Source organism: Martes martes (genome assembly GCF_963455335.1).
Source record: "Martes martes genome assembly, chromosome: 3".
Classification (NCBI taxonomy): Eukaryota; Metazoa; Chordata; class Mammalia; order Carnivora; family Mustelidae; genus Martes; species Martes martes.
The window spans coordinates 30,464,982-30,537,070 of record NC_137890.1 but is presented as its reverse complement, the minus strand read 5'-3'; positions in this window follow the sequence as shown (position 1 = coordinate 30,537,070).

Sequence of the window (72,089 nt, the reverse complement as noted above, 5' to 3'; positions counted from 1 at the left end):
AAATGGTCCCTATGGAGATCATAGGGTTAATCCATAAACGATTCCTATCAACGAAAGCCACCTATAACCTTCTATGATTCCCAGAAGATTTCTCCCAGGTAATAAAGTGCATAACTAAAAGAGGTTAATGGTAGAATACAGTGTACTTAAATCTTCCCTCTAGTCAAATAACTAAACCTTTTCAATGCCCTCCAGCCAAAATCAATGAGGAACACATCTATATTTAAATAGGTCCGACTTCTGGCTCACTGCAGCAAGGGAGACCACACACCATGAGGAACCACGTACATCTCAGTTAGAGGATGTCAGAAAGATCTCGTAACAGGTATCAGACTTCGGTTTGGTGACTTTGGAGGAAGTTTCAGGGAATAAAGCTTTGCTCAGGATTGGTTACTCTCAGGAAGCAGGAGGAACTCTGTAATTCTAGAATCGCATCTTAGCTAGGAGAGGAGTACAAAGTCAGACTGGAGCTGTGATTGGAAGAAAGCAGGGGTCACCCCCAGCAGGCAGGATAAGGGAGTGTTCGGTATTTGGGGGGTTTGCACAGTGACCTGGTTTTGTCAGTGTGCGCACTAGACTGCTGAGCCGTCTTGTTTTGTGTCTCACTTCTGCATGGTCACAAAGCGACCTTGTCTGATGGTCCTCTGGGAGGTTCTTGTTCAACAGGACGGCACCAAGGCCTGGCGGTCAGGTTCAAGCCAGCTCCTAGCAACAGCAGTGCCCAGGTGACAGTGCCACCAGTCCTCAGCTGGCTGGGGCTGCTTTTTTCTTTCTCAACTTAAACTTTTCTTTCTGTGCTCATAAAATATAGGCCTGGGAAAACGAAGTTTGCAATGTATCAATTAGGTAATTGGCATTGAGTTGCCATTCAGATGGAGTGTCTAAGAAACTAATTAGCATGTAATTGTAAGGGAATAGTGTTGTCCTTTAACAAAAATGAGATAGACCACTCCCTGAACCAACAAGCTATATATCATGCAGCAGTGGGTGCCCTTTCAAAGAGAACAAAATCCCTTTCAGCACTCTTCCTTGGCCCAGAGATTACAAAATCATTTTTCACGCTATCCAAATACATCTAAATGTTTTCTTAGTGTCCACTGAGTATTTCCAAGGCAAAAAAAAAAAAAAGAACAAGCCAAGGGAACATTTAGATTTCAGTAGAGGGGCTTCTCGGTGACAAATACAGTGGAAAGAGTGTGAGTTTTAGAATTAGATTATCTTTGTCTAAGCAGTGGCTTAGACCACATTGCATGCATGACCATGAGCTTGTCACTTAAACTTTCTGTAAAACAGACATAATAATTATACCTGCCATCACACATTAAAGATAATTGAGATAAAAAATAAGAAAACACTCTATAATCCCTAAAAGCATTCTAAATACTGGTCATATTGTTACCATATATATAAAATACTGTGCTACTGATTTTAAATGCATCACTGATGTCTTAGATAAGGATAATGAGGGGTGCCTGAGTGGCTCAGTCAGTTAAGTGTCTGGCTCTTGATTTCAGCTCAGGTCATGATCTCAGGTCTGTGAGCTGGAGCCCCATGTGGGGCTCTGTGCTCGGTCTGCTGGAGATTCTGTCTCTCCTCCCTCTGCCCTCCCCCTCCCACTTTTTTAAAGATTATATTTATTATTTGACAGAGAGAGATCACAAGTAGGCAGAGAGGCAGGCAGAGAGAGCGGGGGAAGCCGGCTTCCTACTGAGCAGAGAGCCCGATGCGGAGCTTGATCCCAGGACCCTGAGATTATGACCTGAGCCGAAGGCAGAGGCTTTAACCCACTGAGCCACCCAGGTACCCCCAGTAAATAAATAAATCTTAGAGGAAAAAAAAAAAAGAAGAAGAAAAAAGGATAATGATGTAAAAAAAAAATACTGATCATATTAGGATATCCCTTTAAATTAGGCATAGAATGTTTTTGATTTCTAAAAATCCTCTAAAAATCCTCTAAAATTTGTAGCAAGTTTATATAAGATGTTTACTTCAGGAAAGTTAAAAAGACTCTCTGAGACTCATCTCATCTACTATCAAACTGGCTCAAAGCCATTAATGTAAAATAAATGACCCACGGTATCATATTGATTTATTATTTCATCTTGTAAAAAATATTCCAGTCCTTAGAGCTCTGAGGGCATGTAATTTTCAAAGAAGAATAAATAGTGAGACTAACTCAAAATTAAAGGCACAGAAAATGGCTACATTCTGTGAAAGCAGGTTAAATAAGTAGTTCGATCGATATGCATATATCAACGGAGAATTGGAAGCAGGAGTTTCTCCCTGGCTCTTAAGGTGCAAAATCTTAAGGAAAAAAAGAAACAGCTCAATGAATAGAAGATAGATTCGAAAGAACACGTGTTGAGCAAGGGTCTAAATGAAATTCACTGGGCTGTCTTGAGGAAGCAAAAATAGAACACATGGAGACAACACACGGCAAAGCCGGGGAAAAGAGGTCCCACTGTGAAGGGACCTTGCAGACTGAAGTCAAGTCAGAATGCAGAGATGGCCCAGCCTCCACCCAGCAATCCAGGCCATTGCTAACACCCAGAAACACCATGGGTACAGTCAGAGCCCATAAACCAGCCCATCTCCCCATGCTATAGCTCCCCAAGGAGCTATACCAACTCTCCTCCCCATTGGAGTTCAACGAGGACTTTCCTTTGACAGCAATGCACATGGATCAGTGGCCGTCGACCAGCCAGCATAAGTGACATCCAGTAGAGCCCCAAGACTCTGGGTGGTCTCTTTCAGTCTGACCTCTATGGGAAATCCCCTTATCCCAAGGAATTTATAAGCCCCAGGTCTATATGGGGATGTGAAGCTTGGCATCTGGTGAGGTGGTCAGGGTGCTAGAGAAATTCCACATTAGCTGATACTGAACAAACCCAACCTAAGATCCCACTCTCTGGAAAAATGTGTATGCAAAATTAATGAGAAAAAGGGATGCCTGGGTGACTCAGGTGTTTAACCATCTGCCTTTGGCTCAGGTCATGATCTCAGGGTCCTGGGATCAAGTCCTGCATCAGGTTCCTTGCTCAGTGGGAAGCCTGCTTCTCCCCCTGCTTGTGCTCTCTTTCTCTGACAAATCAGTAAATCAAATCTTTAAAAAAGAAAAAAAAAAAAGAATTAATGAGAGAACAAAACAGAATTCCTTCTCCTCCAAATATCCTTGAGGATCCCAAACTTCTAAGATGTCTATTAGACCAAAGAGATTACCACACCATACACACATTTATAATCCTTACTGAGCCTCTTGATTTAAAAAGTCAAGTGTTGGGGTGTCTGGGTGGCTCAGTGGGTTAAGCCTCTGCCTTTGGCTTGGGTCATGATCTCAGGATCCTGGGATCAAGCCCCACATCGTGCTCTCTGCTCAGCAGGGAGCCTGCTTCCCCCTCTGTCTCTGCCTGCCTCTCTGTCTACTTGTGATCTCTCTTTCTCTGCCAAATAAATAAATAAAATTTTAAAAAATAAAAATAAAAAATAAAAAGCCAAGTGTTATTTGGAAAAAATAGAGCATAATGGAGTAAGTTTTCAATCAGCATTTGTCGACAATTAATTTGTGTGGACAGATACACATTTGATGGACTGTCCCAGGCTTATTCTGCCATTCCTCACTATGCATCATCAATATAGTTTGGAGACTTGTCCCTGTTCCAGAGTGAGCACTAAGTAGTCTATACCAAAAATGGAAATCTCTTCAACTACACAAGCATCAGAAAGCCCTTCCAAGCCAACAGCTCATGGCATTTCCCAGGAAACAGCCATCAGCTCTGGAACAGGCATGTGACTCAAGTCAGGTCAAAGAGCCATCAGGGGCAAGTTTTCAGAGAGAGTCACGGGTAGAAATGCTCTCTCGCTCTTCTGCCAAAATTGTTGAGAAAGCAAAGAGCTTCATTTGCTACTGGCTGGACCTTCATGACTATTAGGGATCCAGCTTTAGCATGGAGCCTACGCTGTGAACGGCTGACAAAATGAAAAAAATCGGGATCCTTAATTGCACCCTAGGCTGGACCAACCTATCCCGAAGCCAGCCCTGCTTTTCCTAAGTGCCCCCCGTACACTTCATCAACAACTAAGCCAGTTACATTTCTGCTACTTGTGACCAAAAACAACTGAATCGATATATATGGCTATGATGCTAGTTTAAGGAATATTTGTGGCTCTAGAGACCAAGATATTTCCTAAACATAGAGTCAGTTTTCACCTGAAAATATACCCTGTTCGGCATTCTCCTAGGTAATGGCTTGTCCCTCAGATTAGAAACCAAAAATAATTAGAAGGCTTTGGGAGAGGATCAGAGTTAAAACACCCCTTCTCGACCCTGTAGCAAAGAGACCATGTGTTCTATGAGAAAATCAAAGTCCCTTGAAGGGATTGAGTGTATCCCTAATGGGAATGGGAATTAAAGTGAGAAGACTCTAAGAGGAAAGAGAAAAGTTAGAGCACTGGATGCTGACTACTCCTGTTTGGAGATTCTCTTCCAGGGCTTGACCCAAGAGGTCCTAGGTTTTATTTTACTGATGAGCATCACGTCCCTTTGCGGCATTGTGGTAACCTTGTGGCTATGCTGGACTGTAAATGGACCAGACTCAGCATCTAGATAGTCTGAGCCGTGACAATGGTGACAGGGGCATAGTCCCTGGGTAGTGTTTTCTCACCTGAGGAATACCCAGTTTAACAGGAGTTGCTGTCCAGGGTGCTCATAAAATCCTCAGGCACCATGAACACCCAGTCAGCAGTGTGAACTCCTTTCCTTCTATGAGGCACCTGTGAGGCTCATGCAGCTTGAAAACGGGAGACTCTCTGAATCGGTACCAGCACACCACTTTATAGACGTTAAGACCCTGCCCATCCATTTTAGAGGATCTTGCAGATTCTCATTTCAACAGAAAATCAATATATGGAAAGTAATTCATGTATCAGCACAATTAGCAGGGCGCAGAGCAGAGACTAGTAAAGTAAGCATTTTTTTTTTTTTTTTTTTTTTTTTTTACTGTTTGGAGTAAAAAATAAGTTACGGCAATTTTTTTCTCCCAATTGCTCAGCAAAAGAAAATACCATTTTAGGATGTCCACCTTTACTGGCTGGTTGTAGATCTATTTGACTTTAATTGCTTTTTTAGGAGCAATTTTTATCTGTTACATGAATGCACCACGCTGACTTACTAAAAAAGCTATAGAACCTTTTCATCAGGAAAACAACCAAGTTCCAGAAAGAAAATAAACCTAAGAAACAAAGTACCACGCAAATTACAATGTAATTAATGTTTTTTATTTCGGTTGGGTTTTTCTGCCTGCCTCCAACCAATTGCCCACATTATCAGATGCTTCTTATGTAATTTTGATTCAGCCAAATCGACTTTAAAAATTAGCTTATTGTCTCACTTTTGTCACTTATTTCAATACCAAATATATGTTTTATTTGAGCTCTTTAAAAAATTATGCCACGCTTTGAAATATTCAATCTTTACCCTCAAGTTTTGAAGTTAGAAATCACTCAAGAGAGACACAGCAGCACTCTCTCTTCGAATGGCTCAGCTATAGTACTGTATTTGAACGTTATCAATATTAGATAATGTTTTTGAGTTCTTTTGAAAATAGAAAGCCCAAAACATCAAAAGGAAATCTCTTAGATAGGCACCACACGCCACTCCTTTGGTTAAAAATGGAAAGCTAATCTTTGGAGCAGGAATTCATAGTGACACCAGATCTCTGCTTTTGGTTATTATGATTTTCATTATTGCTCAGTAATTGGTTCGTAGGGCAGTAAAATAGGACACCACGAGACCCATTTTCAGCACAGCAAGCAGTTATAGGGTTCACCATGCAACTTGCAATAGCCTTACTGTGCAATGAGAAATACATTTCCACCCCCCACACTGACAATGTTGCCAGTAGGACTACACTCAGAAGACAATAAAACTGAGACCAGTAGGCTATGCCATCTCTGGTTGGGCGGGTAAAGCACAAAAGGAGTTGAAGATTTGGCAGAGACCAGTTAATTTGGACAAGGGATACCACCTATGCAAAATCATTTAAGTCCTAATGTGGGTCTAGGAATGACTCTTCTCAATGGTCAAATTAATTTTATAATTGTCAGATACTGTTTGCAAGTGTAGCCAGTGCTATTGGCATAAGGTGCAAATGAATGTGATTCAGATACCTGGTATTTCTGATTTACCAACGTTGCCAAGATGGTCTGTGAATAGTAGGTGAGGTAGTTTACTCCCTTGATACTTCTAAGGGGATTATATGACATCTAACAAATATAGCAACAGAGTCATTGGTTTCATCTCATTCCTTGCAGAAGGTACAGACTTGAGGTATGCATTCCATTTACACATCCCTTTATTTTTCCCGCAAACATATAGTGAGACAGAATAAACAAGGTACTGTTCTAGGAAACAGGGATGATCATGAGAAGAGGCAGACACTGAGCTTGCTGTCCTGTGGCTATCCACAGGAGGAATGACATGAGCCAGGCACCTGTCCGTTCTGTTTCTACAGTAATCACAGCACAACCTTTAGAGCCAGATAGACCTGGAGCACCACCTGGGCTCAACTTGCAAATAACTTACCACTTGTGTGCCTTTGGGCAAATCACTTAATTTCTCTGAGACTTGGTTCTCTTGTATGTTTAAAAAAAGGGGGGGGAGGGGTAATGGTAATATCTTCCTCACAGAGACTTTTAGGATTCAGATAATCTTGGAAAATACCAAGGCAAGTCCTCAAATAACAGCTCTCATTCAAATGATGACAATGTGACAATGACAACAATGATGAGGATGGTGGTGGTGATGACAAGTCTTAAATGGGGAAGGAAGATAATTATTAGAACTTCAAACAGCCAGAGGTGACCACTGTCTTCTATGTATAACTTGAAGTATATCAGAAAAATCCTAGCACTAACCACCAATGGAAATACACCCAATCTTTAAGTCTGCCCCTTAGGAATTCATGCCTTTGAATTCAGACCTTGTACAAAGACAGAGAAGAAAAAACATGCAGACATATTTTCAGTCATTAACATCTTAGGATGAATTATTTCATTATATCCCAAATGGAGGACCTATTCGACAAGGTTTTCATTTGTGAATAAGAGGAAGGTTAGAGGGGCACCTGGGTGGCTCAGTGGGTTAAGCCTCTGCCTTCGGCTCAGGTCATGATCTCAGGGTCCTGGGATCGAGCCCCACATCGGGCTCTCTGCTCGGCAGGAAGCCTGCTTCCCCCTCTCTCTCTGCCTACTTGTGATCTCTCTCTCTCTGTCAAATAAATAAATAAAATCTTAAAAAAAAAAAAAAGAGGAAGGGTAGGTCCAAAGTGCAGGGCATTGTTATCAGGCATATATGGGACCTGCACAGTCAAGAGTATGTAGACCTAGCACATGTGGTCAAGAAAGAAGAAGGGAAGGGACTCCTGGGTGGCTCAGTCAGTTAAGCATCTGCCTTCAGCTCAGGTCATGATCTCAGGTTCCGCACTGGGCTCCCTGCTCAGTGGGGAGCCTGATTCTCCCTCTCCCTCTGCCTGCTGCTCCCTGCTTATGCTCTCTTTCTCTTTCTCTCTGTGTCAAATAAATAAATAAAATCAAGAGAGGAAGGAAGGAAGAAGTGCGAAAGAAAGAAAGAAAAGGAAGGAAGGGAGGGAGGAGGAAAGAGAAAGGGAAAAGAAGAAATGGCAGCAGGTGGGAAGATGGGAAATTTTAAAATAATGGCTACTGTGACTATTGTAAGGACTATTCTGAAGACTTTGCATGCAGGTCTCCTGTGGTGCTCACAATAATCTTACTAGATGTAACTATTCATACTCCTGGTTTACAGCTGAGAATCTGGAAGCAAATCAATTTTAAGTAACTTCCCCAAGATGTACAGGTAACGTGAGTGGCAAAAGCCAACATCCATACTCCAAGATCCTGACTCCAGAGCCTTCTCTTCATAACGGTCCCCAAATGGTTCTTTCAGCCCTTCAATCACATGACTGTTTCGAACTGTGTGACATTTAGCCAATGTATTACTTAGGGTTCTCCCAAGACACAGAATCAATAGGGTATGTTTGGTACATTTAAAAGGATTTATTATAAAGGATTGGCTCACATGATTATGGAGGCTGAGAAGCCCCATGATCTGCCATCTGCAAGCTGGAGGTCCAGGAAAGTCAGGGGTGTAGTTCCAGTACAAACCTGAAGGCCTCAGAACCTAGGGAGCCAATGGTGTAAAGTGTCAATCCAAATCCAAAGGCCCAAGAACAAGGAGAACAGGAGAGATGGGATGTCCCGGTTTAAGCTGAGAGCAAATCTGCCCTTTCACTCTGCCTTTTTGTTCTACTGGGGCACTCCCTAGATGGGATGATGCCCACCAGCATTGCCCAGGGCCATCTTCTTCATTCAGGCAAATGCTCATCTACTAGTTAAACACCCTCACACACACTCATCTTCACTAAGCAAATGCTAATCTATTATTGAAACACCCTCATAGACCCATCTGAAAATCATGTTTTACCAGTTATGTGGGCATCCCTGAGCCCAGGTAAGCTGACACATAAAGTTAACCATCTCAGCCAAGATTCTCAAAGTTCTTGGTATGTTTAAGTCCATCCTCTGAATCAGTGGGAAGACCCATTTTTATATCAGGAACTTTCTGAGCCTACAACACAAGGGGGGACAGTAGAAATAAGACCAAAGGATTCTTGTGTCCTGATGCTTTCATGGGGACGGTCTGAAGAGATACAATACGTGCTGACCTACAGGCAAGGTATTTTGGAAGCTCTTTATAAGGAAGGGGCAATTGCTTCCCTTTGAGCACAGCTGTTGGAGTGTAGCAAAGAGTGCTTTTTTTGACAGAAGGCAGACATTGATACTTAACAAAACAGGGCTCCGAAATCCAACTCTTTGGTGATAGATGGAGTAGGGACATTACGACACTTAATTTCCGGCATTAAGTGCAGCTGTGGTTGTATTTGACATTGGCAGCCCGCACCTTGGCAGAAATTTGGGAATGTGGGCTGGAGGTGGAGGGACGGGGAGCGTATGAAATGTCTCAGCTGAAAACGGGCGCAGCTGAGGAACATCTTGTGGGGATTGAATCTTTTGCTCCCTATTTATGACAGCTCTCAGGGGGCTGGCCTGAATTAAAAGTAAAATGAATTCCTCGCCCTGGAGACCAAGATGTCCTTTATAGTTTCCGGCTTCAGCTTGGGACAACTTCTAAGTCTTATTACTCATGTTCCTCTTTGCCTTCTGAGCTCCGCTGGCAGAGATAGGATGTTAGCTCCCTACTGAGGAGGATTATGGAATGAAAGACAGGGATCAAAATGTGGGAGAGGCCTTATTCCTCCCACAGACCAATGTTATCTTTTAATTTTCATCAGTGTTATGACTGTGGAGGAGGGTATAAAATCAAGAAAAAGAATGGAGGAAGGTGACACTTCTAAAATGACTTCCAGACCTATTAAAACATCAAAGCCAAACTATTCCCCCAGGAATGATAACAGTTTAAAGGAAGACATTTCAAGAAATGTTTTTCTTCATATTCACAAAACCTAAGCTCCTCATCTCCATAGTATTTTACGTTTTTATGTGTTTTAGCAGCTTGTAATGACTTCAAAGGAGAAGTAAAATTATGAACACATTTTGGTTTTAGATTGCATTTTAGATTATATGTATTTATTATAAGATTCTATAGATTTAGATTTTATATATAATATATATTATATATGTATCCTATATGTAATCTAAAACACAATCCTTAATCTTTCATTATCATTCTAGTCTTATCCAATAGGGACAGAATAAAAATTGAAGTTGTCATGCATATCAAAATAGATAAAGAACACTTCTACAGGACTATTCTTTATGGAAACATTTTTTATTGTCACAAAAATGTTCCTAACCCCTGGGACACAAAAAAGATGCGCAGATACAAAAAAGCTATAAAAGGCTCTGAGGACCTACAGTTAAGAGCAAATCTACCTCTAGAAAAACACACACCCCTCTTTAAGTGTAGAGCTCTGCCTGAATCCCTTTCAGATAGAAAGAGCACCATGGGGGCGCCTGGGTGGCTCAGTGGGTTAAAGCCTCTGCCTTCGGCTCAGGTCATGATTCCAGGGTCCTGGGATCAAGCCCCGCATCGGGCTCTCTGCTCGGTGGAGAGCCTGCTTCCTCCTCTCTCTCTCTGCCTGCCTCTCTGCCTACTTGTGATCTCTGTCTGTCAAATAAATAAATAAAATCTTAAAAAAAAAAAAAAAGAAAGAAAGAGCACCATGATACAGTAAAAATCAAACCTGATTTGAGTCAGCTTCTTAATGCACAGTAAGGTTAATAGGATAAGCAGTTATAAGCTCCTGGTAGGCTTATGAACACTTGCCTGACGTTCTTACATTAGAAAACCCAGTCATCAGACATCTCAACTTTGGGGGAGAATTTGCTCTTCCAAGCTCGCTGCAGCTCTCACAGGAATGGAGGAATAAATCTGTCTTCTCTGCCAGTATCCCCTAGCAAGAGTGGAAGCAGAGGTTTCAATCTCTCCAAGGATCCATTTGTGCTCTCGGCAGCAGGCAGTGAGAGCTGCCTAAACAGACTCCTTCTTCTAAGGCTTGTGTGAGACTAGAAATCATGATGCAAGCCAAGTGGCTGGGCGTCTAATATATTTGGCGTTACTGTCCCCAGATAGACACGTACAGGTCAGACCATGTGTACTGATTGGCCATGCAAGAAATATGGTCACCGTATGTTCAGATTTCTCTGTTTTCCCAATTCTATTTCCTCCCCACCTTTCTTTAGCAGTTTATGGTTCCTTTTCATTGACAAATTGCCAATTCTTAATTTATAAAACAGACTAAGTGTAAAGTCACCATAGTGAGGAAACCAAAACAAAGGGGAAAAAGGCAAAAAGAAATAATAGATCCAAATATTTCCCATCACAGAGGTATGATCTGTTTTCAAGCTTTGAGCCCCTAGAGCACTCAAGGGGAGGAAACACTACTCAGAGGTGACCCGACTACGATATTCTGTTTTATATCTGTTTGGCTGGGGTAGAGAATGTGGGAGTGATACTTGTTTAATTTACAAACAAGCCAGCTTCCTAAAACAAGGGCAAAGGAACTGAGAGATTATTGAGCATTTTTAGAGAGCACATTTTCTTCTCTGGCTTTATCAAAATAAAAAGAAAACATCTTGAATTAGAAAACCCCAGGAAACTCCCCAGTCTGCCCTAGTACCTAAATGTCTAAATAGTATCTTATGAAAATAGTAAGCAAGTACCTTTCATTCCAGGCTCTTGCACATCCCCGGACACTTAGAGCTCTCTCCCAGACTGTCCTGTTAAATCTGCCATCAGCTACAGGTCCCTGCTCTAAAGCCAAATCACTGCCCTAATTGAGGATTATGAGATTCTCTGCTCAAGATTAAATACTTGCCTATTCTGACTTGTTGAAACTTAATTTATTTGTCCAAACCCCAGTTCCCCTAACAGAAAATAGACTTGATCTTACAATAAAAGCAGTTAAAATGCTTCCCATATCATAAGGAATTTTCTCCTTTCCTGTAGCTAACCAATGCTATTAACCTACTCAAGAATATTTGCTTAAAAGGAGATGACCAGGACGAGGATATGGAATAGAATTTGCAGATTTAATTGTCTTCCCAAGCAGCTTGGTGCTTGCGATAGTGTCCCAAATGGAGGGTCATAAGCACCGGAAAGGAATGCTTCCCTCTCCCAGGCTTCATTTCTACTGCTAGTCCCCATGACTGTCTGATGGTGTTTTGATTGGTATCAGTCCATCTCTGAGAGTCTCTTGGTCTCTGGAAGTACTAGTAACGTCATGGTCTTTGAGCTGCAGAAATAAAGATCAGATCTGGTTTCAATATCTTCCCCAAGGTGGGGATACCGTAAAGACAAGAAGCCTACTGGTGTAGAGCCAGATGCTCAATGACACACTTTGGCCTCACAGAACACTTCTGTTCAAAGGTCAATGCACTGTGTTCAATCAACATTTTATAATCTCTTCCCTCCTTGCTTCACCCCTTCTTCCTTTTACCCTCAAGGCTATTCACCATTCCCCTAACATGCCAAGAACACTCATAGCTCTGTCTTTTCCTCAAATTGTTCTTTCTGTCTAGCGTTCCTTATGACTAACTACATCTGAGAAGTAAGCAAAAGGGAACTTTTTCCAAGGTGCCCAGTCCAGATGGATGGAAGGAAAGTGGTGCCATTAAGTGCACTGACATGCAGACACAGTGAGGAACAGATCTGGGAGGGAAGGAGATAGTGGAGATAATAAACGTGGGGACCTGTCGTGTCTTTAAAGTATCTATGAAACATTTCAGAAGAGAGCCATGTAGCAAATTATTCAGGCAGAGTTTGGGGAGGGTGATAGATACATGAGAATCATTAAAGCAGTGATAGATGAAGAGATTTCCAAAGGAATGACAGTAGAGGGAGAAAATAAATAAGATGAATGAGGACAGCACCTTAGTAAATGTATGAAAATAGGGCACAAAAAAATGTAAACGGTGTAATAAAATCCCCAAAAAAGGAAGAGAACAGGCAGGTAGGAGAACCAGAAGACAGAAAGTTCTTCACAGAAACCCAGGAAGGATCAATAATGTCAAGTAGTATCAAGATGCGAAGCAACAAAAGAACTGGAAAAAAAATGAGTCATTAGATATGGTCATTACAAGATAAAGTTAAAAAAAAAAAAAAGATTAAGTAAACCTTGAGGGGAAGGCACCCCAGCTAACCCTGCAATGGGACTGCCTGGGTTTGTAGACTAGCTGAAACTCTGTGACCTTGGGCAGATTATTTATTCTTGCCTCCATGTCCACATTTATAAAATGGGGATCACGATAGCACCTACTTTGGGGAGTTGACATGAGGATCACGTGAGTGTCCACCTTCAAAGTGCTGAAACCACTGCCTGACACGAGCTCTACAAGGATGTTTCCTGCTATTATTGATTATTATAAGATTTCCAAGAGGCAGAAAGCAATACATAGATGGCCAAGCATATTAATCTTTGAAGAAGTGTGGCAATAAATCGAAAGGGAGAAACAGGGCACTACCTTCAGTAGGAAAAAGAGTACAGGCACTTTTCCTTTGACTTTCCCCTACAACAATACTAACGGTAAAGGAAAAGAATATCAAATTCATGGATAGTTACAACATCAATACTAGTAACATGGAAACTGAAATTATTGTCAAATGCTAGAAAACACCACCAATCTGACATTTTTTATGGAAGATTCCTATGGGCATTCCTTATGGGCATTCCTAATCTGACATTTTTTAAAACATGGAGGTCAATGTCTGTTGGTCTGATTTGCTTAAGGTATATTTTTATTTCCACCAACTCTGTGATTATTTACCTTGTTTAATCAAGTAACTATCAAGTATAATCCTTTCTCATTGTCTCTACTATGGCTTCAAGAAGTAATCATTGCATTATAATAGATTTGTAAATAAAGCAATTCACTCTATCCAGAGAAACATTACAGAAAAACTAATCTATACAGCACATGTTATTACATTAAGTGAGAGCAAATTATGCTTCCCCAAATAATTTTACCTTAACTCTGGCCATCAATCATCTCATACTTAGTAAACAAAATGATTCTTCTCTTTAATTATGTAAATCCTTACATCTGTGAGTGAGAAGTAGGCAATAAAGTAAAGATTTATTATAAGGAATGTAAGGTACTTTTTAAAAATTAAAAATGACTGTAGTTTTTAGTTTTCCCAGCATTTGGTGTCTTTCTGCTCATACAGTATTCCATTATATTCTTATTCCTTACCCTTACAAAGCTTCCATTCACATCAAAAGTATGTTCAAGACCCTGACCTTGACCATGAAAGTTCTCTTTGTCTTTATGATTACATCTGGTGGAACTTAGCTGGCCACCTGCTATCTATTATTTTATTTAATATCATAGGATACTTTGGCCTGTTCCACAGAGCCTTTCACGTGAAGTTTGGTTGGGATTTTTTTTGTTGTTTCTTTTTTTCTTTTTTTTCATTTTGAAGAATGAGAAACTAGGATAACAGAGAAAGATTTTTAATTTTTTAAAAAGATTTTATTTATTTATTTGACAGACAGAGATCACAAGTAGGCAGAGAGGCAGGCAGAGAAAGGGGGCGGGAAGCAGGCTCCCCGCTGAGCAGAGAGCCCAATGTGGGGCTCGATCCCAGGACCCTGGAATCATGACACGAGCCGAAGGCAGAGGCTTTAACCCACTGAGCCACCCAGGCGCCCCGATTTTTAATTTTTTAAGCCCATTAATTGCTCACATTTGGAAAGGAAAGCAGCAGGATTTTCACAAGCAGTTACCAACTGACCATATGGTGACCAGCAGAGACCCGGTAGGCATAGTAGGTCCTGTAAGTCATGGTTTGCCAATGTATCCATGTCATGCTCCACCAATCATTCTATAAAAGAATCTTAGTCCCACAGTGGGCTCTCTTTTTAAGGGACATTTTTCAGTTTCCAAGAATTAGCAAGGACACAAGTTTAACTTGGGAAGCAAAACTAATAAACACGATTGATGAATTATCAGCAGAGTGTCAAGCACTGAGAAACTGTCCATAAGTGCAGTCAGAGTGGGGAAAAAGGACATCAACAGTGAGGAGCAGAAGTGAACATCCACCTGACTGGAAAGGTATGAAGGGTGAAGAAACTCTCTTGGTAGCAAAACTACATGCAAGAAAAACCCCAGCAGCCTGTTCTGCCCGGGGAGAGCAGAACCGGGTGCACCTGGGAGAAACCCTCACTAGCTCACACACCTGCCTTCCCATGGGCCCCTCCCAGTCCATACACTTCTCGTTTTCTCTGGAACAGTAGAGTTTATTTATAATTTGACATTTTACATCTTTTATAACTCTACTAAACTTGTAAATTACAACAGAAATTTCTCATATGGCAAACTAAATACTAGGAAAGAAAGAAAAAGGAAGGAAGGAAGGAAGGAAGCAAGGAAACAAAAGGAAAGAAAACAAAAGAAAAAAGGAAACATAAAAATGTGTGTCCTCCTTAGAAAGAAATTCATGTTCTTCTGTGGTTTATTAGGTGTGGTTTCAGACTATTTTCCAAAGATGTTTGTGCTTCTGGTCTTCTCTCCCCCAGAATTATGCTGCATGGAACACTGAGTCCTGTGTGGCCCCAAGGAAAATCTGCCACAGCTTCCCTGGCAAGGCGTAACCGCAGCTGCTGCCAACAGACCTGATTCTGGCCGTGTGTACCAGCCACACACCTGAAAGGGACATCCACCTTCCTAGACACTGTTGTGGCCCACTGCAGGTGTTTGATTCTATTGATAAATTGACTTCAAAATGACATAGCTGATTAAGCCATTTCCAGGAAATTAAAAAATAAAAAAAGAACATTGGTTTAGATTAGATAGAGCATCAGGAAAAAACCCTCTGCCCTGCATCACTGCCAATCTTGCCAGTTGACTTATTTTATTGTGTATGGAGGAGTGGGGGCTGGGCAACCTGACGGCTGCTCACCAGTTGTCTGGATCATTGACGTGGCTGCACAGAGCTCCCCCCATGCTCCTCAATCCTGAGACCGCCCACTCCACACCTAGATCTGCAAGGACCTTGAAGGACACTTCATAACTCTACTCTATTCCCCCATCACGTACCTGGGTTGATCCCTGCTGCTCCTTTTCGGCTACTGCTTATCCCGGTTTTCTATTCAGTCTTTCATTCTATGACCCAACTGATGAGTCAGTAGAAATCACACAAATAAATCCTTTTTTTTTTTTTAACAAATAAATCCTTTAACACTTGAATGTATGTGGCCGAATTCAGTGAAGAATATTGAACAAGTGCTTAATGTGTTTCTTATAGTTAGCTGCCACACAATGGTCGTTATTTTTAAAAGGTAAGAGAGAGAGAATTTCTTGAAATTCTGTTCCTTGATGCAGAACAGACGCTAATAACTTGCCAGAAAAGTATTCGATTCTCACACAGGTAACTCAAATTCCTTTAAATAAATAAGCGTGTCAACCTTGTTACTTTATCTTAACAGTGGTACCAGGAAAGAACTTTCCTAATCAAGGAGCACCAGTCATTTGAACTCTGCCAATGAACTCTAGATTTCTGACTAAATTTATTAATACGCCTCATTACCAGACTCCAGGAAATCACAAGTGTATTATATTACTTACTCATTAAGAAAACATTTTACATGTCCACTATTGTGCTGCGCTATATTCAACCATAAATGTGGGGTCAAAACGTCTCACAATCAATGAACATTTTATTTATATATATATGTGTGTGTACACATATACACATATATATATGTATACCATAATTATATATAATTATGGCATCATTATACAAGAAAAATAACAGAAGACAAGGAATGTTACTTCATGCCATTCTAATCTTGGCTCGTCCTCAATTTGATGTTACCCTAACACCTAATTTCTCAAGGCCACCTTCATATTCTGAAAATGGGGAGTTTAGACTACATGCTTGCTTAGACCACTCATAGCTCTCAAATGTCAATGAGTTTAGATTTAAAAAGCATAAATATCTAAAGTCATGGGAATAAAAAACAGAGGGTAAAAAATACAGTCAATAATACGGTAACGGTGATGTCAGGAGACAGATGATTAGCTACACCTGCGGTGAACATAGTGTAATGTATAAACTTGTCAACTCACTATGTGGTACATCTGAAACTAACATCACATCATGTGTCAACCATACTCAAATTAAAAAAATAATTAAAAAAAAAACATAAACATCTAGACAAGGTAACTTGGGCTAAGTGTTGACTGACTATAGATATTAAGGAGGTTTAGAGTAGAAGTCAATCACAGCAGCCTGGCCGGGGGGAGATGCCCAGAAAGAAGGCAAATCAGACCAGGCTTGAGGGATTGAAGATGGATGGGGCGACTGGCGACTTGAACTGCCTACTGAGGTGGTGTGGTGCACAGCTACATTCAGGTGCTGGAACCAGGCAACTTGTGCTGAGGGGACCAATAGCTTGGCTGAAGGGAGAGAATTATAGAAGCTGTGATGAAGCTGAGAAGCAGTCAGGATGAAGCCGCTTCCTTCACATCACGCTAACTGCTTAAGTTACTGGTACATAATTTTTAACTGAATATAAGTAAAAAGCCAAATCCTATTTCACAATACAGCATATAACCTTCACTTTCTATTGAAACAGTTACTCACACTGGATTTTTCCCATTTTTTAATATTTATTTTATTTTATTTTATTTTAGAGAGAGAGCAGGGGGTAGGGACAGAGGGAGAGAATCCTCAAGCAGACTCCCTGCTGAGTGCCGAGCCTGTCTCGGAGCCCTATATGAGGCTTGACCTGGGGCTCCATCCTAGGACCCTGAGATCATGACTGGAGCTGAAATCAAGAGTTGGACATTCAACCAACAGAGCCACCAGGTGCCCAGATTCTTCCTATTAAGTACCAGATAAAAATACATCATTCAGGGAAAATAGTGATTTTGAAATTAGATAAAGGATCTAAGGAAATAGGCATGCATGTATTCCTTTTCCAAGCCCAAATAATCTCCCAAGAAACTGAGAATATGAATATCAGATTCAATTCAAGGATTCTGCATTGATAGGATATTTCGTCCAGGATTTCTGGGTCTCTGACCACGTAAGGTCAGCTCCCTGCGTCCAAGCTCCTCTCCAAAAGTGAAGATTGAAGATCTTCATGCTGCTTGTTCAACCCTAGCTGGGCTTTCAGTTAGTAAGCAAGCCCTGACATTTGTAGGACCTTTACCCCCAACTTTAGTTTGGCTGCCCTATGAATGTTAATCCACTTTGTCCCAAGTGAACCGCTGGAGATCTGTTTGGATGCCAGCTTCACGTTCATGTCTGAACTCTACTGTGTGTGTACCATTCACATGATAGGGCTTCTTCTCTTATTCCTAGTTGCTCCTCGAGTTTCCCTACTGACCCTTGAAGTTTACCCCGAACTCTAGTCTTCTTGTCTGGGGCTATACTTACCTAATTTGTGACAATCCCCTATTTCAAGAGCCATCATATAAAAGACCAGAAGTTTTCAGTTTAAGCGGTCTCCCATTGCTTCTAGTGATGGCCCCATCAATGTTTATTTGGGCACTCCCAGGAAGTGACCCTCAGCAGGGCTTAACGGTGGTTTCAGGTGCCCGTTAACAGGACAGGAAGTTTTTTAATTGTCCCTTAGCTCCCAGAAAATTCCAGGATCTATTGCCACTGTTAGTCATAGTCTGCCCCAAATCTGATTGTATCAACAGCTCTTTTAAGGTAGTGGGAACGAAATGTCATTTAAGTATGGTTCTGAATCCCACTCTGTACCTTACCACATTTTTTTTTCTTACTGCTGTGTAAAAATTACCATAAACTCAGCAACTGAAAACAGCATCCATGTATCTCACAGTTCTGTAGTGTAGGTCAGAAGTCCAGGTAGGCTTAGTTCTTTCATGGAGCCAAAACCAAGATGTCAACTGGACTGATTTTTATCAGAAGACTCAGAGGAAGAATTCACTTTCAAAACCATTCAGGTTGTTGGCAGAACTCTCCCTTCCCTGAAGCTCTCAGTCTCAGGTGCCTTTCCCTCCTGGCTGCCAACCAGAGTCTACCCTCAGATCCTAGAAGGAACCCGCATTCCTTGATTCTTGGCCTTTTCCGTCTTCAAGTCAACAGTGGCATATCAAGTCCCACTCATGTTTCAAATCTCTCTGACTTTGGTCACCAAGCAAAGAAAATCCTCTGCTTTTTTTTTTTAAATTTTTAAAAGTTTTTGTTTATTTATTTGACAGAGAGAGAGATCATAAGTAGGCAGAGAAGCAGGCGGGGGTGGGGGGGGAATAGGCCCCTTGCTGAGCAGAGAGCCAGATGTGGGGCTTGATCCCAGGACCCTGAGATCATTACCTGGGCCGAAGGCAGAGGCTTAACCCACTGAGCCACCCAGGCACCCCCAAAATCCTCTGCTTTTAAAGGCTCATGCAATTACATTTAGGTCCAACTGGATAACCTCCCTTTGCTCAGGTCAACTATGCCTATGTTATAGGTTCAGTTGTGTCCCCCCTCAAAAAGATATGTTCAAGTCCTATCACCCAGTACCCTAAAATGTGACCTTATTTGGAAATAGTTTGAAGAGGTAATCAAGTTAAAGTGAGGTAATTAGAGTATACTCCAATCCAATATAACTGGTCTTCTTATGAAAAGGGAAAATTTAGACATATAGACTGGCACAGAAGGAAGAGCAGGTGAGGATATACAGAGAGAATGTCACGTAGAGACAGAGGCAGAGTGCAGTCCAAGGATACCAAGGACTGGCCTTCCCCAGCAGAAACTAGGAAGAGACAAAGAATGATTCTACCCAGAGTCTCAAAGGGAGCGTGGCCCTGCCCACACCTTGACTCAGACCTCTAGATTCCAGAACTGTGAGTTTCTCTCGTTTTAAGCCATCTATTTGTGGTGCTTTGTGATGGCAGCTGTAGCAAACTACCATGTAACATAACATAATCCGAAGAAGTGATAACTCACCACATTCACAGGTTCCAGGGATTAGGGTGTGTGTGATGTTGAAGAACTTTCCAAGAAGCCCCCTACCGTACTTACTCTATAGCTCTTTCATAGAATGTGAAGATTCTATATTCTGAATTCCCCCAGCATCTTTTTCTCAGACCACATTCCTTTTTCTTCCCAAGGCAGAACGCAGACCCACTGATTTTCTTCAACGCTTTATTGAGATGTAACTGATACACAAAAATCTGTACATTTTTAATGTATACACCTGATGAGTTGGGACATATGCAAACTCCTCTGAAATCATCATTACAATCAAGGTAATAGATATACCCATCATCTCCAAAAGTTTCCTGTGTCCCTTTTTTTTGTGTGTGTGTGTTATAGAAACATCTAACACGAGATCTACCTTCAACAAACAAATTTTTAAAGGCGCAATGCAGTATTGTTAACTCTAGACACTAAGCTATACAGCAGATCTCTGGAACATATTCATCTCACATAACCGAAATTTTATATCCATTAAATTCTTCCTTGGCTCAGAGTATTTTTTTAATTTCCTTACACAGAATTCCTTTTAGTAGACTGAACTGGGACTACTATTCCCTCCTACCAAAGCCCAAGAGAAGACATAGAAAAGTCCCCTAAATTCTTTTTCGGGGATTCAATGACCAGAAGTTGGAAAGACAGTTATGTTATTCAAATACCAAGAGCACTTTACGTAGTTCCAAAGTGCTCAAAGTAGCTTTGTGAACAAGACCCTAAGGATGACTCTGGATTACACGAGAGGAGCACAAGCACAGCTAGTGCATTAGGGAGCGACGCCTCTATAAGTGGTCTACCAGATGCACAGATGCTGCAAATGCTCAACACAATGTCTTCATCAAAGCAATTTGTTCTTACCGACCTTACTTGTTTAGAACAGAAACCTGAGGTCTGAGCATTGTCTTCCAAATTCCCAGCCTTTTTGGTACCTCTCCTCTCCTTCTCAAAGAAGGATTGATTTCCCTGAAGCCACTTAAGCCCCTGGAGTGAATAACACAGACTTTGTCTGAGAAAAATGGGATTTCTGAGGTTCCTCTTTTTTTTTTTTTTTAAGATTTTATTTATTTATTTGACAGAGAGAGAGATCACAATTAGGCAGAGAAAGAGGGGGAAGCAGGCTCCCTGCTGAGCAGAGAGCCCGATGCGGGGCTCCATCCCAGGACCCTGGGATTATGACCTGAGCCGAAGGCAGAGGCTTTAACCCACTGAGCCACCCAGGTGCCCCTCTGAGGTTCCTCTTGATCTCCAGATACTCTGTCCTCTTATTTCCTATCTAAACACAGATTGCACCTCTTTCCACACCTTTTCTATCACTTAACAACACTGCTCTCTCTTCCTTCCCCAGGAGTCTCTGCCAAACATTTTCCCCATATGTAGACAATGCATCATACTTTCTGAGAGCCATAATATCCATTTGTAAGCATGAATTACTGTAGGCTCAGGGCCCAGAGATCAGCCTTGACCCAAAAGCTTTTCCCAATAAGCAAGAAGGGAGAGTCAGCAGCCTCTGTGGGGTACCAGGCCAGAGAAGCCTGCCAAACCCCACCATTTGGAACTGGTATGTGAGCGCAGCATCTGAGCACAGGTCTTTCCAGGGACTCAGAATGTAAAACATACTGCAGGCAGGAGCAGAAACTGAAGGGGTCACCGGGCAGAGGTGATAAGCCTCGGTCATGACACAAAGGAAAGCATGACTGAGTAGAAGGCACAGGAAAAGAAAAATAAATAAATAAAGGTAGTGTGAGAGTGAAAGGGAGGGAAAAGCAGAGACAAAGAAAAGCAAAAACAGCAGTATGGTAAGGTAACCGGAAGAGGAAGTGATGGGTTCCACCTCTCAGGGCAAAGTCCACAGAGTCTCTTCCAGCTGTGTGGTAGGCGTGCAGAGCCAGCGCCCTTAGTTTCCTTAAAATCAGTCCCCACCATCTAACGTTATAGAACATCTTACTTCGTTTTCTAAACCTTGTTTTCTTCCATGTTTTACACCCTCAAATGGACTTTGATTCTATTATATAGTTTCAACTCAAATTATTCAGAGAAAGAATATATACATGCCACCATGGCTTGTCCTCTTAAGAGAAACAGTACTGATTTTCTATGGCAGACTTCAATTTTCTATGTAAAAGCCAAGTAACCAATGAGCAAGTTCAAAGCGTTTCACCAAAACTTTATAGTATATGAAAGGAAAAAGTATCTTCCTAATGATCTCCAACATTTAAGAAATGTATCGACCCAATGTCACGCGTCACTGCTCTTAAACATTTTTTATCATGAATATAATACCCTACTAGAAAATTGTGCCCCAGGAAATATCGCAAATTGGACAATTACATAACCACTACCAAGTCAAGAAATGGAACATACTTCTCATACTCTCCTTCGGTAACTTCAGTAACTTCCTTTCTTTCTTTCCAAAAGATAACTGCTATCTGCAATTCCACTTCTGGTCTGCACTTACCTTTGGTTCCAGTTCTGTCCCCTTGGTCCCCTGTCAGAAGTGCAGCTGTTTTTCTCAGCCACTTTGCTACCTCGTTCAGAATCAGCAGATATCCCTGGGGAAAAAAAAAAACTGACCCAAACACTGGGCTTACCCCTCCTGACTTCCTTTTTCATCTAGATCTTGACTCTGTAATTCTTTACCACCTTGTTAGCTCACCAATGCTTTCAAACATATTTTTAATATATTTTTCCACCTTTCATAGCTATACTCTATCGTTGTAGTTGGACTGAATTGCTGTATCAGCCATACCAGAATTAGAAATCCCAGGCAGATGAAACCTGCAGTTACTCTTTTTAACCTCTTTCCCCTCAGCCACAAAAAGCATGAGAATATATTCATGGCTCAGCATATAGACACAGAGTTGTGAACTTGACCCCAGTATTTTATCTTCTTTTATATCAAGCTACAGCCTTCTAGACATAGTATATAACACTCAAACAGCATTTTAACTTTCCACTTACCTTCTAAACACTAACTGATTATTTAACTACTTAATTGGGGGATTCTAAGTGCTTATCCATTCAACATTTACCTAGCCAAAATACTGGTTTGTGTTCATTTATACATCCATTCAAATATTTATTGATGGTTTCTACATGCCAAACATTGTTCCAGGAGCCAGGACAAGGCAGGCAAGAGCTCTGCCTAGGAGACACAGACAAAACAAATACTTGAATAAGTCAGAAAATTGACAGAGGGTGGCATAAAAATGATTATGTATTAAGAAACATTATGTGAGGAATTAATATAGATTGTTGTGAGAAAACAAAGAGTGATCACTTTATAACATAAATCATGAAAGGCTTTCTTGAGGAGTTGCTACCAAAGCTCAGATACGGAGGAGCCACAGTGTGAGGTCAGAGAGAAGAGCACTCTGGGTAAAGGGAAGAGTTTGTGCAAAAGCTCTGGAGCCAGAACAAGCCTGATTCATTCAAAAAACACAACACGGGCCAGTACGACTGAGTATAATGAGTGAAAGGGAAGGTGCAGTAAATGAGGTAAGAGTCACAAACTGGACCAGATTAGGGTGGGCTTTGTCACCCAGTATAAGGAGTTGATATTTTATTCCCACTGTGGTAAGTTTTAGGGAATATTTAAATGGGTTTAGGAAGGGAGAGGGAAGGTGGAGTTGACAGAATCTAAGTTATATTTTTAAAACAATTTCTCGGGGCACCTGGGTGGCTCAGTGGGTTAAAGCCTCTGCCTTTGGCTCAGGTCATGATCCCGGGTTCCTGGGATCGAGCCCCACATGGGGCTCCCTGCTCAGCAGGGTGCCTGCTTCCTCCTCTCTCTATCTGCCTGTCTCTCTGCCTACTTGTGATATCTCTGTCAAATAAATAAATTTTTTTAAATCTTTTAAAAAAATGAATGAATAAAATAAAACAATTTCTCTGGCTGCCATGTAGAGATTATGCTGCGTAAGGAGGTAATTTAATTAGTGTTGAACAAAGGAATGATTTTAAAAATTACATAGGTTCTCTCTATTTTTTTAAAGATTTTATTTATTTATTTGTCAGAGAGGGATTGAAAGCAAGCACAAGCAGGGGAGGACAGGCTGAGGGAGAGGCAGGCTCCCCACTGAGCAAGGAGACAGATAAGGGACCCGATTACATGACCCTAGGATCATGACCTGAGTCTAAGGCAGATGCTTAACCAACGGAGCCAACCAGGTATCCCTGCTTAGGCTCTTTTAAACAATGGCTATATAGTACTAGGAATTGGTTACAGCCGTGTCTGGGTGGCTCAGTTAGTTAAGTGTCTGCTCAGGTGCCAGGGTCTGGGATGGAGCCCCTCAGTGGGGATCCTGCTCCTCCCTCTGTCTGCCATTCTCCCTGCTTGTGCTCTCTTTCTCTCTCTGTCAAATAAATAAGTGATATATTAAAAAAAAAAAAAAGGAATTGGTTATAAAGCTACAGAAGACCTAAGATTTAAAACAGGGTCTGATTAAACAACTTGAGATTCACCATAGCCTCTACTACTTCCAGGACTGAAGAAACCAAGAAAAGTAGCGTGAACATGGCCCAGACTCTGGAGTCCTCCAACAACAGAACCATCATCATCACCTTGTGTCTAGGTCAAAGCATGGAAATAACAAGTGTGTGTTAAATGAAGGTATGCCAGTTTGTGATAGACCATATGAGAATGGTCACCTAATCATCAAATTTAAGGTAAACCTTCCTGAGAATGGCTTTCTCTCTCCTGATAAACTCTTTTTGCTGGAAAAACTCCTATCTGTGAGGAAAGAAATAGAAGAGACTGATGAAATGGACCAAGTAGACCTGGTAGACTCTGATCCAAATCAGAAAAGATGGCACCATTACACCGAGGAAGCATAAGATGATGATGAACATTATCCTAGGGGGTTGTTCAGTGTCAGACCTCTTAAAGAGGCCAGTGAAAAATACCACTGGCATCTTTTTGGGGGTAGTGAAGGACTATAATCATAGCTCACTACTTGCTATTGTTTTTTTTTTAATATTCAACTATAGTTGTGTTTTAAAAGTTAAATGAAGAATAAACTCAAGCATAAAAGCTCAAAAAAAAAAAAAACCTTCTTATGTTCATATAGTATCATGGTAGGAGCCTTCTTTAGGTCTACAGAAGATGGGACTATCTCAAGCAGCTGGAGTCACAGAGAAGATGTGGTATAGGAGTCATCACAGCAAACAATCTTCCACCAATTCTCTCTCTACTGGGCAAATCTACCCACAAGCCAAAGGGCAAGAGAGGCTAGGAAATTTAGTTCACTGAGGCACAGAGCTGAACAAGAGATCAAAGAACAAAAAGACAGTTGACCAGCCACAAGACAAAAGTAGAAACAAGGAGACCAAGAGGAGCCTGATGAAGTAAGTCAAATGAAAATTACAATTGATTGGACCATGAAGGTGGAAGTGGAAATGACCACAAATAAATGGAGTCAATATATTTGAAATATGATCCATAAAACTCATTGGGAGAGCAGATTTAACAGGTGAGAGATAAAGTGCAAACTTAGGGATAACTTCTAGATTTTTTTTGCTTGAACAACTGAAGAGATAATGATACCTCTACAAGGATGAGAAAGACTAAAAAAAAGAAAAATCGGTGGACTTTAGATGTGATAGAATTAAAAATTCTATTTTGGCCTTGTTAAATTTAAAGTGCCAATTAGAAATCTATGTGGAGATTTGGCATTGGATAAATGAATCCAGAATAACGGGCAAATATCAGGACTCAAGATATAGACTTGGGAGTCATTGGTATAAACATTGTTTAGGAAAAAAATGGGATGGATGAAATTATCAAAGGAACATATATAGACAGAGAGAAGACACCCAGGAGCATTCCAATACTGAATGCTGTTGACAGGTCAACAAATATAAAAACAGAGAAAAGACCATTGTATTGGCAACCCGGAGATCATTGATGATTTTGACAATAGCCACCCCTGTTCAGTTGAGGGCATAGAAGCCAAATTAGAATGGGTTGAGAAGAGAATATAAATATTACATGGTTGGGGGGACTATTGGGCTATTATGAAGAAATTTTGTTCCAAAGAAGAGCAGAGAAATAGAGCCACAAAGGAATGAATTTTTCATCTTTTTAAAGATGGGATATTTAAGATAGGAGGAAAATTTGATTAGATATTGATGGAAAGTTATCTAGTGGAGGGATACAGAAGATGCAAGAGACAGAGGAGGAAAATTGATAGGGCCAAGACCTTAAAAAGTTAAGAAAAACATGATTCAAAGCACAAAAGTTGGAGGGTTTCACCCTTGATAGGCACAGGGACACTCCATCGACAATACGAGAGGATAAATCAGAGTCGGCCACAGAAGCAGGTAGGTTGGTGGTTGGGGATCTCAGAGGGTTTCTGTTTGATTACTTCTGTCTCAATAGTGAAACATGAGGACAAGGTCATCAACGAAGAGTGAGGAAGTAGGGTATGTAAGAGTTTAAGGAGAGTTGAAAGAGGGTTTGAAATTGTTTTGAAAAATGAAAAATAAATATGCAAGGGATGTATATTAGGGCTGCCCTCTATGACAGCACCATTGGAGTAGATGACTAACAGATCTTAACTAGGCAAGTACAACAGAGCAAATGAAGGACTTTAGGACAGTTATTGGTTTATGATGGTGAACTATGGAAACAACATAGAGTCATGTCAGAAATGAGTGGCTAACTCTCTCCTGAGTAGATGTGTAACACACCTAGCTAATCACCTACATGATAGCAAGCAATGCAGCCTTGTTTCAGTACCACAGAATGTCTGTATATGGCTGAATGTCTGCTCAAAGCCAAGAATGACCAACCTGACCAAACCAAGCAATAGAATCCAAGAATTTTCAATAAAAAAACAATGAGTGTCTTCTACTCCAGGAGTTCATTCTTAATTCCTTACAAAATAAATATTTGCATTATTCAATTATTTCTTTATATGGGATAACTAGAGGGGGGAGGGTATTAGTATTTTTATCTACTGACATATGTGTGTTTTTTTACATTTTGGTGTTGAGACCCCTACGTGAAACTCTGTAAACTCTACTAAGCTTGGTCAAATGAAACAGATTCCTACACCCAGGAATTCAAATTCCCAGGAAGCCCATGGAAGCATTTCATTTGAAGCCTTCTGATACAAAAGATCAGAAGCTGGGAGGCTACAAACACTTTTTCTCTATCATAGACCATTCTGGTTGGCAAACTGGCCGTGCCAGTGGCAACTCAGTAACTCAGCCTATATAAACCATGCTCCAAAGTGTCCTAAAATACAAGATTAGGATTTCTAGTAGATGTGAAGGTTATTGGCTCTAAGGGAATGATTTTTTGAACCAACGGAAGACTGATGAAAGATTTGTCAGAAGCCACAAAAATAATTTCTTCTTCTGCAGTTTCCGAGATCACATTGCAGAACATTCCATGTAGGAATCAGTAATGTGACAAAATAGTTTTCGTTTTACTCTATGTAGACAATAAATACAATGCAGTGATTTAATACAACTGCACGAATTTCTTTCTCCTTTACTGACATGACATATGCATCATTTTTATCTATCATGCCAGCTGCTATTATAAATATACTGATTTTTGGTATTCCTTAAAATAACCCATTTGACATCATTTGTGTGATATACACATGCAAAACAAATTTGACATAAAAACCAAATAATCACATATAATTTTCTATTGCAGGAGTCCTTTTGGAGACTGAAACTTCTAATGAAAAACCTTAATCAATTTATAGTTCTGAGACACTGGAACTATAAAAGATCTCAAAGACCATCAAGACTAATCTCCTCATGTAAAAAATAAGGAAACTGAATCCCAGGAAGGACAAATGTGTTTTATACAGGATCACACAACTCGTTAGAAACAGAACAGGGACAAAACCCCAGACCTTCTGACTCCACAGATGGTGCTCAAAACACTGGGCTGGTGATCAACTTAAAATCGATAGACCACTCCAAGAAATAATAGATCTACTGAAAAACATCCTTATGTAAAGTATGAGGCAGCTCTATTAAGCAAATAATCAGAATCTTAATGAAGTCAGGATGATATTAATGAAAATTAAGAACCCAGACTAGTGAAGAAAGGAAAAATTATTAAACAGCTAATAAATTTAGTTTCCCCTACTAACTTTGTGTTGGCTTACTGGGCACTTTAACACTGTATGAGAGCTATATACAGATGTCTTGTATCTTTTAATTCTAGTCTTAAAGGATCTGGAAAGGAGCCACAAATTCCAAGAAGCAGGAGAAACAAAAGTAAATATAAACAGGCAACCATGTTAATTTAAGAAATTTCAGGCAAGAGTTCATGTACCAAAAATGAGTTTGAGGACTAGATGTTCTACAAACAGGAAGAATTTAGGCATCAAAATCCAATTTGATCAAACCACTTTGTACAAAGGAAAGGAAATTGTGTGCAAGACAGTTTGCAATGAGGTTGTCTGTCATTTCTGAGAAAAAGATTTTATATTCATACAAGATTCATAAGCAAAATCATGTCAAGTATGATGGTGTTGTTAAAGGATATAGCTGTAAAGTCAATGCATCCACCACAGTAAAAATTATCTTTCATGTAAATATTGAGAAACATTTTAAAATGTCAATTCTAGTTACTAAATTTAAACATCCAGGGGGAAAATGACTATAATAAAAGAAATTGAGCCTATGACTATCTGTATGCGGGCACCAAATGCCACCAGGAGAACACCCCAACCCAGTCTCTTAGGGGTCAGTAACAATATCCTTGACTGAAATGATTGTGGGGTGAACAACATATATGCCTAAGAGGGCCAGTAAGACCTTCTCAGCATTGTAATGATCTGTATACATTCTAATCTCATGGTCACAATCTACAAAACCAAGACCTATCCAGTATCTGAAAATTTAAAACTCAATATAAGCTTTATCTCAAGAAAGAGAACTCTAAGATTGATCCACCAAATCTTGAAAATCAACATTGTTAGCTATGAATATCAGTTCCTATATTCAGAGTTCAGTAATTCCTATGTTTTTAAATAATTTCTTACATAAGAAATAATGTGTTATTATAGAAATGTAGAATATACATACATAAACAAAAAGACAGTAAAAATGAATTATAAATGATAGGAAATGAGAAGAAGGCAAGGATGTCTCCTCCTTCTATCTCTATATAATATTATATTGGAGGTACTAGCCAGTCTTACTGTAAATCACAAAAAGAAGGCATTCCAATTGGAAAGAAAAAGTAAAACTTGCCTTGTTCATAGATGACATAATTTTATATACAGTAAATCTTAATGAATCTACAAAATAAGCTATCAGATTTAAAAAATGAATATAAAACAGTCACAGAATATAAGGTAAGTGTGAAAAGTCAACCATATTTCCATAAACCAAAAACAATCTTTATGTTCCAATAAATAATTGGAAAAATTCTAAATGCCACTACAGGAGTATTAACAAATGAAATAGTGAGGATAAACTTAAAACACAAATGCAAGATCTCCACACTGAAAACCATAAATATTGCTGAGAAAACTAATGGAGACCTAAGTAGGTGGAGAAACATACCATGTTCATGGAATGATTGATTCAAAGTTAAAATATCAATTTTCTCCATATTGATCTATAGAGTCAATACGATTTCAATAAAAATGCCATGAAGGTTTTTTGACTTGACAAACTGACTCTACAAATCATGTGGACATAGAAGGGACCTAAAAATACCTGAAACAAATTTGAATATGAAGAACAAAGTTTGGAAATGTAATCTACCTAATTTGAAGACTTACTATATAAAGCTATAGTTGTCAAGGGAGTGTGATAGTAGCATAATAATAGACATATGGAAAAATGGAACAAAATAGTGAATCCAAATATAGTTCCACAAATATATGCTCAGTTTGGGGTCTTTAATTTTTTCTTGGTTTGGTTTGGTTTTGTTTTTGGTTTTTCGCTTTTTAAAAATTTTATTTAAGTAATCTCTTCACCCAAAATGCAACTGGAACTCATGACCCCAAGACCAAGAGTAGCATGGGTGTGGAGCCTACTTAAAAAAAAGAGAGATGTTTGGCTTTAAAAAAAAAAAAAAAAGTTTCCGAGGTTATCTGGAGAGAAAAAAAAATGTTTTTTCAACAAATGGAACTGGACAGTTGGATTATCACTGCGGAAAAAAAGATGAACTTTGACCCTTACTTCACATTGCAAACAAAAACCAACTCTAAATGGATCATCAGTCTAAATATAAACTTTAAAACTATAAAACTTCTAAAAAATAATAAAACAAGAAATAGAAAAACTCTTTGAAGTCTTGAGGGGAGGGAGGCATAGATTTAATAAATAGAATACACGAAAATGAGTACTTTTTAAGGAAACGATTACACGGACTTTAGAAAAATTTAAGACTTTTGCTTCTAAAAAAAACACCACTAAGAAAGTGGAAAAGCCAAGTCAAAGACCAGGAAAGAGTTTTGCAATACATATACCTGGCAAAGGACTAATGTCTTGAATAATAAAGAACTCTTACAACTCAACTGGATGATAGTCCAATAAAAAACCAATGTGAGCACTGGTGTGCCAGTGTGGCTCAGTCAGTTAATCATCTGTCTTCAGTCCAGGTCCTGACTTCAGGTCCTGGGATCGAGCCCCACATCAGGCTCTGCACTCAGCAGGGAGTCTGCTGCTCCCTCTCCCTCTGCCCCCCAATCTCTCTCTCTCACACTCTCTCTCTCTCTGCGTGTCTCAAATAAATAAATAAAATCTTTAAAAAAAATAATGTGAGCAAAGGATTTGGATACTTTATAAAAAAGACTTATGTATGGCTAATAAGTACGTGGAAGGGTGTTCAACATCCCTAGTCGTCAGGGAAATGATCATTAAAACAAGATACTGCCACAAACCCACTACAATTGTTAACATTATAAACACCAATAGTACCAACTATTGACGTGAATGTGGAGCACATGATACTCATACATTCATTATTCATGGCAATGTAAATGGTGCACTCATATTGGAGAATATTTTTACCCAGCAATTGCACTCTTAAATATTTACCAGAGGAGCTCCTAGGTGGCTCAGTCGGGTAAGCATCCGTCTCTTGATTTTGACTCAGGTCATGAACTCAGGGTTGTGAGATGGAACCCTACATCAGGCTCTGTGTTGGGCATGGACCTGCTTAAGATTCTCTCTCTCTTTCAGTTTGTTCCCTCCATAAAAAGAAGAAAAAAAAAAGATATTTACCAAAGAGCAATGAAAACATACATTTATAAAAAGTCTTGACATAAATATTCATAGAAGCTCTATTAATAGTAGCAAATAAATGGAACAACCCAAATGTCCATCCAAAGGTAAAAGGATACAATCAGGTACTGCTCAGCAATAAAAAGGAACTAACTACTGATACATACAACAACATATCTGAAATCTCAAAATCATCATGCTAAGCAAAAGAAACCTGAATCAAACTACATACCGCAGGAGTCTATTTATATAAAATTTTAGAATGTGCAAAACTAACCCATAGTGACAGAAAAAAAAAGTAGTGGTTGCATGGGGCAAGGAGTTAAATTTTTTCCTGTAAAAGAGCATGAGCAAAATTCAGGGGGATGATGGAAATGTTGGTATTTGTATTGTGGTAGCAGTTCCATAGGTTTATACATCTGTCAAACCTTGAAAGTATAATAGAACTTCCAGACTGACAAGCAAATAAAAAAGAATGAAGGAAATTTTAGCAAGTCAACAAAAGTAGGCAAATGGAGAGGGGAAAATAAATAGCAAATATCAAACAAGAAAGCATAAAATCAAGTATATCACATGACCCAACCTATTTTTAAAGGACATTCTGGCCTCTGTTTTAAGAAGAGCTGAGAAGGTATAAGCAAGTTTTCTTTTAAATACTGCCTCTGCAAAGAAGTCTTCCCTGGCTCCCTTCTCTAAAGCAGTCACACACATCCCATTTATGATTATAATACATAGAAAAATGCATAAATGAACAGAAAAATTACTAGAATTAATGTATTAGCAGGAGTCCTGGATACAAAAATCAATATATATATAAATCAATTCTGTTTCTATGGAATAAGCAAATAATTGTAAAATATTTTGAAATATCACAATGGCATCAAAATATCAAAAACCAAGGAATCAATACATTATAAAATATTACTGAAAGAAATTAAATAAGACCTAAATAAATGGAGGCATGTAATTATTCTCATGAATTGGAAAACTCAATGTTATAAAGATGTCAACTCTTCTAAAATTTATCTATGGATTCAAAATTTGTTTATGGTTGAGAATTTCTACAGCTTTTGGTAGAAGGTGGCAATCTAAACTCCATATTAAAATGCCAAAGACCGGGGTGCCTAGGTGGCTCAGTGGGTTAAGCCTCTGCCTTCGGCTCAGGTCATGACCTCAGGATCCTGGGATTGAGCATGCTCAGTGGGAAGTCTGCTTCTCCCTCTCCCTCTGCCTCTGCCCTCAACTCGTAATCTCTCTTTTTCTCTCAAATAAATAAATAAAATCTTAAAAAATAAAATAAAGTAAAATGCAAAAGACCCAGAATAGCCAAGATGAAAAACAAAATAAGGGTACTTACTTACCTAGACATAAAGCGGCAGTAACTAAAGCAGCTCGATAATGCCTCAAGGATAGACAGATAGAACAATACAACTATTAAAGAGGCCAGAAAGAAATTTACACATGTTCAATGACCAGATTTATGATAAAGATAACACTGAAGAGCACTAGGGGGAAAGAGACTACTTCAATAAATGGTTCTGGGTCAATTAGATATTCTAAATAAATGAAACTACATCCCTATCTTATATAATATAGAAACATCAATTTTAGGTGGATTGAAGACTTAAATATGAAATGCCAAACAAACTTCCTAGATGAAAATGTTAGTATATATCTTTAGGATCTTGAAGTAGTTTCACCTGAATATAAAAGTCCTAATGATAGGGAATAAGATTGATAGATTATAGTGAAATTAAGAACCTCTATTGAAAGAACCAATACAAAAAAAGTACATAGGCAAGATATAGGATTGGAGATGATGTTTGCAACACTTACATCCAACAAAAGACCCAAACATAGACTGCAGAACTCTTATAAATCATCATTAAAGATACAATTCTACTCACTTGAATAGGATAACCAAAAGGTCCGAAAAGGATGACCACACGGTCAGCAAAGTTATGAAAACTGTCCAACCTCAGTAGTAACCAAGGTAATGCAACTTGAGATCATAAGTCAGTATCACTCTAAGTGCACCAGAATGACAAAAATTTTAAATCCTGATAATATAGTGGTGATAATTCACTAACCTATGCATTTATGATTTCCATGTATAGTGTCCTCCACAATAAAATTTACAACTAGTTAGAAAATAAATGGTGGGGAATCAATATTAGAAAATCAATTAGAATATGGGGCATCTGGGTGGCTCAGTGGGTTAAAGCCTCTGCCTTCGGCTCAGGTCATGATCCCAGCGTCCTGGGATCGAGCCCCGCGTCGGGCTCTCTGCTCACCAGGAAGCCTGCTTCCTCCCTTCTCTCTCTGCCTGCCTCTCTGCCTACTTGTGATCTGTCTGTCAAAATAAATAAATAAAATCTTAAAAAAAAAAATCAATTAGAATAGCAAACAGAAATGGTCTAACAAATGCACAAATACCTAAACAATACTTATAAAAAGTAGAAGTTTTTGTCAAATACTTAATTCAGCCAAATTAATTTCATGTAAACTCAGTTAGAATCCTAATTTTGATGGTTCTGTTGGGGCTTTGTGGGGGAGAGAAGATGGATAAAATTTTTTTAGGATTTGTAAGATAAAAAAGTGTCAGTAATAGAAAAGAAGATTGTGAACAAAGAAAAATGGTAAGGGAGATATATGCCTTAACAGATATTTAAATTTACTGTAAAGTCACTATTATCTCTGGGACTGACAACAGAAATAGGTAAATATATTTGTGAAACAAAGTAGAGTCCAGAAATAATCTGCAAAAGTGACATTTTAATTTGGTGGGAAATAATTGGTTTATTAATAAATGATCCTGGCATAATTGGCTGTCTACAAGAAAACAAGCTAGATCTACCTCGCACCATATGCCAAAATGAATTCCAGATGGATAAAATTTTAATGCAAAAATATTTTTGAAGTTTCTAAAAATTAGAAAATTAAGAAATTTTCACAAGCTTGAAGTAGAGAAAAACTTTCTATGCAAAACATAATTGTCTGAAGCCATAAATAAGAGACATATTTTGACTTCACAAAATTAAAACATATATATAAATGTCAAATCCACTGTAAACTAAGTCAAAATAAAAAATGATAAACTAGGAAAATATTTGCAGTTCATGTGACAAAGGACTTCTATATCTGACAAGCAAAAAGAATGCCTCTAATTTGAAAAATAATGAAGAAATGAAAGAAAAATGGACAGAAGCTATAAATAGACCATTCAGGGGTGCCTGGGTGGCTCAGTGGGTTAAAGCCTCGGCCTTTGGCTCAGGTCATGATCCCAAGGTCCTGGGATCAAGCCCTGCATAGGGCTCTCTGCTCAGCAGGGAGCCTGCATCCCCCTCTCTCTCTGCCTGCCTCTCTGCCTACTTGTGATCTCTGTCTGTCAAATAAATAAATAAATAAATCTTTAAATAAATAAATATGCCATTTATTGGCCCAACTGGCTAATAAATGTGGAAAGATACCTGCCTTCATGAGTATCTAGAGAAGTAGAAACTATAGCACAATTGAAGTTGCTCTTTTCACCCACATCAGTAAAAATAAGACGTATGGCATTCAGTGCTGATGAAGATGTGGGGAGAAGAGCACTCTCGCATTTTCTTGCTGGGACACAAGCTCCTTGCAATAAGCTAATGTTAAGAGGTCCTGCAATTGCTATAAACTTCAAAATATTCATACCTTTTGACCAAACAATTTCACTTTGGAAAACCTATTCTATAGAAACAAAAACATCAATGCATGATGATAAATACAAGGATGATTGTTGCAACAATTTTTGTAGCAATAAAAAGGGAAAAATAAAAAGCCCTGAAAAAAGAATGAATGTCATCAATACAGAAATAGTGAAACACATTGTGGAATATCCATTCTATAGATGTGGCTTTTGAAATAAGAGAGAAAGGAAGGGGGAAATGGGGAGGTGCAATTCAATGGGTATAAAGTTGAGGTTAAGATGAATAAGTTCTAGAGATCTAGAGTATCTAGATTATGCCTCTACATAACATTGTATTGTCATCTAAAAATCTGTTAAGAGGGTAGATCTCATGTTCAGTGTGCTTACTATAATAAAATAAAATTTTAAATTAAGAAAAGAAAGGAAAACATTTAGATCAGTATCTATTCACTTATGGATATCCAGGATGCATAACTAATTTGCATGCAAATAAGTATAGTATGATAAGTACTTTGTAAAAGAGCAAATGAGATCCTGTAGGTGTGTATACATTTCTATGAGCACTGAGAAAGTCGCGGAACTTTAACACCCAACATATATATCAGTTTGAACTATCTGGGTATAGAAGGAATGAGAAAAGATCATATCTTGATACATCTTTGCATTGTTTCACTAATTTCGATGAGCACATATTTTGTAATTACAGATTTTTACTCAACACCTCTTCTAGAATACTTGTTAACTAATTGAAAACAGACATTTGACCATAGTTTAGTATAAACTCACACATTCTAATTAATATAAATTCTTTCTCTTCTCGTCTCTATCACTATTCTTTCTTGACTTGGCTTTGCCCTCTCTCTATCCCTTCCCTAGCTCCCTTGTTAGCACCTTTTCCTCACTCATTTTTGAAATCAAGTCATTTCTGATCACCCCTTCCCATAGCCATTCCTTTCCTGTGGGTTTCTGGTCTTTATTTCTCTTACTCATGGTCCCAAATCACCACATTTCTCCTACAGAGAAATGTAGGAGACAGATAAGGAAATCAAAAAATTAAAATAGGCTGAGATAATCTCTTGATGTAACATACATTAAGCCCCCAGAGGGAAGTACACAGATATCCATTTTGGAACACCAGAAAGTTACCAGCCACCTGGAGCTAAGCCTTTATAGCAAAATCCTGGGGAAAGATAGGCCGGCCTTCCTGACATGGGAAATGGTGGGTGTATGTTGCCATTCATTGATTCTCTTTTTCTCCGGCAACATTCAATGTTAAGATCAACTACATGAATTATAGAAGACGGCCTACTGGACTAAAATTGTGCTAAAAATATATTTCCTGTTCTGAAAAATGTAGAGAAATAAAGATGTTGCCAGGCTAGTAAAATAGGCCAACCAAAGTATCAATCTGGAATTCAAATTCAGCAGAAGAAATAAGAATCATGCAAATGCTATCCTATTCTTCTCTAAGTTTCCAGCATTTATATTTTTACTCCTTCTACAAGACAGAGGCAGTGCCTTGCTTCACAGAGCCATGCAAGTATGATGCATGCAAACAGAAAAGGAGCATGGGATGTTGTGCTAATGCACACTTGTCGTCCTTTGGTTTGGTTAATTAATTATAAAGCACTTTTTGTTACATATGTTGATTCGGATGATTTGTTCAGGGGTCATTTTTCTTTTTTTTTAAGATTTTATTTATTTAAAGATTTTATTTATTTATTCAACAGACAGAATATCTAGATACTCTAAATAAAATAAAGATTTTATTTATTCTGTTTTTTTTAAAAAGATTTTACTTATTTATTCTCTGCAAGTAGGCAGAGAGGCAGGCAGAGAAAGATGGGGAAACAGGCTCCCTGCTCAGCAGAGAGCCCAATGTGGGGCTCGATCCCAGGACCCTGAGATCATGACCTGAGCCGAAGACAGGGGCTTAACCCACTGAGCCACCCAGGTGCCCCAGAAACATTACTGCTTCTTGCAAGGGCACTCTTGGAACAAAAGAATCTGGAAGAATTCAGGGAGAGCTCTAGTGATTTCCCCTCTTCTCATCACACCACAGCGCATGACTGCTACCTGGATGGGAAGGATAGACACGGGAGGATTTGTTAGAATTGGGCAAGCACACCTTTTTGGCTTTTTGGCTGGGTCGTCTTCCAGAACACAGAAATATATTCCTTTGATAACATGAAAAAAAAAAAGTTTACCATCTCGAGAACTTGCTTTGTATGGAGCAGAACTGTATACCTACAGAGAACGTAACCAAAAGCTCTCTTAGAAATACCTGTCTCAGCTCCTTTTTTTTTAATAGATTGAGTCAAATCCGAGCAGTTAAATAAGATGTTCAAGATCTCACAGCTACTAAGTAGTCTTTCCTCTCCATAATTCTATGTCCCTAAGGCAAGTGCTTTGAATGAGAAGCAAGCAAATATTTCTCAAATTTCCACAAACATGAATTAAGATCTTTTTGAGAATTTCTACAGTAGGAATGCTACTTTAAATACACAAGGAAAAGGGGTGCCTGGGTGACCCAGTCATTTAAGTGTCCGCCTTCGGCTCAGGTCATGATCCTAGTGTTCTGGCCTTAAGCTCTGCAATGGGCTCCCTGCTCAGCCAGGAATCTGCTTCTCCCACCCCCCTCCCTCTGCCTCTCTCCCTGCTCATGCTCTCTTTTGTTCACTCACTCTCTCTCTCAAATAAATAAATAAAATCTTTTAAAACTACACAAAGAAAATTTGCTATTAAAAGAAGCTAAACACAGAGGACCATATGGGAAGGGGAGGGAGAACTGAATGGGAAGAAATCAGAGAGGGAGAAAAACCATGAGAGATTCTGGACTCTGGGAAACAAACTGAAGGTTACAGAAGGGAGGGGGGTAAGAGCGGGGTAACAGGGTGATAGTATTAAGGAGGGCACGTGTTGTGATGAGCACTGGGTGTTATATGAAATTAATAAATCATTGAACACTACATCACAAACTAAGGATGTATTATATGTTGGCTAGCTGAATATAATAATAAAAAATTAATTAATTAATTGTTTTTAGTGAAACAAATATCCTTTCATCAATATTGGGTTTCAGTTTTTAAATACTATGGTAGTTTTCTGAGCGAAGGAAGTAGTGCATTATATTCTTAAACCATATCAATGAAGAACTATATCAATGAAGAGTCAATGCTCTTGCCACAATAGCTAGAGAAAAATCATTGCAACGATCTTATCAACTCCACCATTAGTTACTGAAAAATGTCTTATGTTTCTATTCCACTAAATAATGTGCCCAGTGTGTTCTTCTTTTTAAAGATTTCATTTATTTATTTGAGAGAAAGAGACAGAGAGAGCGAGAGAGAGCATGAGCGGGGAGGAGAGGGAGAAGCAGCCTCCCCACCGAGCAGGGAGCCCAGTGCACAGAGCTTGACCATGACTTGAGCTGAAGGCAGTTGCTTAAAGGGCTGAACCACCCAGGAGTCCCATGTGCCACCTAGGAGTCCCATGTGCCCAAGTGCTTTCAAAAAATAAAGGAAATCTCAAGATTGTCCAGTTAGAATAAGATCAGCACATTTATTCACTCCCCACCCCCAGGAAGTTGTTAATTCTGACTTGCCTTTTGCTTCTCTGCCTCCCTCCTGTAGACCTTTCTTTCCTGGCATTTTAATTTTTTTTATTACATGTTTTTTGTCAGCTGCAGGGCACCACCTGTTTCTGAGCACTTGGCATTCGTGTCTAATAAATTGTTCTATAAATACTTTGGAGCCTTTCTTTATGGTCCTTGTCAACCTTTCCCTACTACATTTTTCAATCTTCAATGATTATATTCGCAATCATACCTCAAATAAGAGGAGAATATTCAGTCACGGTCTAAGAGAAGGCACAACATTTGTAAAGGATGGTAGGTGAAATCATGTCTATTTTGGAAAATGGACGTACCATACCACAGCATATTCTCTTCCTCTTTATCTTTATCCCAGTGTTGCTTTTTCTTTTGGTGCTTGTACCTCAACTATAACAACACACTTTAACAACTAAATGTTACACTAATGTAACATTTTAGTTCAACTAATATTTCAGTGCCCAGGGTGTGGCATCCGCTGAACGTCACAGACAAATGAAACATGGCCAGTGCCCTGGGAGCACACAGTCCCACGTGGAAGGAAAACAGGGTTCAGTTACTATATTATAAGGTGGTTAGTGCTTCCTAATAGAGGTAGTATCATGTGACCGAAACTTTTAAGTTGTTCTTAAACTGCATCTATGGAGTAAAGTATATGAGTCGTGCGTACACATGGGGAATTAGAATCCAAGTGACTAATGGAGGAAAATGTTACTTAGAAGACTCTGGCTGTGGCTATCTTTGGCCCCTGTTCTGGAATTAGGTCTTCCCTCCCTGAACATCCCAAAGTGTTTGGATTCTTCTTCAAATTCCAACCTATTTCTGCCCCTTCCACAGGCCGGGCTCAGTCCACCACACCTGGGGGGCCTCTGTGAGATATTTATGCGTATACCTAATCCAGTCTCCAACTTCTTTACCTGTCCTAAGACCTCTTCCCCTTGGCAGTTCCCACGAGAGAGTTTCTCCAGCTCCTACAGACTGTAATTCCTCACTCTCGTCTCTAAATACTCCTTCGGTGGCTGGTGCTAGTCTCAAGCACTAGGACCAATCACTGCTTTGGAAGACCAGAGCTCCTGCTCGCACCCCAAACAATAACCCACATTAACACCGGAAGACATCCACCTGAAGAGATTGCAAACTCGGGGATATGAAACCAGCCAAAAAATAAAGATGAAAGAGATAGAAAAAGAACCAAAACCTATCAACCCAGGGCAGAAACAAGATTTCAAATAGAATAGCAAAGTCTGACTGGGAGCATTTTCAGGGGGTTCTCCAAGGTCACCAGGTTGATCGCTTCCTTTTCTCCTGATTTGCGGTTCGTGTTGGAGTTTTGTTTTGTTTTGCATGCCTCCAATAGTTTCTTCCCACATCTCAATCGCCCAGAAGGAAAACTATAGTTTTCTCATCATCCAAATGCCACATTTAGCCACTTTAACCCACACTTAAAGCACCAAGAATTCTGTCTGGAGAATTGAGTGGGGAGAAAAAAGGTAAGTAAGGGCTCTGGTTCAGCTGGGTTCAATCAGTCCCCACCTTCCAGTCGGCACTTGAAAGAAGGAGGCTTTTAAACCTCAAAATACTTTGAAGAAATTCTTGCAACTTCAAAGGAGTGTCAGTGGGAGCCTTCGAAGAGCATCTTTTCTAGCTTCTCTGTGATGTCCCAGCCGAAGCTCTGAGGTAGAACCTGGTGTCTCCAGGCTCCTGGGTTCCTTCTGTGAAAGAAGCTGACTCTTCCCTGTTTAGTTGGGACTTTTGTCTGGCTACCTCATGCCTTTTTTTTTTTTTTTTTTCCTGAAACTATAACATCTTTGGGCAAGGAATTTCCACACGTTTTTTAAGCAAGGGCTTAAGCTTAGGTCTTATCTGAGGGCAAGTTCTCTGGGTCTGCTTCTCCCACAAGATGTGTTTCAAAACATCATCTGATCTTTCCTTTAGTGTGATTCATCGTGATAATATTTTCCGTGTAAACTTGTGCCATGAAAATACTAACTCATGAATACTAAAATGAAGGTGGAAAGAGAAAATATTCAGCATTTCCTCAGAAAACCTTAACGTCTTGAATAATTTCAACATACTTAACTTGAAAATGCTTATATGAGTCCTATGCATTTCAGACAAAATACAGACCGGCGTGGGCCTGAAAGACGCTGGTAAATTATTTAGAATGTAGTGAATTTCCTCATAGAGACAATGATATAAAAGATTCTCAAATGATATCGTACCAGTCCTCATTAGCACATCTGATTCCATTTGACGTTAATTGTACCACCCACGATAGCAAACTGAACGCATACTGGAGAACCCCAGAACATATCACATACTCTGCCATACCTCCCCGCCTCACAACCAGCCCTCCTTGGCCTACCGCCAGAATGGCACAAAAGGGGAGAAAAAAACAAATGTTTGTCTGGTAACTATGAAGTGCTGAGATGGGGTAACATGTTACTAGATTTCCTATCAACAAGACATTTGAAAAGCCAGCCTGATAGGAACTATAATTATATAATCGTATGTTACTGTTGCACTACTTCCAGGGGCAGACCTACAGTATTCCTCTGTGCACCAGGGGACCCTGCTTGGTGATAGATGTAAAGAGGAATAAAATGCTGTTTCTAAGCTCAGTGGAGTTTATAGAAGAATGGGCAAAGCAAACACCTAAACAGGTAATGTCCTTAGGAAGCTATTGCTTTCATCCAGTCCTCATCAGCAGGATGGGTCTAAAAATACCGACCAAGAGGGGGCGCCTGGGTGGCTTACCTGGTCAACCAGAGGCCTTTGGAGGAGGTCATGATCTCAGGGTCCTGGGATCAAGGTCCAAGTTGGGCTTCCTGCTTGGTGGGAAGCCTGCTTCTCCCTCTCCCTTTGCCTGCTGCTTCCCTTGCTTGTGATCTCTCTGTCAAATAAATGAGGAAAATCTTAAAACAAAAACAAAAACAAACAAAAAAAACTGACCAAGAGGTTTGGAGTAAGAACTAGCTGCACTGAACAGTTTTGATAAGTATTAGCCCCAGCACTTACACGTCCCGCGTGGTATAAGAACGGTAAACAATGCTGCACTCTTCCCTCCCCTCCTTGATATTTCATATTACACGTAGAAGTTTTAAAATTTTTGAACTTTTAAAAAAAAAATTTTTTTTAATTTTAAAACTTTTTTAAAAAGATGAAATTCCAGATTTCTGAACCACAGAGGAAACTATCCAACATAGGAGCATAATTGTTCTGATCTCTTACTTCTTCCACTGTCAACAGCTCTCCCTGTCCAAAGAGCCATGAGAATGTGGGTCATCTCTGCAGGACGGCCTCTCATGATCACTCAACGTTGACCCCAGCTTGCTTCTGTTCAGAATCCTACATACACTTGCAAAGCCCACGTTGCTACAAAAGGACATATTTCTAAGCCGGTGCGGTGTCGTTATTTGCTACAAAAGAACATATTTCTAAGCCAGTGCGGTGTCGTTATTTAGAAATAAACGTCTATGGTTTCCCTTTATCGTCTTGTTCAGTAAGTGTCCCTTTGTTCAGAGTGACCCGGCAAAGTGTGACTAACGGGAACTTGCAGCCAATTTTTTAAAAATCCATTCAGAAGTCTCCATTGAAGGAGGGAAAAACTGAGAGCCTAAGGACATTTGAGAAAATGCCAGGGGCTTGTTCAGAACTTGCTTATTAAACCCCAGACCTAGTTAGCAATAAGTTCTTCTCTTTTAGGTGAATAAGGAATGATCTCTAAGGTGCCTGCCAGCTCTACATTTCTATGATTTAAAGCGAGCGGGGTTTCCTTAAGAGAGCAAGCTTTTTAATGATATGAGCAGTGGATCTGAACCCTTAAGCTCTTACTTCAGAAATTCATTTCAAGGGACTGATTTCTGCTTTCAGAATTCATCAAAGCCCTAGCCTGTCCTTACTCCGTGGAGATGAGCTTCTTTAGGGGAACGTGCCTTCATGTGATGTGTGCCGCCCAAGCAACATGTATTTTTAACCTGGGTGCACGATATTGGGGTGGGGGGAAGTCCACAGAAACGTTTCCAACGGGTGAAACAGCCTCTCTCCTCTTTGCTCCAGCCTGGGAGCAAGGAATGAAATACAGTGTTCTGTGCATTTTAGTTCTCAATTAAAATTCCTCTTTGTCCTCGGTCTAAATTCTTAATCCAGGCTCGACTTAAATTCTTTCCAACACAGACTCCTGAGCCGCTGGGGACAACTGAGTACCCACAAAAATCTCCATTCATAGCTGGACAGTCTTCTCCAGCAGGCCCCGTTGAGAGCGAGAGACTAAACTAAGAGACTAGTAAGAGCTCACAGCCCTGCATATTCATCTGAAGTCTTACACAAATTCATTTAATCTTCATAATTATCCTATGAGGCAGCTCAATTAATGTCACCGTATTACAGCTGGAGAAAACTGAGGCATAATGTTTCCAAAGTTACACAGACACTGGGTGATAGAGATAGGTTATAAATCCAGGGGCCACGTGCTGTGTTACCAGGGCTGGATGTGAGAAATTTCCTTGGATTGATCCTCAGCGATTCTGAATCATTTATGGTGGGGTGGGCTGGGAGAGGGGAGGAGGTGGTGGACGCTGGGGCAGCTCACACTGGCTCACGAACCAGCCACCGGCCCCAAGCCCCACCCCACAGAGCTGCTTGTTGAACACAGCCACACACCACTGCATGGAGACCAGGTACCAGTAATTTTTTAAACTCTAAAACTACATCTCATAGACTTAACTCTAGTCTCTCCAAGGAGTGAAATCAGAGGAGAGAGACTGTGACGTCATTTTCAAGATGGCCTCTGTCTCTTACTTACATAGAAATAGCTGTCCATGTCATGTTTTGGACTTGGCAATGGGGATGGAGATAGCAGGTAATGAGGAAAGTTCTTACCACTGCCTATCCAGGAGAGTCAAGAGCAGCAGAGTCAGTGGTGTGAACAGCCAACAGCAGATTCTCCAGCAGACTGGAAATGACCCTGGTCCAGGGAAGAAACTTGGGGACTTACCCAGTAGGAAGTAAAGATCAAGGAAATCAGGCAGAGAGGTCTGACACCAAAGAGCTGGAGTCCAGTTCCGATGTCTGGGCTTCAGAGACAAGAGGAGAGTTCATACCTGACAAGACTGGCACAAACCAGGGAAAGCTCTGGTCATGGAGGAACTGGGATCCTAGGAAGGATGCCCACTTGTGGAGAAGTGGCCCTGAGGCACAGTCCCTGAAAGACCAGTTCACTAGGTCAAGGTTCTGAGAGGACCAGAAACCACACTGGCCTGACTAGGAGCCTCTACCTGAGCTTGCTAAATGTCTGGGGCCTTGGCCATGTCCTTGCCATGTCCTTAGAGACAAGGATGATCTGACTCCTGGAACTGAAATTCTGCAGGGCAGTGCACCAGCAGATCTGATGTATATAGTGTCACTTCAGCAGGCGTGATGCTCTGTGAATTACAGTTTTTCTGGCAAGGCAACTTCAGTTACATAGACTGAAAAAAATAAATAATCAAATCAGATACCACTGCAATGGAGCAACGCAATGACACCATTCCGTCCCCATTGCAAAATTTCTTATGTGACATCTAGGTCTAACCTCCTGATTTTTAGCAAAAACCAAAGAGCATAGTAAAAGTGAAAAACAAGTAGAAAGCATAGGTATCCATAGCGCCGCACAGATGTGAAACATAAGGGACGTGTATCATATAAAAGCCAAGATTGGGACCAGAGGACATGGCCCCATTATGTTCATATAAAGATTACACTATCCTTAAATTTCCAGTCAACACAAGACAGGAAACTTCTGGAGAATGAAAAATGGCTCCTCATGCTGCCACTAAGAAATACACAGCTACCATACTGTGTACCTGAAACTTACACAGTTTTGTTTTTTTTTTTTTTAAGATTTTATTTATTTGACAGAGATCACAAGTAGGCAGAGAGGCAGGCAGAGAGAGAGAGGAAGGGAACCAGGCTCCCTGCTGAGCAGAGAGCCCGATGGGGGGCTCGATCCCAGGACCCTGAGATCATGACCTGAGCTTAAATCAGAGGCTTAACCCACTGAGCCACCCAGGCGCCCCAAACTTACACAGTTCTATACATTGATTATTTATCAACGGAACTGGAAAAAAAGAAATAATGTGGCTAGACAAGACATCTATTGTATTGGCAAAACAATTTCAGCAGCTTAATTCAGATGCAGTCTTTGAAAACTGCAGTTTCATTCATTCTTTGAAAACTGCTGTATCATTCTCTCACTCTGACCCATTTGCTTAGAAATGATGATGATAGATCACCCACGTACAGTTACCGTTCACAAAACCTCAGATTCTTGGAGCTTCTTGGGGCAGAAACTCTAATGGTGCTTAACACAGAGTAGATAGTCAATGGGTATTTATTGAATTGAAAGCATGGTATACAATGGCCTCAATACTGCCCGTCACTGGGATGGCAAGGGTAGAAGTTTCAGAAGGAATTTCAGAGATCCACCAGAATGCATTCCTGATGAAGGCTTTTTAGTCATGAGCTGGAGTAAAATAGGGGTCTCATTGGTTACATTTACTGGTATAATAAGTGTTAAAGACATCTACATTGTTTTAAATACTAGAATTACATCATACCACACATGGGGATATATATATGGACTCATTTCCTCTTCCATCTCTGTAATGGCACATTTACCTAAAACCCATTTTATCATAATTTATTATTTTATCTATACTAGATCAGCATAACTCCTCCTGAGAATTTTTTCTATCCCTTTAGTTTTCTATTTTGACAAACGAAACTTCAAAATGTCTTTAACCAACCTGGAGACATTCTGTTTTAATTTCTTATTACGAAAAAGAGTTCAATAGATTCACAGCCCTTCATGTATGCTAGCATGTTCTCAGTCTCTTTGACATTTCTGACGTCCTTTCAAAGGCATTCTGACCTATTTCTGCTCATATTAAGGATCTGTTTTCATCTAATTTATCTAAGACAACTTTCATTTTGTTTAAATTTTTGCTAAGCATTTAGTTATGGGGCTGTGCTAAGATGCTCAACCTTGGAAACTTTGAAGCAACACAGCCAAAGAGACACGAATCACTCCTTTTTGCCTAATAATCTTGAAATTAGTTGGCAGGTAAGCTTGAAATAGATGCTTTGGCAAGGAGCTCAAGTTGTTAAAGAGTGAGGTGGAGGCAGAGAAGAAGAGCTGTCGGAGGTATCTCCTGCCCAAGGCTCTTCATTCGCCCCGCGCTCCACTCCAGAGAGGGTTTCCTTTCTATAGGAAGCCTAAGGACACTCAGATCCCTTTTAAGGATGTCACCATGTACGTTAGTTTCCTACGACTGCTGTCACAGAGTGCTACACACTTGGTGGCCTAAACAACACCTATTTATTCTCACAATTCCAGAGACAAAAAGTCCAACATGGTTTCACTAACCTGAAACCAAGGTACAGACAGGACCACACTCTAGAGGAGAATCTAACCCTTTGCCTTTCCCAGTCTCGAGAGCCGTATTCCTTGCATTGTATCTCTGGCTCCATCTTTCATCTTCAAAAGCAGCATCATGGAATCTTGCGCCAGGGGTCACTGCCTTCTTTGTCTGTAACAAATGTCCCTTTGCCTCCCTTCTGTAATGACACTCATGATTGCATTTAAAGGCCCCCTAGATAATCCAGAATAACTCTTTCTCAAGATCCTTAATTTAATCACATCTGAAATGTCTTTTTTATCATATAAGATAGTGTTCATGATTCCAGGGATTAGGATTTGGATATCTTCTGGAGCCATCATTCAATCTATCATAGTTTGTTATCCTCCTTTCCATATTTTAACTTGTTTTAGTAAACAAGTTATTTGTATATATTTTTAAACCTTTGTACCACAATAACAGAACTTTCTTTTATCCTTCTTTATTCTACTTTTCATCCAGTCACTCTTTCCATTCAAAGTTGAGTACCTACTTTTTGCCAGACAAAGCAATGATCAGAGCAGACAGATATGGCATAGATGTTGAAGTGATTAGACAGGAAATTTAAGATAACTATGACTAAAATATGAAAAGCTCTAATGGAATGAGTAGGCAACATGTGAAAATAAATAGGTAAGGTGAGTGGAGAGACAGAAAATACAGGAAACAATTAAAAGGAAATACTACAAATCAAAAACACTAGCAGAAATGAAAAATGTCTTTGATGGGCTCATTAGTAAGCTGGAACACAGTAAAGAAAGAATAAGTGAGCTTGCATATAGATCAATAGAATCTTCCCAAAGTGAAATCAAAGAAAAATAAGTATTTTAAAAAATAGAACAGAACATCCAAGAATTATGAAACAATATGAAAAATATAAGTATACTTAATGGGAATACCAGAAGGAAATGAGAAAAAGAAAGAAGCAGAAGAAATATTTTAAGGACTATTGACCAAGGAATTTCCAAGATTAGTGACAGACAACAAACCACACGTTCAGGAAGCTGGGAGAACACCAAGCAGGATTAAAAAAAAAAAAAAATCATCTTAGACCTACACATATCCTTCAAACTGCAGAAAACTAAACACAAGAAAAAAATCTTGCAAGAAGCCAGAGAAGAGAAAACACCTGACCTCTAGAGAAGCAAACATAAGAGTTACAGTTCACATCTTGCTAGAAACCATGCAAGCAAGAAGAAAATGGAATGAAATTGGTAAAATACTGAAAAAGAACCGCCAACCTAGAATTCTATACATAGCAAAATTATCTTTAAAAAGTGAAAGAGAAATAAAGACATTCTAAGAGTTTTTTCAGACAAATAAAAACATGGAACTTACCACCAGCAGAACTGTAGGTGGGTTGAAAGGGATATGGTCAGAAACTTGAGTCTACATTAAGAAAGGAAGACAGAGAGGGAATAAATGAGGGCACTTTTGTGTGTCCATTTGGTGGAGCTCTGGTTTTCAGTTAGTCAATCAAGCACTAAATCTAGGTGTTGTAGATGTGATTAAATAAAGTCCATAATCAGTTGACTTTAAGTGAGACTATCCTAAATAATCTGAATGGGCTGATTCAATCTGTTCAAAGTTCTTAAGAGCAGAGCCTGTTTTCCTAAAGAAGAAACTTCACATGTGGACACTGGTTTCAGCTTTAAGAGACCAGAAGTTCCAACCTGCCTTTCAAGACAGCCTGCCCTGTGGTTTGGGACTTGCCCAGCCAGTATAAAATACATATATTATGTATATGTATTTTATGTGTATACACACACACACACACACACACACACACACATATATATATACACACACACATATATACACACACACACACACATATCTACATACATATATATGTGCATATATATATATATATCGCTGGAATTTTAATTTGAATGTGTGAGTGAAACTGAGTATTTTTTTCATGTGTTTAATTCTTGGTTTACAAGCATAGCTTTTCTTGGAAAAATTGGTACTTTGTGAAAGGAAAGGGGGAAAAGGGAGAAGGGAAAAAAGGAAAGAAGGAAGGAAGAGAAGGAAGGAGGGAAGAAGGAAGGAGGGAAGAAGGAAGACAGGGATGAGATATACTGAAACAGAGAGTGGATGTCTCATTTTAGCATGATTAATTCATTTCATTTGTATTATTTCTAAGTTTGCTTTAAAATTTTTAGTCTAGAGATGCCTGGGTACCTCAGTTGGTTAAGGGTCTGCCTTTAGCTCAGGTCATGATCCTGGGGTCCTGAGATTGAGTCCCAAGTCAGTCTCCCTGCTCAGGGGGAGCCTGCTTCTTCCTCTCTCTCTGTCCCTCCCCCAGCTTGTGCATGTGCACATGCTCTCTCTCCCTCAAATAAATAAAATCTTTTAAAAAAAAGTTTTTAGTCTAGTTTTTAAAACTTTTACTTTTAATCTTTGTAGTTTTTTTTTAATCTTTGTAGTTTTAATTAACATTAATATTTTAACTTAATTTTCAATCACTTCATTTTTTTAAATTACCATTCTTAACCTTTTATTTTCCCCCATGGAGCGCCCTTTCAATTTCCTTTTCTTTCATATAAACTTAATCTATTGACTGTGTTTCTGAAGAAGTATGTTCTGACTGCAGTGGGGAAAGCCAGCAAACATGAGAGGTGGGGAAATTACCCTGCTGCCTGTATTATCTGCTACCGCCTAATAATCACCCCCAAAATGCAGTGGCTTAGATGCAATAGTCATTGCTTACCTCTCGTGATTTCTGAGGGTCAGGAGCTCACACAAGGCACTTCAGGACAGCTTGCCTCTACTGCAATATGTCTGGGGCTCCAGCTGGAAGATTTAAAGGCCGGCACCTGGAATCATCTGAAGGCTTGCTCACTCACAAGTCTGACATTTGATTCCAGCTGTCAGCTGAGACCTGAGCTAGGGCAGTTGGCTGGGACACGTACACATGGCCTCACCAGGTGGCCTGGGCTTCTGCACAACATGGTGGCTGAGTTCTAAAAGTGAGCAAGCTGAGAGAGAGAGAAAAAGACAGCAAGGTAGAATCATACTCCCTAATTATAACCTAGACTTGAAAGTCACACAGCATCACTTCTGCCACATTCTGTTGGTCAAGGCAGATGCAAACACACATCTAGTTTTAATAGAGGGAGAATATTGTTAATGTCATATTCTCTGAAGAGCATATGAAATGGCATATGTATCGGTGAACCCGTATTTAGAAACTATAATTTGCTAGAGTGCCAGATGCATCCGAAACAATCCTTTTGAGTTCTTCCTAAATGAAACTTCATGCCTTCCAAGTTTGGCTATAAAAATAAATAAATAAATGCAGGAACAAATAAATGAATGAATAAATTATTTCCCCTGGTTAACTTGGAATGATTTGTGGCACTATATTCTCTGCCCACCGTTTGCATCATTGAAGATTGTCAACCACTCACACATTCTACAAATATTTGAGAGTGCCTGTCACGTCTCAGTCACCGAGCCAGCATCTGAAAAAATAATGACAACATTACAGAATCTCTGTCCTTAATGAGCTACAGTTTCGTGGGCAATACTGAGAGTAAACCAGAAATTGTAACTCAAATACGTCTTGTATGAGAACAATGGTAAGTAGTGTTCTATAGAAGTATCTGTGAAAGACTCATTACCTAGACCTAGGAATTGGGAACAACTTCCCAAGGGAAGTGACATCTAACCTAGAAAGAATAAATAAACAGGAGTTAACCAGGAAATATGTATTCATAATGCAGGAAGGAGTGGGGGCAGAATTATTCAAAATAGAAGGAAGAGCACGTTCACAGTTCAGAGGCAAGAGAAAGTATGGCTTGATCATAAACAAGTAAATAATTAGTTTATTATGGCTAAAATGTTTGTTTTGAAAACAGTCATGGAAATAGTTGAGACTAAATTGTTCAGAGCTAGAACAAGAAAGGCATGTTAAGGAAATGGATGTACACTATTGATCAGATTTTTTAATCCCAACTTGTCCCACCCCGGGCTTCAGGTGTTCTATGCAAAGCAGCGGGGCATGTTCTCCAGTACAAAGACTCCTTCAGGCTCTACTCTATCCTTTACCCATGGAGGGCAGGAAGAGACAAAAGAAGGAGGCAAACTGTCCCAGATTGGTAGGTAGCGGTTTTTACAAGCAAAGGAACTTACTCGCAAGGCTTGTCTTGGGCAGCCATAAGACAGGTAGACCCTAGATCAGCCAATCAGAATCTTAAAAGTATATAAAGGCCTTAACTGGATTTAGCCACATATACCATCCAGACGGTCGAAACAATACATTGCTCTCTCTCAAGGCTGTGTCCTTGAGAACACCTCCCACTTTGGAAGAGGTGGGCAGAGCCTACACTCCAAAGACAAGGGAGAAGATGAGGAACCTCTGATTGCTTGGGTCCACCTCAGAGTCAACCAGCAGTCACATCTACTTCATGAGCTCCCCCAACATTTATCAAAAATTCAGAGATAACAACTGTTGGCAAGGATGTGGAGAAAAGGCAACCCTAGAATATAGTTGGAGGGAATGTAAATTGGTACAAGCATTATGGAAAACAGTATAGATGTTCTATAAAACATTACAAATAGAACTACTATATCATCCAGCAACCCTACTTCTGGGTATATATCTGAAGGAAGTGAAATCAGGATCTCAAAGAGATATCTGTATTGCTATGTTCATTGAAGCACTTTTCACAATGACCAAGGTACAAAAACAACCTAAGTGTGCATCAACAGACAGAGGAATGGATAAAGAAAATATTATATATATACATACATATATAGCCATAAAAAAAGGAGGAAATCCTGCCATTTGCAATAGCATGGATGGACATTGAGGGCATTATGCTAAGTACAAGTCAGACACAGAAAGACAAAAAGACAAATACTGTATGGTCACACTTAACATGACAAATCTAGAGGAAAAAAAAGCCAAATTCATAGAAACAGGGTAGAGTGGCAGCTGCCAGAGGATGGGGAATGAAAGAAATGAGATGTTGGTCAAAGGGAACAAACTTCTAATTATAAGAAAAATGATTCCTGGGACTCTAATATTCAGCATGGTGACTCTAGTTAACAATACTATATAATATACTTGGAAGTTGCTTAAATGTTCTTACCACACAAAACGTATTGTAATTACATGAGGTGATGAATGATCCATCCAACACATTGGGCACCTTAAATGTACATAATGTTATGTGTCAATTATATTTCAATAAAGCTGAAAAAATTCTAATTTAAAAAATCCCCCATACAGGGCTGCCTAGGTGGCTCAGTCAGTTAAGGGACTAAATCTTGATTTTGACTCAGGTCATGATCTCGGGGTCATGAGATCTAGCCCCTGCGTTGGGCTCCACGATGGGCATGGAGTCTGCTGGGTATTCTCTCTTTCCCTCTGCCCCTCCCCGAAACCCCCCTCCCGCTGTCTCTCAAAAAAAATTAAAATCCCCTACATAGTCTTGGTGTGCAGTAGGAACTCAGTGAATGTGGGAGGAAGGATTTCTAATGAGAGGCAGTAGGTTGTCCCAGAAAGAGTACTGAGTTCTACCATTAACTTACATAAGTCACTTTTCTTGAGTCTCAGCTTCTTTTTTGTCAAATGAGGAGATTGGTACTTTCATCAGAAACCCTAGTGTTGAAGAATTTGCTGCTAGCCCTGTAACTTTAAATCCAGCACACTCATATTGTTTGTTTGGTTTTTTTCTCAGAAGAAAAATATTGCTTTGGAAGAGCCCAATCAAAGAGCAATAGAAGGAGAAAAATAGTCTACTTACTCCACATATCACTTTATATAAAAATAAAAGAGGCTCAGAAAACACTAAAGCTTGGTAATATTTTAAATGCCTAAGTGAAAATAATATGTGTGTGTTAAAACCCTGAAAGCAAAGAATTAACTTCCTCTGATATCTGGCAGCCTGAGAAAAGGGTGATAGATTATGTATTTGCTTGTTTGGAATGCCATTTATATTCTATTCAGTGCTGAAAGATTTAGAATGATCATGAAAATGTTGCAGCTCTTAGGGAAGAAGAAAAGAAAAGAAATAATAAAGTTAATCCTCAGATTAAATGAAAAAAAATTAAAGGAAGAAGAAACAAATCTCAGAATATAATGGAAACAGATATCTTCCAAGAGGAAAAGGGAATATATCATGCAGGTAAATGCAAGCTTAAGAAGGAAAAAGATAAATTTGCAGTAGATTTGCCACATTACGGAAACACACAACCAAACAAACACCAGAGCTTCACTCTATAGATTTAAATACATAATTGCTTCACGGTCCTGCTAAATGAATTCAAACCTATAATTGCTTAAGTTCCTATTGTAGGCGAAGTTTTGCAAACTCTCAAATACATTTGGGAAAAAATTGCTACACTCAGCTGTGGCTTGAGAACAATCAAAAGACGCTCATGGCATTTCTCAAGTTATAAGAAAAATATTCAAGTATCATTTATTCTAATTTAGACCAGTATCCAATTAAACCCAAATCATGCGCAGTTCTTCATTTGAGCATTAAAACTTACTTTTATTAAAAAAAAAAACTTCAAAAAGCATTCTTTTGCATTTTCTTCGATATTCCCAGAGAGATGCGTTATCTGTACTGAATTTATCATTCAATGCAGCGGTACCAGGTGGTCTCGGAGGCTTAATGAGGATTTCATTACAGGCACAGGGGGAAAAACTGCAACGAAAATACCTTCATTCTGGACACTTAACTTTCTCATTTGTCTCAATATGTTACTTTTTAACCAAAGTTTCATATTTATCCCTAGCAGAGATCAAGCTGAAATAGCAGGGCTTATCAGCATTGGCTGAACAAAACTGTGTTCAAATCTTACGTTGGCCCCATTTTCCCAGACCGTATCCTCTGTAAATGGAGAAGTCAAGGAGATTCCGTCCATAAGCGACTCGACAAATAAACGGGTGGGCGACATCTAAATGGTTCCACATGGCTTCCTATGCCATGGAGTCAAGTTTTTAAGATAATTTTAAAGGGAGAGAGGCTGTAAAAAGGAAAGAGGAAGGGAATTTGTTTGCAGCTGATGTGACAGAAAGGAAAGCTAATGTCAAATATGACATATGTTTAATAAGTCACCATCTTGCCAAAGGTGACTAGTTACTTTTGAAGGTAATCCTCTCTGATTTGTGCTAGAAAAACATTTGACCGGCTAGTATCACTTACATAAACTTTAGTTATAAAAAATACGAGGAGAGAAACACTGAGAGCCTGGTGACCTCCTGTTCTCCCCCAGCTTCTCTATTCCTGGTTATATTTCTCTTTTTTGCTACAATCCCCAACTGCTATATAAGGAAATAAAGCCTCTTTGTTCTGGTGAGTACTTTTATGAGTTTCGGTTATGCAAGTTTTTTTGGTGGGGGGAGAGGGGTTGGGGGTGAAGGATGAGAATTGCTTTGCAAAAAGCAGGAAAATGATTTCGAACTCTGTGACCGATGCGGGATAAAAAGAGGCAGAAAAATAGAGGACAGAAATCATGAGGCAACCTTTAGATGCTCAAATCCATGATTTTCGCAAGATTTCTTAGAAAACAGTATTTGGATATCAGGAGCGTGAGGAGCTTTATTTCATATCTGGGTTACACATCAAAATAAGCCCTAGAGCATAGAGGGGTCTGAATATAGAGATTGAAATCACTGGCACTGAACAAGTTCAACTGGAATTCATTATGGGAAAAGGTCATTGAGACTCCGGTCTTGAAGACATCTCTGAAGTCATTTAGCCCATCTCCCCCATTGCACTGGGACCCATTCAAACCACCACAAGCAAACAGCATTCCTGCCTTCCGACACTCTTCCTCATGACAGAAGAGTCCACCATTTCCCCCCAAAACATCACCCAATTCTCACAGTTCAGGGCAGTATCTACCAAAGATCCACATAACTGAACGACTCTCTAGTGTCTACAGATTTACCTACCATTTGAAGTCAGCAGAATTTGTCAGCTTTAATGAATGAATCCGTTTTCCTAAGAAATGTTTTAATAATTCAGCTATGAGATTAATAATAGAAGGTTTTGCTAAAACTACAGCTAATCAGTTTCCCAGAAGGAATCAGCAATTATATCAAGACTTTCAAATACCTTTTCTCTTTACTTAAGGTATGATTTCAAATTTGGCTTCTTTTAGAGGGAAGAAATATTTTATGAAAATGTACTGGCGGGAAAGTGTTTTGTCAGCGTCATTTGCGGTTTATTGGGATGGAATCACTGCGGCCTGAAATGGGTCTGCTGTGCCCCACCAGACCAAAACAGCCAAGAGGCTAACACAAGCCATTCAGCGTGTCATTAAAATTCAGTGACAATCAGGGTTGGAAGTGACCTTTACAAATGAGGAGACAAGGCCAGGATGGGCAACGAAACTGTATTTCGAACACGATTTCATTTAGCCATCACAGTTAGTTCATTCTTTTTTAATCTTTAACTTGTGAAATGACAAAAATGAAGGCAGGTTTTAAAAGAGAGAGAAAGGAACGAAGATAATTCATGAGCTCAGCACACATATGCTGAATAATGCAACATTTACCATAATAGAAATAGCCCACTTTTTTGTCTTAAAAATGCTTGGTTCTTTTTTAATTGAAACTAGACACATGAGTGCTACAACAAAAACAGTACACACTTCTGAGGTCCCAAATTTTTCTTCCATTCACCAAGATGAAGCAATAACAGAGTTTGGTTTTTGTGTACAAATAGCATTCGTAAAAAACATACATATACTATATTTAAATAATGATCTATTTTAATTAGTAGCTGAAAAGAAATATTTATTCTTATTTTTTTATTCCTACATTACTGGGAAGTGTCCTACTCTAATTTTATGTCAGCCTTCTTCTCCCTATGGATTCATGTAGACCGTGAACCACAGAATAAAGACATTTACTACCTAAAAAGCCTTTGCAGCAACTGTCCATAGAGATGAATTTGTTCGCTTTGACTGTAACCAGAGCACTGGTAAAAAACAAAACGAGGGGATCCTGGGTGGCTCAGTGGGTTAAAGCCTCTGCCTTCGGCTCAGGTCATGATTCCAGGGTCCTGGGATCGAGTCCCTCATCAGGCTCTCTGCTCAGCAGGGAGCCTGTTTCCCCCACTCTCTCTCTGCCTGCCCCTCTGCCTGCTTGTGCTCTCTGTCTGTCAAATAAATAAATAAAAATCTTAAAAAAATTTTTTTGGAATGGGAAAGAGTTTAAGGTAAAAATAGAAAGAAAAAAAAGGTATACTTTTCCAATGACTCCAAACAGGTAAATGTTGATACAAGACCCCATCTTTATCGATTGGGTCTAGTTTCTAGACATTAGTTCACCACACTGGGCCATTCACTGAGGAATCCTCCCAACCAAGTGCACGGATGGAGAAGGACCTACAGATGTTTCCAGGGGAGTCGGCGGAGCACCGGCCACAAATGGAAGCCATAAGAAAACTCAGTACTGTTTGATTTAATTCATTTATAACATTATTATTAGATTACAAAAACATAACTTAATAGAAATAAATTTATGTATGACAGAAAGTATTTGGTCTCAGCTGTCTTAAATGATTGAATCGTCATAGATGTTGTTGATGCTGATGCTGTTATCTTATCCTGAAGTGCATACATTAGGTGGACCCATGTCCAACCGATCATGCCCTTCTCTCTCGGAAAAGCCCTATCTGGAAGCTGGTAATTCTGTTTGCCTCCAAGGAATGGTTGCTGGTTTTCCTTTTTGTTTGTTTCGGTTACACTGGATTTTGGCTTTGTTCACATCTGTCTTTGACTAACTTTATAATCTTCAGATTTTCTGGTATGTTAATGGCTTCATGTCTTTAAAATACAGTCTTTTTTGTGAGACATTGTATGAAGTAGCCACAAAAAGTCAAGAGAAAATTAACTTTTAATAAGTTAGTCTAAGGGAAATGTCCCTTCCTTTGTTAGTGACTGCTTCGTTAAGAGGCTTGTAACTCAACTCAGACCAAGGCAAAGTATGAAGATGCCTTCTGGGGAGCTTCTGGGAAAAGGACGCCTGCCTAGGGGAGCTACTGGATGGACATCCAACATCTCTTGTCCTGAATTTTTCATGTCTGGAAACTGCTATGGCGTATTACTATCTACACAGAGAGCTAACACTAAGAATGGCAGGTCACAGATGGAAAGAATTTGAATCTCTAAAACCTCACTGAGGTAGGACCCAGCCATCCCTTAGGGTGTACCTGCTGTCCTACTGCTGATCTTCCTATTTTATAAGAAAGTGAACTTCATTAGGGCTCAAGCCAGTGCGAATCAAAGTTTCTATCACTTCCAGATGAAAAGACTCTAACTGATGTAACATACTTAACCACATTGACTTAGTTCTTATTATGAGTAAGACCCCATGCTCCTTCCCTCAGACTCTCATGAGCTTCCCCAAAAGATGTGAGAAATAATACAACTAACTTTGTGGAGAAACCAGTGGACTGTGTAATTTTTAATGAATAAGCTGTACTTGGTATTAAATCACAATTTTAAAATGGAAATATAAACACTGCTATGATAGCACAGCATCTGGAGCACCTAACCAGAAAGCAGGAGTCTTACACCTCTTTTGCTTAAAGAACATAGAAATGGTCAAACAATATATGACTTTCTTCCTTCTGAAGGGACTGCTGATCTAACTCAATCATGTTGATAACCAAGTATTTGGTTGGGGTCTGAACTGGATTCCCTCGCCTTGAAAGGGAACAGCAGAAGCCGTGAATACTCAGAGCCTGAAGGAAAACCAGACCAAAGACCACTGGAGGAAAAAAAAGAGTTTGAAGATCCAAGAGACAGAAGTGAAGTATCAAATCCAAGGGTAAAAGGCAAGAATCAATGCCAGGGCCTAAAAGCTAAATGAACCTGTAAGTCAAAATCCAAGCTAATTAGAACCAGCCCAACAAAACACGGGTTTCCAGGAGAACTGTCTCCACCACTTCTGAGTATTTGTGCTTCCTTGAAGGAGACAGCAGGTACAGGATGCTTGGAAAGATGAAAATGGCTTCTAAGACTAGGGCTGGGCAGGCAGCCAAGGGTCTCAAAATCAAAACTGGGTTTTAAGCACTTAAATAGGAATAACTACAATGGCATGAAGCAAAGTACTTTTTGCTGTGGCAAAAATCTGAAAGCAGAATTTTTCTCTTGTGCAGCAAGGGCTCTCTAGTGAGAAATAATATGAGAAGACACAGGTGTTATGGTCATTATAAAGGTCAATAATCCTCAAGTACATTTGAGGATGCTGAAGTTCTATAACACTCGATCATTGAGAAAGAGCAGAGATCAAGTGTCTTTTGCATAATTCTTCCACCAAAAGACATCGAGACTAACTGAAACTCAAGTCTGGACCATGGGACAGCCATCTGGAAAACACCGCTGGGGATCTACTGCCGAGCAGAGTAGGCAGCCTGCCGAGATGAAGGGAACCGTCGCCTGCCGGAGGTTATGTTACATATTGTGGGCCATACCGATCAGTGCATCCGAATGCAATTCCAGTGATAGGAATGAACATTAAATATTTACCAGCCAGTGTACCACCAGATCAATGCGCTCATCTCCCTCCCTTGAGGACACACAATAATAAATGAATAGACTTGGACCAGCAAGAACGGTTTGCCATAAAATTGGAAATCAATGATACCACTATGGTTACACGACTAGAATAAGCAATAAATGGAGGTTGCTGTCATTTTTTTAGAGAATAGCATAATAACAAGGAAAGAAAAAAAAGGTAAAGGGAAAATTTCCTTATATCTGCTTTATTTTGAATTTATTCGATGAATTCTTCCAGAAGTCCCAGGCTACGTGTCCTTTTCAAAACGACATATTGTCCCAAACTAACAATGTCTCCTAATCGTAAATCAAGTTTCTATCAATCTGTCCCTTAAAATATTTTAGGTTCAGATTCTCAGTTTGTGTCTCTGCCGAGAAAAAGTCCGATGACTAAACATCTTGAGGAGGAATGGAAGGTGGAGTTGCAATAAATAGTGTCATAGGAAGAAAAATATGTGTGTTTTCTTTTCATCTTTATTTCATTCTCTCAAATCTCATGCCTTACAAGTTCTGCTGAACCAAAAAAAAAAAAAAAAAAAAGTGCTCAAGTCCTGACTTACTGTGGAAAATTCTGATGTTAATGTTTTCTCTCAGAACTAATGAGCTCTAGGAGTTGATCTAACTAGTCATAGAAGCTTCTTTGATATAATTAATAGTCAGATTGTGACTACAATACTGCGTCCCGTCCGCAGACCGGGTAAGGTCTTCCAGCAGTATGACAATAACACCTTCGTGACCTTCATTCGCTCCCTCCCAAATTAAGTGACTAAGTGACAAAACCAAGTAGAAGACATACCTGAGAAAACGCCGGGGCGAATCAGCAAGAAGCTGCATCCGTGACCAATGTGTTCCTCCCCTGAGCCAAAGAGTTGGCCCCAGCCAAATCCAAGGAGGAGACCAAGATGGCAGATGACACTAAGGGCACACATGTTGGTACAATCAGAAAATACGTCTCCTCCTCAAGAAGAGAATTGGCACTAACTAAAGGGAAAGATAAGTTCCAATTTATTACAAGTAGGGAACCCTACGAAGTAGAAAACCATTTTAGGGGCCTAAAAATACTTTGTTTCTTCTGTTGCTAATTTTGAATGTTGTTTTTCCCTATACCATTATATTCCGCAGGATTCATAATATGTGAAATGAACAAAGGAACTTGTTAGCTCTTTCCTTTATCATAAAGCCTACTCTTTACAATTTTACATGTTCTGTTTCTCTATTTTATGTCTAAAATTTCAAAGAGCCCTTTAAATGTTAGATTATTTTCCTATAGAATTTATCTTCCTGTAGAAGTTCCAAAGCCTGTAGAGCATGCTTCTAAAATGATGGGAAAGCATACATATGTAAATAGTAGGAGTTGTTTAGTTCGCAATGCCCCTACAATTACTCGCTAAAGTTGTCAATAGGTAGGTTCATTCGGTTTTAGGGTTTTGGGGTTTTTTTTGGGTTTTGGAGTTGTTTTTTTTTTTTCCTTTCTTTGTTCCTCCAGTCTCTACAGATTCTGCAAACCCTCTGGAGAAAAGGCCCAGTCAGTGACTGCTTCTTGCAATATCTGTATCAAGCCAAATTAACAATGTGGATACCAACATGCCACCACTTATAAAAATGCTAATTTCATTTAATAAATCATCAATGATCATTCATTGAACCTCCAGTATGTGCTACTACTACTATCGAGCCAGGAGATAAGGAGACAAGTCAGCAGTCTGGCAGCAAATTGTGCAATCCCCTGGGTTTTCCAGACAAGTAGGGTTCAAATGTGAAAATGAGCGTGTAAAGAAATGGGGGTAGAGGATTTTTCAGTTTCCAAGATTCTGCTTGGTGTAAGCATTGTACCCTCTTGCAGAACAAAATGCTGCAGAGGGCCGTTGTAGTGAGATTGGAGACACTAAAGTAAAAGGCTTTCGTTAAAGAGCAGAAGCCAGTGAAATGTGGTCGGAAGCTTCCGGTCCCATGATGGATGAGAAGCCAGCCTGGGTGGAAGGAGGGAGAGAGCCACATGGCACTGTGCAAAGAGAGCAAAGGAACTTGAAGACCTCTGGGGAAATCCAGAAGAACAAAGAGCATCCAGAGAAGGGGGAGTAAGAAAAAAGAAAGTAACAGCCACAGAGACTTGGAAGAAGCAAGGCCAAGAAAGAAGTCCCAAGAACATAAATTATCTCATGTGACACTTCTTTTAAATGCTTTGTTACATAAGGTAGGGTTCCCACTCCTACTCAGTTCTGCCCGCCCCCCTCCTCCCCACGCCCTCCTGCCAGGTCTCCCCACTCAATGTCTTCAGTAAACACTACCAAAAAAAAATACATTTATTGTATTTATATAAATATTAAATATATATATTTATTGGATTTCTCGACAAAACCATTGAATAGAGAACGTTCCAGATCTGGGTTGAGGCAGACTGCAAGAGAATCCAGATGTGGCTGAGGGGACAGCTGATCCTGGGCTGGTTTCATACACAGAATCTACCAGCAGGGCAGATGCAGTTTTTCTGAGGCCTAAAGTAATATCAGGAGGATTATCATTTAAGAAAAAATATCCACAAAAACACACATTTATCTTCAGGGGCTTGGAAGGAGGCCATACAAGTGAAGGTTACCAAAACTAAAGCTTCATTTGCTTCGAAGTCCACCTGCCTATGAGTCAGTCAAATTATGGAGACTTTTCCTAAAAGAAGTACAAATATTGTTTGAGACTTTTCTTCCTTTAAGACAAGAACCTCAGAACTCTGGATAAAGTGGAGAAAGGATGGGAATATATAAAAATAAAGCTATTTATAAAGTCAATGTTTACCATTAATTATCAAAATCATTTCCTATAGGCCCATCATTGACACATTCTTTTAATTAAATGCATGTCTGATATAGAAACCATCTCATTACGTTACTATAATCAGATAGGAGCAGTTTATGTCATTACATTTAAGTACACGTTAATTCCCAGTGTCAAAGTATATATAGAATGTTGATTGCATTGGTTTCCAGTTACTCTTATTAAGACTTGTGAATAATCTGCATGAATTATAGAGCATGTTATTATTGTAATTATGGGTGTAAGATAAACAGAAAGTATACCGTGCTTGTTTTTTAAAACCCCCTTTACAGGAATGCGTGTCTAAGAAAGAAGAAAGAGGTGTTATCGCTTCCGGCATGGTTTCACCAAACAGCTTCCCTGATCTATGCCCTTCCTTCAGCTCAGCGCCTTCCCTGCCAGAATTTTCCACCAAGAATCCATACTAAAGCATCAGGAGAAGATCATTAAAAGCATGTCAAATACGCAGATTTTTAATCAGCATATTACCTTTCTACCTGCATTCATGTTGGTTTTGCACCAGATGGAAGTTCAAGGGAGAGCAGGAAAGAAAATGCCATTTGACAGTTCTGCTTCAGCACAGAACAGGGGTGCTGGCCCAGTCTCCCTCCCCCCTTCTTGGCAACAACCTTGGCTTTTCCTATGAAGGACCTTACTCCTTCCAGTTCTTCTGGTCCCTTGGGACTGTCTCAAGGGTATTGAAGGGACAGCATGTGACCCAGGCCAGACCAACGGGACTTACCTCCCTGGGAGGCTGCATCTATCTCTAACAGCATGAAAGGCAGATGGAAGCCATTGGGCCTGAGTTCTTCCAAGGGCACAGGCCAGAGAAGACAGTGCAGTGAAGAGCAATGGTTCCCTGGAGCCCGTCCAGCTCCCATCCTTTCGCGGGCGTGGTGACTCAGCAACTCCTTCGCATCTGCAAGCTATCCAGAACCATTCCTGCAAAGTCCTTCTATGCTTAAGTCAGAAAGAGCTGGGCTCTGTTGCTAGCAACCAATGGGTCCTAACATGGGGAGAGAGGTGGTGACCTCCATGAACAGAGCAGTCCATCACTAAGTTAAGAGCGGTTTGTTCTAATTTTCCAGTCATGTTCATTTCTCTCTATAATCTTGGAGCTACACTGCAAGGAAATCTGAAAGCAGTCTTAAAAGCAAAATATCCCCTCCCCTCCTGGGGAAACAAAAAACAAAACTTCAATGAAAAATTTAAAAACATTAGTTTGTCTCATACTTCACAAAATCCACAATACCATGTCTAAAACTATGTAGACAAGATGCAACAGGAGAACTGTAGCGTCTTATATGTAAAATCCCAAAAGAAAATGCGGGTTTTTTTTTTTCAAGTGCTTATGAGGCTAAATGAATTTTGGGGTTAAAAAAATTATTTCTTGTGGTTTGAGGACTCACTGAGACTTTTCTTTAAATGCTCTTCAAGACCTATTTGCAAGCTTACCTTCATTCTTGGGGGACTTGAAAAATAGTCTAAAAATGTTTAACTAATTTTTAAATTTGTCAAAAATATTTTCAGGGGCACCTGGGTGGCTCAGTGGGTTAAGCCACTGCCTTGGGCTCAGGTCATGATCTCAGGGTCCTGGGATCGAGTCCCGCGTTGGGCTCTCTGCTCGGCAGGGAGCCTGCTTCCCTCTCACTCTCTCTGCCTGCCTCTCTGCCAACTTGTGATCTCTCTCTATCAAATAAATAAATAAAATCTTTAAAAAATATACATTTTCAGCACATTTGTATTTATGTGTATGTCTGGATTACTCGAAAGAGATTAATTTTGACAAGTTGAAATGAGAAAGCCAGTTACCTCTAAAGGCAGGTTAATTGCTTTATCTACTTAAACAATGAAGCAAGTAGATAAAGTGAATTTTCCAAGCACAGCATTCTCCTAATGTGTTCACCACCAGCCTGAGAGGTTAGCATAAGACAGTCGAATATGCACAGAGGAAGGGAGCCCTCTGTGGAGTCCCTCAGAAGAGATCCCCAGTTACCTTTCTATATGGGATCCTGCCAGAGGCAGGCCTTTTCTCTCCAGATAGGACTTACATGCTGCCAACTACAGAGGTTTCTGCTCTAATGTCTTCATGTAAATTCCCCAGATGTGGACCAAATGTATTTCTAGACTTGTACATGAAAGCACTTTTAAAACAGCAAAGTCAATCTATGTCCAGCGTAGCTGTATGGTATGTATTCATAAATTGCTAATAATTACAAAATAACCCTTGGCTTTTTCTGCCTATATTCTGGATCATTCAGATTGGACAAACTCTGTCAAGAAGCAGTCTCTCTGATCTTACCGAGAATGCTTACCAACCGTACTTCAAGCCAGGGTGTGGCAGTGGAAAGTTTATAGTTTTAGCAAGACCTATAAACCCCTAGATAGCATTTGCTGATACTAAGATTATGGAGATAATGTGTACTGCGGTGGCAAAGAGAAAAGCAAACGATAAAAATCTTGGTAACACCCATATTTTGGGTCCTTCTTAGAAATCAAAGTTTAAAGTAGAATATGAATTGAGTTCCATTAAAAGAGCCATGTGAGTTATGGGGTCAGGGTGGGCCACAGACAATGTGGTTTTGTGGCTCGTATAACAGGGATGGTACCCATGGCCATGTTCCCACATGCCCCATCTCTGGGAACAAACCTTGGGTTGTTTCTCCTCAGTTCCCCCAAGTAAAGGGGTGAAGGTTTTATTTTCCATGTCCCATACTGTCCTCGGTGTCAAAGACCTGTATTTCTGCTTTTGTATTCTATAGAGAGGGTTGGGAGTGACACTGGCATTTGTGGGTGTTCTGGGTCCCTATAGGGGGGAGACCTGTACTCAGGGGCTCAGACAGAGCTGAACAGGCATCACTGTTGCCCATCACATCAGCTCTTGGTGGAGGTCCCCACCAGATATCCCCTCGAAAACCAGTTGCTGAACCTCCTGGACGGGGACAGACAAGCACTGCCCGGGCCACCTTGACCTCAGTGCTGCTCAGATGGCAGAAGCCCCCAGAGTCTCAACGCCCTCCTGCTCTCCTTCCTGTGGTCACCCCAAGCCTGTTCCTCTCATTGCGTGGCCCACCGATGGCCTCAAGTGTCACAATCCATGCCTCATCCTCAAGCGCAGCCTCCCAACGCTCTCCCGCTAGAGAATCACTATTTGTTTTCTCAGGATGCCCTCCTTTCTCCCGGCATCACTGCCCTCACCCGCTCCACCCAGCTGAGATCACTCAGCCTCAGACGCAGGCATGGCTTCCCTTGGCAGCTGGGTAAGTTTCGAGGCGTCCTTGCTCAATAAGGGCAAGCAGCTATGCTTATCAAAGCACAGAGAACAGGTTTGGGTAAAATATCAACCCAATCTCCTGCATTCTCTCCCCTCCCCAGAGTCACTGCGTGTGTGAGGTGTGGTCCTCGTTGGAGAGGTAGTTTTGGCTCCAGCTTCTGGACTTTCTCTCACTTGCACCAATGAGATCTCCCAATTCCTAGCCTTAGAATCTCTTCCTTGCCTGACTGTGGAGGCAGTCTCTCCCTTCAAAGCAAAGACCCTCCAATTTCCCCCAGGCCTCCGTACTTCTCAACAAAGATGGTACAAAGATTCCCTCCTCAAGAAGAGATTCGATACTTTTGGCATCTTGATGCCTGAAGTTGGGGTCTTTCCAGGCCCAGCCCTTTCTATGATACACTCTCAGTCATGGGATTATGACAGCCTCTGTCTCAAAATCAGCCGGGATTTCTGAGCATTTACCTCGACGCCATTTTTCTCCTGGGGACACAACTCTGATTTCAAGCTGACTTGTTCCAGTTCTTACCCAGGATTATATTAGTTTGTGGAACAGATGTGCTTCAAACAAGGACTCTTCAGAATTCCAGACAAGTGTCCCCGGGTAAGGGGTATGAATTTCAACAATCAGAGAAGATGAGTGTGCACAGAGATCTCTTTGTATCTTCATAACTCGACACAGCCCATACACTCCTTTTTTTCTGCTGATGACAAAAACATAATCATTCCACATGGATATTAAAGAATGGTAAAACAGAATATTTCGGTCTGAGTAGTGGCTGGAGCCCCCAAACCATAGACACCAACCATTTTCACTCACATCTCACTTCCTGTCATGGGGGTAGTGGAGAAAAACCAGTTAGTTATGTGGCCACTGGCCCCTAACTGACTGGTGACTGTAAAGCAGGGAGTGTGGAGTCTTGTCATCTCTAGCCAAGTGAGAAGAACTTTAGTGGGACCATTGACAAAGCTTTCTATGCACAATGGGATCAAAGAATTCAATTAAGTTGTGTTCTTCTCTCACAACTTTCTTGGTGTGACCATTCAGGGTGGGGAGAGACTTCGTCTTACCCCTTTAGGGGAGCTCTAGGGCAGGCCTCACACGTTACCTGACTGTTCTCAGTTCACCAGTCATTTCAGAACCGCCAAAAGTAGACTTGTTTTAATAATTAATGTGTGTTTGAATGTAATCACCAAAAATTTCGTTCAGGATTAAAGTGTCCACCTTCCCTAGCTCAAGCCTGTGCTGAGGAGGAAGTGAGCTGTGGGAAAAGAAGTGAGAATCTGGATTCCTCCTTTTTTATTCTGTCAGCATCTCCAGGAACAAACCTCCACACTGGCTATAGCTTCTGACCCCTCAGGGCTTGGAGCATGGAGAGAAAGAGGAGTCAGAGGCAGGACAATATATCACTCAAGTGACACTACTCTGGAATTGGTTTCCACAGAGATTGGCAGGTGTTTGAAATGGAATTTTTCTCCTGTGGATGTTTCTTCAAAGCCTCCTTGGCAGCCGGGCTGATGCCTGTCCTGTCTGTTTGCTCTCGCATCCTTTACTCTACCTGCTCTGCATTTCCACAGGGCTGGTTTCTTAGGGTTTGGCTAGTTGGAGGCACTGAATGGGAAACAGAAAGTGGGAAGGAAGGGAGGAACCAGGAAAAGTCTTTCCATCTCACCTCACATCCAGTGGCCCCTCCAGCTGTGGCTGTGTTGTCTCAGAAGCTCGGCTCCCATGAAAGAGCCCCACTCGGAGTCCAGATCCCTTCCAGTGGTCCCAGGGCACGGGCTGCAGTAACACCACCCCTCGCGTTGTCCTCCAACCCAAGGGCATAGCGGCTTCCTGCTCATGCCCATCTCTGGATCGCCTCTCCATTCCCTGTCTGGATCTCAGTTCTTCTGTCACCCATATAAACCATTTGCCTCAGCAAATTCCCACCACTGTAAACACTGGAAGGTGTCTCTGTTTTCCTAGTTAGACTCTAATGGGGCGCTCCTGGACACACACACACACACACACACACACACACACACACACACACACACACTGCTGCCCCATGACTAGGGAACCTCCCCTTTAACCCCGTGACCTGGGAGTGTAGTCTGGCTTGCCACCTGCAGCTTTTCCCTCAATCCCTGCTCACCGGGAACACTTGAGCATCTTTTAGTGGAGGACCCCTCTCCCTGCCAGTGGCCATCCTGGCTAGAATCTAAGATGAACCAGATTCATATGTCCTAGATGTGGTCCTTGGGAAAAACCCACCAAGGAAACGGTCAATGGAAATCTAATTATTCCCTGTCTTAGCCAGGGCTCCCTCAAAAGCAGACTCTGAGACAAAGTCTTGGGATTGTGACCCCAGGGAACAGGAGTGAGGTATGAGGGGTGGAATAGTGATGCTGTATTAGTTTCCTGTTAGACTTTTGCCTTAAAACCGTACAAATGTATTATCTGAGGGTCATGAGGTCAGAGGTTTGAAATGGGTCTTACAGGCTGAAATCAAGGTGTTGGCAGAACTGGTTTCTTTTGAAGTCTCTGAAAATAAAATCCATTCCCTTGTTTTTTTTCAGATTCTAGAGAATGCCAGAATTCCTGGGCCCGTGACCCCTTCCTCACGTCACTCTAACCTCTTGCTTCTGACATCATGCATTGTACTCTGACTCTACTGCCTCTTCCTTATAAGACCCTTGTGATTACATTTGCCCCATCGAGAAAACCAGTAGAATCTGCCCATCTCAAAATCTTTAACCACATCTGAAAAGTCCCTTTTGCCATATGAGATAATGTACGTAAAAGATGCCAGGGTAAGAATGTGACCATCTTTGGGGTGTCATTACTCAGCCTACCACAGACACACTGGCCACTGCTGTGGGCAGTTCAGTCCTCCAGAACCTTCTAAGTGGTCTTACAAAACCCATCTCAGAACTAGCTGCCTGGAGGAAGAAAGGGAGACAAAGTTATCTGGCAGCACCCATCCCCTGTCGATCAAGTTTGTCTCTGGGGCGTTAACTCCCACAGCCACATCTCATGTGGGTGTTGGGAGGAGGAGCAAGAAAACCCTTCAAAGGCCTAAAAAGGAAAAATCAGGATTTATCTCTAAAGGCTACTACAAGAAAGAGATACAGAAAGAAGCTCCAAAGACTGGACGAAAGCACCAAGAAAGGCAGTTAAAGAAATTATTCTCTGCCTGGCTAGAGTCAGTTCTTACTGAAAGTTCAAGCTCTTCTCAGAACACACAAGAGATAGAGCCTCTGAGCCCTGACCGGGCAGATTTCTAAAATGTTACCAGAGTGAGAGAATCAGGAGGTCAACAACACAAGCTACTCCGTCATTCATGTTCTCAAGAACCACCACCCTTTCATGAGAAGGCCCCTGGACTTGTAGAAAACATTAGAGCTGACCTCTCTCTTCCACCATTTACTAGAAATGGAAGAGAAGTATCTGTGTATGGAAACTGCCGGTAGCAGAGGGAGTAACACCACCGCACTGGGAATCACAAGTGTCAACGAAGACAATGCTGTCTCCTTGATCAGAGAGGCAAAAACTAAGAGGAGGAAATAGATACAGTTTTGGAGAGGGGATGAAAAAATGAGCATTCTGACAATTTCTCTGGAAGCATGAACTGATAGTTTTTTTGAAATGCAGTCTGGCCTTATCCTACAAATGTAACAGGTGCCCCCCCTCTGACTCGGAATTCTGCTTCTGGAGGGAAAACAAATCTTCCAGAAATACATAGACAAATGAGCAAAAAAATCATATGAAAGCATGATTGTTATAACAGTGCTTTGAATTGGAAATCGTCTGAGAAGTTGTTCAAGAAAAAAAAAAGTGAGGTAGTTCTTTATGTACTGACGTGGGAGAAGCTCATGATACATAAAGAGAAATAAGCAAATTGCAAAATAGTGGGTGTGGTACGATCCGTATATATTTTGCAAGATAGTATTTGCATGTGTGAAAGCTTAGTGTGATTTGACTATCGTGTCGCAGCCCTGCTATGTTCTGGAACAGCCTTTGCGTTACTTGGTCCTTCTCACGGCCAACATGGGCTTCACAGAAGAGAAGCTGTAACACCAGAGCGGCTTCCTTTGTGGGACTTCTTCCTTTGTTTATGAGTAAAATGGGCGATTACGATGACAAATGAATATGAAGTCTGTGTTAATGAGCGTGCTGACAGCGATAAGAAAAGAAAATCCATTCTCTTGAACAAAATTGGATATCATCAATTGTTAGATGTGCCCGGTGGTGTTTAAGTTTCCTCGTTTGTTGCTATTCTTAAAAGAGTTACTGAAACCCCTCTGGGTAAAAAATAATTTTGCTTTAAAATTCTAAACTCTGGCACCCCTGGGTGACTCAGCGGGTTAAGCGTCTGCCTTCAGCTCAGGTCATGATCTCGGGGTTCTGGGATTGAGCGCCAGGTCAGGCTCCCTGCTCAGTGGGAGTCTGTTTGTCCCTCTCCCTCTGCCCTCATATGAGCCTGTTCATGTTCTGTCCCTCCCTCTCTCTCACATAAATAAATAAAATCTTTAAAAAATAACAAAAAATAAAATAAAATTCTAAACTCTGTATTCCCTTTTCTATGAAAATAATTTATTATATGATTATTTTTAAAGCAAGACAAAATGCCTGAAGAAGGCTATTACTATAGCAGGACAAATTTATATATACTCCTAAAAGCCTGGAAGGTCTGACAACCTCAGGCTAACCACGGAGGATGGGATACGGATGTTGCTGTCTTGCAAAGGCCCACTGAAATAAAACTGGAGGAATAAAACCAAGATGGAAACCCACAAAGACTGAGAGGACATAAGAGGGTACAGTACTGAATGGAAAAGGGGTGTCAACACATTTTTGGAAGAAGGAAGAGTGTGAAGGAACCGAGAAAGCTGAACAATAGGGTTGTTGGTGGCAGGAGGGCAGGAAGCGAACAGGAAGTAAGTCATTTCATTCAACAAAACCCAGAAAGTCTCGGGCAGGCACGGGGGCACAGCTGCCTGAAAGTGTTAAGCAGGGAATTGTAAACAGGAGCATCTGCGAGCCTGTAGGAGGGAGTCAGACCTCTGGACCCTCGTCCTCTTCCGACACAACCGGGCCATTGCCGTTGATGGGAGCTCAGAAACATACGGCAGCTTCCTTGATCACTTTCCTGTCCACTAGGTACTGAGCTCTTCCTGGAAGGGAGTTGGGGTAAGATATTCTCTGCAAGGAGCAGAGCAAAAAGCTTGGGACAACCGCTGCTTCTTCGCGATCCTGGGAAAACTGCCACCATCCCGGTAGGATGTAGGAGAATTCCAAGAGTGGAAAGGCCAAAACCTTCTCCAGGGGAACCAGAATGTGGCTCCAAGACTGAGACAGTAAAGCTGTTTCACAGTATAATGTCCCTTTGCAACTGGTTTTGCCCCAAAACACATCCCACAGTCTTGAGAGAGTTAAAAAAGAGAGAGAGAAGGGAGGGGGGAGACCATTGTCTACCCTGGCAGAGGGAAAAAAAAATTTTTTTGTATTAATCTAAGATGGCTGAACACATCAAATTTAAATTCCAGGCTTATACCCACTGCAGTCAGCAGAAAGCCCTGCCAACAACCGACAGCTTATTCGGGAAATACCCAAAGCAGCAAAATCCTAGAGCAAGCATGCATAGATCCCTTGTCCTGGGAATTAGCAAGAACGAAATCTGGAGACATCTGGTAGCGACCACAGCTTCAGTCAATGTGCACAAGCCAATGACCGCACGGGCTGGAAGAGCCCCCAGAGCTGCTCCGTGTCACGGGACAAATGTTTCCCAAGTATGAGTTTTCTATTCAAATCCTCTCAGCTCAAGAGAGGTGGATCCTATAACAAGTACTCACTAAACCGAGTTACAAAAGTCTAAGACAAAGAAGATCCACAATCCGAAAGAGTTAACAAATTCAGCGGAACTTGTTAGTGACCGTGGAACCGGAGTCACCAGATGGCCGATATCAGGACCTCTCCTGGTCCAGCTCTATCGGTGACCTGTTGCCACCATACTGTTGCCTAAATACCAACCACTAAGCCTCGGTGGCTCACAATAATAAATATTTATTTTGCTCACAAATCTATAGGCCATCTGGGTAGTCCTGCTGCTCTAGGACGGGCTTAGCCGATCTTGGCTGGACTTGCTCGTGGACAGGCAGCCAGCTGGGGCCTGATTGTCGAATGTGGCCTCATGATATAGTTGGGATAGCTCCCCTCTGATTGTTATAGTTCCTCAACCCAGCAGGATGGCCCAGCCTTGTTCTTACGAAGGAGGCTGGGGTCCAAGATAGCAAGCAAGCAGCACCCAAGACTTCTTGTGGCCAAGGCTCAGAATGGGCTCATCTTTGTATCTGCTGCCTTTTATTGGCCAAAGCAATTCGCAGGCCAGCCCAGTTTCAAGAGTGGGAAAGTAGACCACCTCTTTATAGGAGGTGCTAAAATTTTGCATTGCAGGGAGCATAGGAAGAGGGAGGGGTGATAAATGAAGGCCATTAAAGCAATTAATCTACCCCACCAACATCTTGACATAAGAGAATCAGTTCCCTGAGTAAATCAAAAGAACTTGGTTAAAGGCAATGTGATATCCTAGAAGGAAAAAAGAAAAAGAAAAAAAATATATATATATATATCAGTGAGAAAACTGCTACAATCTGAATCAAGTCTGTATTTTATAATATTAATTTCCTAGTTCTGACAAATTCAGCACGGCTCGAAGGTATTAGCAAGAGGAGAAGCTAAGTGAAGGACATACGGAAACTGTACTGTCTTTGCAAATTTTCTGTAGAACTAAAATTCATTCAAAATAAATTTATTTTTAAAGAGCATTATAAAAAGAATCTGGAGGGTGGGCCACTTTGGTGTGCGGCCCGTGAAGCTGGGTGTACCACCAAGTCCCAGACAACGCTCTGCACTATTTTGGGAAACCCCTGTGGCCTGAGAAAATTTGGCAGCATGCAGGGCATGAAAAGCCTGGGCAGGTGGCTTGGCCGGGGCCGTGTCTCTGCAGACCTCCCAGGCAATAGCTGCCCTGAGCTTCCAGCTTCAGCAGGGGAGGGGCCGGTTCCGCAGGGCAAGGAGCTGCGCCAGTGTCCTTTCTCCGGGTGTCTGAGGGCTGCTGACCCTGCTGGCTGTGGCGGTGGGAGCAAACGCCACCTGGCCACAAGCCTGCAGTGCCTGGGGAGCCTCTTTTCCTCCCTTTTCAAGTGAGTGAAATCTAGGCTTGGCCGACTCCTTCTGGGAGACGTGACAAGCTTTGTGATTCTTTGTGAGAGTGACAAGCTGCGATCTTCTTTGGAGTCCTCATCCCTGAGTCTAATGGGGAGACCAAATAAGACACAGAAACAGAGGATTATGGTACAATGGGATAAGATCCATGAAGGGCAGGTTCCCAGACCTGGTTACTCGGAGCAACCCTCCCTCTGGGCACTACAACTGGTCAAAGAAAAGTCTTTCCCTAAGGTGTGCTAATCAGACCCTCTCTGTCATATATGAGATAGGATCTCTGGGAGGAAAATGGAGGTCTGTCTGTCTTTCTCTGATATTAGAAGTAGTTATAAAAATACAGACTATCTGAAGGTAAAATTACCAGATGGAAGAACCAGGCTATGGAAAAAGAAAATCATCACAATGTAGCTGCAGCCCCTGGATACAGCCAAGCCTGAAGCCAAAGGGACCTCTTGGACTTCCATACCTCTGGCCATAATCCACTTTGAGTTGGGTACTCTCACACTTGTACCCACCAAAACCCTGCCTATCACAGAGATCAGGACCTGCAAGTGGGGTTGGGAATTAACAGGCATTACAATGAGCACTCGGTTGAGAATAGGTGGGATGCCGGGCAGGGAGGGTGGCCCTTCATGTTCTGGGAGGATAACAGGGCTTGGTAAATGCAAACAAAACAGCTGGGCAGATTTTTCGTATTTGTGTTTTGGGACTCAATAGAGTTAATCTCTGCGTGTCTGAGGAATCAACTGTGACAAAGTTAAAGTGGGTTGACCCCCAGTTTCACACACTTTGGGACGGTTCCTAAAAGTCTGGGACCAAACTAGCTCTCTGATGGCAGAAAGGGAAAGTTCCACAGAGCCTCACCAAAGAGATTACATCTTCTCCCCAAAATTCTTATGAAGATACAAAAACTGATTTTCCTATTTCCAAAGGAGGTCATGTCAGGATGCAGAAAGAGGTAGATCATAGGGGAAATCCTAGTTCCCAGGTCTTTAGCAAACACCTCTGCAAATATACTCCCTGTCCCCCAAAAGATATAATCCCCCCCATTTTAAAAAGACTTCCATGAGGATGAACACCACATCATCCCAGGCCATGATTCCAAGGGCAGGGACCAAGAGGCACCCAGGTAAAGACTTCCTGCTAAGAGACAGAAACTCCAAAAGCAGGTTGGACTACAGAACCATGCCGTAGGTGGACTGCTGGTCTCTGTCACCAAGCCCACTGCATTTCCAGAAACTAAATAGGCTGGCCTCCCTCTGAGATCTCAAGGCAGTGTTATTTCCACAGATTGCCCAAGCCCTGCAAACAGGCTTCTGATGGATCGTTCAACCCCTAACGCAATCCCCAGGCCCCCTAAACCTACACTAAAGGAAAATGGGCTACAGTTCTCCAGCCGTTCTTCCTGAACTTTATGGGTAAATTCAAGGGAAGGATTACAGGAAGTCACATTTCAGCCTGCCTCTGGCCCAAGCGCCAGGGCAGTATGACCAGCAATAAATCCGATACTGCCCTCTCATCCCCATCTGGCTTACGTCTAACCCACAACTGATTCGGAATTAGGAAGGAAGAAGGATGAGTAATTAAGCTCTGCCTCAAACCCCAAGACCAGAAGGTTGGTACTTTTACCCCGCAGGCTTTAGGGACCAGGAGGGACCTATCACCAGTTTCAAACGGGATTAAGGCAGGGAAAACTCGTGGTGGGGTTCGTGAAGGTAATCGTGACAGCACGGTGCATTGGCAGAAGAGGGGGTGACTGCAAAAATGAGGAAGCGACAGCAATAGAAGAACGAATAAAGACTTG